This window comes from Glycine max, chromosome 5 (genome assembly GCF_000004515.6).
Source record: "Glycine max cultivar Williams 82 chromosome 5, Glycine_max_v4.0, whole genome shotgun sequence".
In the NCBI taxonomy this organism is placed as follows: domain Eukaryota; kingdom Viridiplantae; phylum Streptophyta; class Magnoliopsida; order Fabales; family Fabaceae; genus Glycine; species Glycine max.
In genome coordinates, this window is record NC_038241.2 from 27,702,237 (window position 1) to 27,774,325 (window position 72,089).

Here is a 72,089-nt window from a genome sequence, read left to right on the forward strand (position 1 = left end):
ACACATACTTTAGGTGGTTGGGTAGGATCTTCAGCTCCACCTTGGTCTTCTCGGATGGACTCCCACTTTTCAATTCTTCAAAGCTGGTCCCCCCTGCAGGAATATTTTCTTCACAATCTAAGTCTTCCAAGCAAGCCCTTAGATCCTTCTCCTCTTCACTAGTTAGACAATCTACAACATTGATCAAAGCTTTCTCCAGTGAAGTCTTTGTGGTTTTAAGAGCACTAACGTCTTCTTTATCGACCTCCTCCACCTTGAAGCACCCCTTATCTTCCTCTGGGTATTTAATTGCTTCGAAAAAGTTGAAGGTTACCATTTGGTTGTCAACGCTCATTTCAGAATTACCATTCCTCATATCTACCACGCAGTTAGCAGTTAGCATGAAAGGTCTGCCTAAGATAAGAGGAATCTTTGTATCTTCTTTTATGTCCATGATGACAAAATCTACCGGAAAGTTAAAGTGGTGGACTTTGACGAGGACATCTTCTACTACCCCATACGATTTGGTGATTGATCAATCTGTAAGCTGGAGCGTCATCTTGTTAGGGTCTATCTTCATGTTTTCAATTCTTATACACATTAATAGGGGCATCAAGTTGATGCTTGCCCTTAAGTCAATGAAAGTCTTCCCTACTCATTCATTCCCTATAGTGCAAGGGACTATCATGCTTTCGGGGTCTTTAAATTTCTTGGGCAGCTTCCTCTGTATCACCGCATTGCAGTTGTCTCCCATCATAATGCCCTCATTATCAATGTACTTCCCTTTCTTGGTGAGGATGCCCTTCATGAATTTGGTGTAGAGCGGCATCTGCTGCAAGGCTTCCCTAAATGGCATGGTTTTCTCCAGCCCCTTGAATATCTCCAAGAAACGCTTGAAGCAACGCTTCTTATTCTTATTTGACGACACTAAAGGGTATAGAGGCTCCTTTAGAGGGGCTGGTGGCTCTTCTTTCCTAGCCTCTCGGGCTAGTTGACTTTTGGTCTTAGAGGTTAAGACCTTCTTCTCTACTTCTTCTTCTTCCCTTTTCTTCTGTTCTTCCCCCCTTCTCTTCCTCTTTGTCTGCCCTTCCTTCCTCATACTGGTCTCCTTCAGCTTTCTCTTCTTCTTGCACTCTCCTTTGGCTTTTAGTTAACACTGCCCTATATTCCTCCTTCGGGTTCTTCTCTATGTTGGCTCCAAAGCTGCTAGTGGGTCTTTCAGCCATTTGTTTGGCTAATTGTCCCACTTGTATCTCCAAGTTCTTGATGAATGACTTTGTGCTCCTATAGTTGGACATGGATATATGCATGAATTGATTCAGTGTCTCCTCAAGCTTGCTAGTCTTCTCATAAAGATCGATCCCTTGGTTGGAATTTTGGATAGGTTGACTTCTTTGCTCCTTGTTGAACTGGTTCCCTGGATGATTCCTTCAGCTTGAGCCCTGTGTGAAATTCCTCCTTTGGTTGAATCTCGACAGTCCTCCTTGGTTGTAGCCTTGGAATCCGTGGCAATTCTGAGCTCCCATGTAGTTCACCTCCCTGGAAGATTCTTCTTGGGTTATGCATTGCCTTGGCTCGTGTGCTCCACCACAGATGTGGCATCCCCCTATTTGCATGATTGAAAAGTGAGAAGGACTTACCACTTGTAGTTGTTGAGAAAGCTTACTGAGGGTCTCCGTCAGGGCCTCTATCTGTTGGGCCAATAACTTGTTTTGGGCCAGTGTTGCATCTTGGGTTGTGAGTTCCAGAAGGCTCCTCTTTGTTGGCGTGTATGCTTGATCACGAAGGATGGCGTGATCACTAGCCGCCATGTTCTCTATGAGCTCCATTGCCTCCTTCGGTGTCTTCAACTTGATTTTTCCCCTTGTGGATGCGCCAAGGAGTTGCTTTGACTATGGTCGTAGGCCATCTATGAAGATGTTTAATTACACCGACTCATTGTACCCATGTGTAGGCAGACTCTGAGTAGTCCGTGGAAACGGTCGAGCGCCTCGCTGAGTGATTCATTGGGGAATTGATGGAATGGGGATATTTCCATCTTCCCCTCGGCAGTCTTTAACTCTAGGAAGTATTTCTTTAAGAACTTTTCGACAACTTCTTCCCAGGTCCTCAAGCTATTTCCTTTCAAGGAGTGTAACCACATTTTTGCTTCCCCTGCCAAAGAAAAAGAAAAGAGATTGAGGCGTATGGCATTCTCGGGAACACCAATTATCTTTACCGTGTTACAAAATTCTATGTAGGTGGTGAGATGAGCATAAGGATCCTCATTTGGTAGACCACAGAAAAGATTTCCTTGTATTAGATGTATGAGAGAGTGAGGATAAGATATGTTGGCCGCTTGAACCTCCGGCCTTGCAATATTGGTGAAGAATTATGGGGTAGTTGTACTAGAGTAGTCCTCTAGTGTCACTCGTCGTGCATGCTCCTCTTCCATTTAATAGTAGCTTTGTGGAGAGGGTGGAGGTGAGGGTTGACTACTCCCTTGTATTTCTTGTTCTCTTCTTTTTCTCGCAGCATTGTTATGCCTGCAAGTGGCTCCAATTCTTTTTGGATTAAGTAGAGCTAAATCTTCGGTTGGAGTTCAGCCTCACATACACAAAAACAAGCACTACCGTGCAAATCATAGAAGAAAAAGAAGGGAGAAGAAAAATAATGATTAAAAATTGTAAAATAAAGAATAAAGAAGAATTAATACTTACAAATTGAAAATGTATGGCAACAAAGTACGAAGAACAAAGTCCCCGGCAACGGCGCCAAAAACTTGTTAACGGTTTGGCAAGTGTACCAATTTGTCTCAAGTAGTAAAGTACTCGAAAGTCCGAGCGTCGATTTCCACGGAAACTTTGTTTTGTACTTGTGTTAGATAATTTCCAATTTATAAGAGGAAAAGATAAGATGAGGTATAAAAGATAAATTTAAAAGAACAAGGTATAAAATAATAACTATTAATAGAAAACAAAAGAAATAGTAGGAAATTCAATGAGATGAGAATGTTAGGACCTAGCATGCTTTATTTACCTAAGATATATTATTTGTGATTTTTCTCTATCAATCAGGTGAATTTATCCTACCCACATCTATTAGAATACTTGCCCCGAATGTCTCACGATGACAAACTTATTTTACCTATCTATCTCCCAAATGTCCAAGCAAAGAGTCAATAGATAAAATGCATGAAGTTCTAATTCTAGATGTTTGCTTTGATGCATGGGCATAATGCAATCACTATATGTCTAGCAATGATTTTATTAAGATACCCCTTCCTTTTAGTTCTATTAGAAATTATCCTCTGTCGAACGACTAATTCCTAAAACAGATGCATGCAAGACCTTCCTTGTATTTTTATTAAGGATTACCCTGTGTCGAGCACCTAATCCCAAAGATGATGCAAGAATGAATGATGCATGAAATTAAATGTAAGAAAGGGTAATAGAAAAGAAAACACCTGAGACTTGGTGTGTCTTTTCTCTTTGACTTGACTCCCTTTTTATAGTTGTTAGAGTGGACTTGGGCTGGACTCCCTTTTTATAGTTGCTGGAGTGACTTGGCTTGATGCCAAAAATCTTCCCGATTTATATTTTTGATATTTTCTAGATCTTTTTTGCTTTTAATCTCTCCTTTTCATATCTGCAAGTCATAAATAAGAAAAATATTAATTTCTAACATATAAGTAAAAAATAAATGCTAAATAAATATTTTTAAAGATATTTTCAATATATTTTTATTATAAAAAATACCTTATATTTAGCAGTTATCAGCGGGCTCGCGTGTATAGTCCGACAGTGATATCAGCATCTCTAACGGTTCCCTAAGATTTCTCAAACTTTTCCTCTGATTGTTTTGCTAGAATTTTCAAGTATTAGAGAGAAGGAGAAGAGATTGGAGCCTCAATTTTATTGTCTCTCTATGGGGACATTTCTCTCTCTACAGACATTATTTCGTAAATCCCAACGGTGGGAGTATGTGGAAATGCATTTCAAAGCTGGTGTCCAAATTTAAGGACTATCCAACGGTTAATGAGTTCGAGATCATAGTTTTACTGGGAGATATTTGGGTGTTTGCGAGAAAAAAAGAGACTTTTGGGACAGGAAAAAAGGAGAACGAATTTGGGAGGAAGAGAGAGTGTAGAAACATATCGTAAATGTAGAAATTGACCTAATATGTCTCTATTTATATCTAGAGTACTCTAAGTCTATTATTTACTCTATTTTTCTTTATTTCATTATTTTATAAAAATGAACTCTATTTTACTCCCTATTAAATGAATAAATAAAACATCCTTTTTATTTTCTAAAAACACATATTTAATTTATTCACCTTAAAACCATTATTTTAATTAGTAAAAATATTTCTCCTTATTTATTTAATTACAAAAGTTCGTTATGTTTCTAAAACTCTATTTATTTTTAAATAAAACCCTTTTTAATTTATTTTATGAAAAACGGGGTGTTACACCCTTCTCCCTTCAAGCATCAAGCCAACCTTATAACTCCTATTTTGTAGCTTCCTTAACACATTAAAACATTCAAGAAGTGAGAAAAATGCTTATCTTTTTTCTTCTTCATCTCTCTGAGATGTCACTCTAATATAATAAAGGGTCTCTTATGGTGTGTTTGATTCTTAATGGTCTCAAATCCATCTTTTTTTTGTTCATGTTGTTGTCTCTAACTTTCTTTTTTCTTGTTAGAGGCAAGGGATCTTAACATGGGATATAATCACTAATTTACCCTTTTATCAACAGTTGGCTTTTGGGTTTTAACTGTATAGAGTCCTCACCCACCAACCTCTTTTTTCTTTCTTAAATGTCCTTATTACTTGACTTGGTAATTGTAAGTGTTAGTGCCTTACTGCTCCTCAAAGATATGGCATTTCATTGCTATCTCAAGTTGTCAATTGTGTTACTTAGGAGTTGATTACCCAACTACCTTGTTATCTGCTTAGTCGTTGATTTTCAAATTTGATTCTTTAAGTTCTTGATGGATGCTTCTCAATTTTTTAAGCTTGATGTGGCTACCTAGATGTCAGGGGTCAATTTTCACATTGGAGGTTGCAACACAAGATGTTCGTTGGTGTTAGAAACAACGAGTGAATCGTTCGAGTTTATTAATCAATTTTACCGGTTAGAGAGTGGGTTAACCATTTTTAACCGGTCCAATTACATAGAAGATCCAAACTATCAGTTGGACCAACCACACTCTAATTTTTTGTCCAACCGATTGGTCCAATCTAGTTTTAATAACATTGATTGAAAATGGTGATTCTACTTATAGTAATGTTGAGGTGATTTAAGATTTTGTTGGAAGAAAAAAAATTATTAACTCTACCAACAATGACATTGAATGGTTGAAGTGACTAAGATCGATGTTGATGTTGAGATCAACTGTGTTACTTAAGAGTTAATTATCCAACTACCTTGTTATTTGCTTAGTCATCAATTTTCTAATTTGATTCTTTAAGTTCTTGATGGATGCTTCACAATTTTTGAAGCTTGATGTGGCTACCTAGATGTAACAGGTCAACTTTCACATTGGAGGTTGCAACACAAGATGTTCGTTGGTGTTAGAAACAACGAGTGAATCGGTCGAATTTATTAATCAATTTTATTGATTTGAGAGTGGGTTATTTTTAACCGGTCCAATTACATAGACGATTCAAACTATCAGTTGGACCAACCACACTCTAATTTTTGGTCCAACCGATTGGTCTGATCTACTTTTAATAACATTGATTGAAAATGGTGATTCTACTTATAATAAATAATGTTGAGGTGATTTAAGATTTTTGTTGGAAGAAAAAAAATCATTAACTCTATTAACAATAACGTTGAATGGTTGAAGTGATTGAGATTGATGTTGGTGTTGAGATCAACATTCTTATAATATATTTATACCATATCCAATATATTGTATTTATTGATCGATATTAATTTATTTTAATATATATTGGTAATATTAGTAATAGCAATAGTATTAATTTATTAAAACTAATGATTTATATAATATATAAAAAATTATTTATTTAATAATAATAAATATATGTATAATTTTTTTTATCTCTACGTAAGTTATTATAATTTTTGTCTTGTTAAGAAAACTAGTTAAAGAAAAAAAGAGAAAATATTTAGTGTGAAAATCATAAAAAAAAAAACAAATAAAAAAATCATGAATAACTTAAATTTCTGTCTTTCAATAAAAATATTTTTACTTTAAATTTTTCTTTAGCTACTGTCGTAAAAATACTTTTATCATTTTTCTTATAATTTTCATTAATATACCAAGAGAGCCTATTAGCAGTTAAGTGTTGTTAAAATGTAGGCTGTGGGGTTTGATCCGCACCTTCTACGTGCTGTTCTCCTATATTTCCTGATGTTGCTAGAAATGGCACGAGGGAAACTTGGTTCTACTTTCAAATAAAACAACTAACATTCCTCTTATATACTAATTATACATATACTTGCACAGATTATTTTGGATATTCGTGTTTCAAGAATACGTGTTATATATTATGGGATTTAATTCTATAGAATAAAATGTATAAATTTTTATAATTTTTTATATCTGTCTTTAATTCTTATTAATATATAAAAAAAAAAGAATACTTGTTATATTTTATTAATTTTCATTTTGAATTCTTCACAGATATCACAATTAAGAAAACTCGTTAGTATTTTTATATTTCTATAGACTCTTATTTGAGTTATTGGACAACTAATAATTTCTCGGTTCTATTTTTATTGAAACATATCTATTTCTTACCAAACCATTGTCTTTACTATTAACTATATTTTCAATGTTATAGTTGAAGTGATAATTATTTAACAAGGATTTTATTCTTTTACAGTGATGAAATGAACAGAACAAGAAAGTGAGAATATATTTACAGTTGATTTAAATTAATTAAAACACTTCACAAACTTAACTAAATCAACCGTGACACCTTCATTTTCTTATTTAATCAAATGCGTCAAATCATAGGGAATCTCTGGATCTATGAGCACCTAAGAATTTCCCTCCCTTAGTTTGTTATTTTCTCTAAATGATTATATAATACGTATGATTTTCTCCTTAGTTTAACAAAGTTTATATAAGTATTATTATCTCTCACGGTTTCCCATTTTCTAATATTTTTTTCCTGGGCTCGTTGCTGTCGTTGAATATCCAATTCAAATGGGACCAAACAATAACGCAAGACCGTATATAGGTCAGCCTTTTCTGCATACTCAAAGGACCCACCACCCCATAAGAATGCACCTTCTAGCCCCGGCAACGCGTGCTTCCACTCCACGTCCATTTCCATGTCCTCTTTTTTTTATTATTTTTCTTCTATTCTATACTGTATATATTATATATTTTTTTAGCTAGAGGGATCTAGGATTTTTTATTTACCACTCCAGTTGCATATTATATTATTAATAATATATATAACCTATAATATTGATGCGATGATATAAGGTCTCACGGTATTTCACATGTGAGAAAATAATATATTGGGAGAAAGATAATCACATATTAAAATCGAGATTAGTCACTAATATAGTGACACACGTTCGTCTCCGAGCATAAAAAAATGTTAATAATCATGCACATACATTTCTAAGAGAGAAGAAGCTTAGCCTCACAAGCATGTGTGTGGTCATCTTGATAAGGACGAGGGTACTACACAATACACATGGATATAATTCTAATCCAATACGTATTATTATGCTTCTTATGTTATTATATGGATTAGCGTACATATATACCCGTAACGTATGCACATCCGTTTGTAAATTAAAATGCATAAAGGGAGCACAACCATGCATTAATATTATTACACTAACATATATCACACCCACATGGCCAGTTAACATCTATAATCATTGCCACGGGTCTTCCCTGCTGAAAAACCCATCAAATAGCATATTGCACCACCTATTTTTTGGCATAGTACAGGTACGAAACATCCATCATAATTGATGATTCACTGTTTGCTCCATCAATGCCATAGAACCGAACAAAAGAATTAAGGAAGGGATAAACCCATGATTTTGTGTCCCCTTTTTTTTTAATGTGTGAAAACTGAAACACCTATGGTTGGATTTGAGATCCTGAGGCCAGTTTCTAGCCTGGACAACTACGAGATATACCCACTTATCGTACGGTCAGGATCCAACGGTCGGCGGCAGAGAAGATGCCACCTTAAGCTCCCTCACATTATAGGCACGCTTACTAGTTAACCTGTGGATCAACTAACATGAAATTGTTTCAATTTAATTAAAAGTCTCAAGTTCATGTTTTAGATGTGCTACCTTAAATACTCAAAATAGGAGTTTTGTCATCTATTATGATCCTATCAAGTTGGAACAATATTTCGTTCAATGAAAAATACATGTAGTGTAGAAAAGAAAAGAAAAACATTATAGGCACGCTTCAATTATAGAATAATAACATAATATAATGGGTGCAATTTGAGACCAACTATTTTATGATGTAGAAATTTTAGGTGCATGTGATTCACCCTCAGCAGGCTATGTATGCTATGTTGTTCTGTTGATGATTTGTCTTGAGCAAACCAAGTCCTTGTGATCCTCAACAATTATATTAATTTTTAAAATAGTGCTATTAATACCTGTATTTGTTTATCTGTTCTCCTTTCCTTACTCCGAATTTAATATATCTGCATTGCTGGACCTGTCTCAGGCATCTCGTCCACAAAACTTGAATCACATTGGTCAAGGCACTGGGATTTGTTTGGCATGCCTCTAACCTAATGCAATACACCTTGGTTTCCGTGTCCTTAAGAGAAAGAATCTTAAATTCCACAACAGTTCTGTTATATCTGTAGTAGTCTTCTATTTAATCCCCAACAGTATATACTGACGACCCTGATGGGGAATGTGAGAGCATATTAGCAGAGTCTTTCATCAAATTAAACAAGGTTGTCGCTTAAGTTGTGTTGAAAGGAAAAAGAGTTTCTTTTCTTGCCTTTCCTTCTGAGATCTCCTTTTGTTCTCTTGTCTTCTTGTTCAGAAGAAAATTGTGTGGTGTGCTCACCTAATTGAATTGTGACAGGTTAGAACCTATATTCTATTTCTCATAATTTTTTGCATGCTTTGGATTAATTCAGTGTTTTCCTATCTCTTAATTAACTTATGTTTGGTTCTAGGAATGATCTCAAAAACGAAATCCACTTGATGTTCTTGATAAGCATTTTTTTTTTTTGTTAAATTACTAGTTGATTTTTGAAACTGATACACACACATGACACACCCCTTCTTCCCTTTTAGCCAGCAAATTTTGTTTCATATTCTATGTCATTGTTGTGTTTTTTTGGAGGGTGGGGCAGGGTTAGCATAACTTTAGTGAGGGTGCTACAAAGTTTCTCTATTGAGAATTGACGGTGATATGTTTATATGTGTTTGGAATTTATATCATGTCATTGTTGTGATACTTTGGTGTTAAGTTGCTATATTAGATAATAGAGTGAGAATAAAACAAACAAATATAGAATCCTCAAGAAATTGTTCTGAAAGGTAAGAGTGTTTGCTATCTTATGCATGAGGATATGCTTTGCTTTGGCATCATGCCGGGCCTATGTTGAGAAACATAGTACATTCTAAAAGATTACACAAAAACTTAGCCTAAATCATTCACCCTTTTAAATCTCTAGAGTAATAGAGATGGATGTCTGCAGATAGTGTAACAAAGGAAGAAAAAAAAAATTATGCTACAGATTCCGTGAATGAGAGAGAAACTGATAAAGGAAAGTGCAAGGGTTAAAAAAACAAGTTGATGGGGGCTTTTCCTTATGGCCCTAACTATAATGATATTGCGTCTCCAAGCATTCTTTTTTAAACTTGGTATATGAAAAGAAGAGAAAAAATGTTTCCTTGGTCGTGCATTTAAATATTGCAATAATTGAACGGATAGCATGAATAATGACATCATGCGTGTGTATGTATGAGAAGTTATAATTATGATAGGAAAATTCAACTGCTAAAGGTGTCGGGAGATATTTTTTCTTTTTTTACTGGGGTTCAGTCGAATGTGGTCCAAAGTTTTTAAAGGAGAGGAAGCAAAGGAACAGACTAATTATACTAAAAGGAAGTTGATGCCATCATTTTGTATTAGTGTCTCAATGTCATTGTAACCATGCTTTCATTGAACCACCTTATTTTCTATATAAAAGCTTTTCAGTTTTCAATTTTTCATCCTATCCTGTCTGAATTTTCTCTCTTAATATATATAACTTACATATGAAGGTAGAGTGATATCATGAAGAAGCAAGTCTGAGTACAAGTTTCATAAAAAGAGGAGTTACCTTTGTATCACTAGTTCAAAGTTCACCTTCTCAGAAGCTACATAGATACACTGATGGAGAAGCTTGTAAGGTCCTGTGACAAAGAATATATGAGGATGGCCATGTTAAAACACGAAGAAACTTTCAAAGAGCAGGTACTTCTTCTCTTTCTATATTCCTTCAGAATATTCTTCCTCAATCAGGATTACTAGAGCCTGAAATTCATGAGAATGTTTTTCACAGGTATATGAGCTTCATCGTTTGTACCAAATTCAGAAGATACTGATGCAAAACATGGATGCCAGAAGAGGAATTGAAGTGACCAAAGAAGAATGGTACTTCAAGAATGCGATCGGTTTAACTTGCAAAGGGGCACAAGAAAAGCCTCAAATGAAAATCGACCTCGAAAGGCCTGCAGAGGAGCACATTGCAGAATCAGAAGATGGGGTGCTAGAGGTCATAGATGAGACTGAGATTGAGCTGACATTAGCCCCCTCAAGTTACAACCGTAGGAAGAAAGTCGAGACACCGCTAACTTCAGATTCAGGACACAGCTTGTCTTCTTCTTCTAGTGGATCCAGCCATGTAAACAAGACAAGATGTCATGGCACTCACACAACAAGAGAAAACTCAAGTGGAAGCATAATTCGCCTCGTCGAGGTGCCGGGTTCTACCCCAGCATACCAAAGTGGAATTAGAAACAGTTTTGATATTGAAGAACAATTAAGACAAGAGAGATTAAAACAGTCACCTTGGCTTTTCCAAGTGTTGAATCTGAACATGACTTGAAAGAAAAAAGAAAAAATCTTATGGCCAATGTGATATATTCTAAGTTTCTGTTTTATGAGTTAAGACTAACTTTGTGGATGATGTTTGTGTTGAATGTTCAGCCAAATTATTGAGTGTGATAGGATTTGATATGTCTATCATGAGATCAGTTTTTTCCCCAGGCACACAAACCCGTCACTATTCACAATACACATGCCACTGATATTTCTTTGGTCCTGCAGTTTCTCACATTCCTTGCCACTAAAAACCATACAATCATCCTTTCAGACATTGCCAAGGACAACTATGTAGAGTTTATTAAAATCAACAGTTTATCACTTTCTCTGAATGGCTATGAGATATTTCATTTTAACAGGATTCCCACCATCCAATTCAGCCTTTTAACAAAGAAACATTAGATACCAATTTTTCCATAAAATGACAAAAAAAAACTGCCTATCCTAATTCCCAACAGAAAGTGAATCGTTTCTCCAAATAAATCGCGATCTTGAAGGAGAGTGTGTGGATGGTTCTTTCATTCTTTGCATCTGGCATAAATTTTGGGTATGAGAGATCAATGCAAACAGCCAAAATCATTTGATAATATTGTTATTTTACTAACCTAAACACATTAAGTAGGTTAACAATTTTTTTATTCTCTTTCCGCTGTGATTTATTTTCCACCTATCATTCACATAGTAACCAACAAGAAGTTGGAGATCTAGTTCCTGTCTGCCATCAGATAGACATCAGATTGTCCAGCTAATATTTAAACATCCTTTTAACATAGTTTAGGTTAGGTCTGTCCCAAAACATGTATAACTTATAACTACATTTAATGCCTTTAGAATGTGCATGAATCAAACCTAAACCATGATCTATTTTTCTTGTTAGATGATTAGGCTCAGATATCACCACGGACACTGCTAGGCTGTCACATGAACCACATTACCTTTTCCAAAAGCCTTTTTTATCTCCAAAGGACTCAATAATTCAAAGACAGACCCCACTAACTGCTGTTACCAGATGTTGTATTCTTCCAGGGATCTTATGGTCGTTGGAAAGATGTAGCGTCTGTGTCGCTGTACTGTTACAAGTTGACCCGCCTAATTTTCATGGACACATTCATAAATCTAATAAAATTGTACTTTCCTTGTATTCACTCTAATAACCCTTTTTTCATATTTTTATTTTTTATTTTCTTCCTGGTATGTTGAAATTGTAAGCAAAAAACGGGTTACTTGTCTTTCCCTCATGTGTTAATGATAGGGACCTTACCAAAATTTAACTTTTATGCATGTGGAGATATTAAAACTTACAATTTTCTCGTATATCTGACAACTATAGAGACTAAGTAAATAGTTTAACATTAAAAATCTAAGAGATACAAGTGACCCCAAGTTTATGAGGCCAAAAATTATAGAACTCATAGAACAAGATACGACTTCCTTAAAAATATCTCACTATATTGATATGAAAAAGATGCAGAACATGTACATGATGCACTTATTTGTACTAACTATTAAGCACTAACAACAAGCAGCTAATCATAATAAACAGAATGATTAACTAAATTAATTAACTCTAACAGAATTTTACTCAATATTAACATTTAACTTTATAAATATTTGAATAGTCAGCAAGAAGCTATGTAGTTTTAAATACGACAGAACAAAATGAAATTCCACTACTTGGTCAAATTACGCTTTCATTTGTTGTTTGAAAGAACGCATATGCTGTCATGTAAGATTTTATACTGATTTATATTTTATGCACATGATTGATAAGAACAGCAACGATTTTTCCAATGACAACCTATGATAAATTATTAATTCTATTTTTCTTGTAATTATAGAGCATCTATGTCGCCTTAGGATGCAATGCAATCAGAAGTTCTGTATTACTTTTGGTTTTAACCAACCTTTACAAATTACATATTGAAGTTATTATTGGACTTAAGCATAATGAAAATATAATCTACACAAGTATCACAGTGAAGTAAAACTAATCCTGTTTACAAGCCTCGGAAAACACAAAGATGGAACTTGTACCCTGCAAACATAATGGTCTTAGGATATGGAATGGCGTCGATTCTTATCGGGTTTTACGTGACCTTTGAGAAGAGTTGTGGCAGCATTGCCACGTGAAAAAGGAGAAAGACGACCAAGCTTTTTGGACACAGAGTTTATGAATGATTTTCTAGGCAGAGGAGGCTTATCAGCGGAGGGCGAAGCAAATATCACAGGACTACTTGATGCTGATCTAATGGAAGTTCTCTCAATCTCTTTTAGTTTCATTTTCAATTTCACTATCTCTAGTTTCAGGTCTTCGTTTTCTCTTCGCAAGATGGAGAGCTCGTTGGACACCAGATTAAGCTCGTTGGGAGATGAATTTACCTTGTCGCGGAAGTTAGGAGAATCCCAGCCTGCATTGCCATCCATGGAATCGCGAAGACGTTGCTGTTCGTAGTAGAGAACTTGAACAACCATTTGAACTGGAAGCCTGTCATTTTGAGCAGCATGTGCACACGCCTCTCGTGATAACTTCTGGCAGTCCATCACGCTGCACACTTTCTTTTTCTCCATGTCGCTTAGAACAGGATGAGCCTGAGAGTTTTCAATTTCTACTTTATCAGCAGTATCCGTTTTAAACTCGCGTGTAATTACATAAGACGAATATTAGAGTTAAATCCTTGAATTCAATGACAATACTATTGTAAGTTCAATGTGGCAAATAAGAGATTGTTTAAGCTTTATCCCAAATGAGGTTAAACAGCCTATTGTAGACAATTGATAGAATTAATTATGTACTTTAAGATGATTGGTACAATTTTCTCGATTAACTAATTATCTACCTTGGGGTTGTTTAATCCAGTTTTTACTTGGGTTAAGTTAGATAACCCTGGCAAATCAACTGAGATGAAATCAAAATCTAAAGCTAATTCAAATGTGGTGAAGCCTGAGTGTATGTGCATTGTAGAAGACAGAAATCTAACGTTGTTTTGCAAAATACTAAAACGTGGTTGTAGTTCCTGTTCCAATAGAAAAGAAATCACCTTTCTCAGTTTTTGATCCCCTCCATGTTCCTCCAATTAAAAAACATGTCATTACCAAAATAACCTTCTAATTAGAGAAACAGAAAAAGGGACATGAAAGAGAGACAGGTGATCTGCGTACAACATAAAAGTTGGATTTGTCTCCCTTAAAATGAGAAAGGATAAAGTAATAATCGTAAATGTTGATGAAAAAATCAATAACTGATATTTTAACACATATGAACATAATATCAATGGTTGAGTTGGATTTAATAAAAATTATATCAATTGGAGGAAATAAGTTTCTATTAGCACTAGTGAGTGATAGTTTTAGAACCTCACCTTAAGATAGATGTCTATGGCTCTATACATCCCATCTTCTGTTGGTCTTGATTGTTCAGGAATTAGTTCAGCGACAGTGATGAATTTTGAAACAGCTAAATTTCTGTCTGTGGCTATCTCAGCAAGGTAGTTCTCCATCAACTTTCCAACCCTATAAACATCACTTTGGGGAGGAGAAAAACATTCATCATCTGCATTATATGGTGAACGATCTTCCTTTTCAGATTGTAGGAAATTCATCATGATTCGCTGCACCGTATCTACATCAAACAATGTGTCCCCAGTGAAAGAATAAGAAGGAATTAGAAGATCATCTAAAACAGCTTGTCCTAACTGCAGGGCCATCCTCTTTTCCAAATCAAGTCTGCAAGCAACCGTTGTCTCAAGATATATTGCTGCCCTTAGCAACATAGAAAGAAAGCTCACTGACATTGCATTCTTCTCCCTTGGCAGAAGGCTCACTAGTGTCTCTAAAACAACCCTCTTTTCATGCTCTTCTTGTGCTTCAACTTCAATCTTCTTCCTACCCTTTCCAAATATCTCCTACTCCACCAAAAGAATGTTTCATGATTCACTGTGTATTTTGATTAACTGTGGTAATTAATCATTATTATTGGTTAAAATTAATTATAGACATTATGTTTTAGCTTTAGATATATTATGTTATATAAAAAGTAATTTTAAGATAATTAATTATGTTTAAACTCTTTGAAGTACTAATATAATTTTCATATGTTGGCAGTGCAAAATAATTTACAACGTCAATTAATTAAAATTCATCTAAAGTTAAAATTTTAAATTAATTATTATAAAATTTAATAAACTTATCATACTATACATGATAATTTGGTAGTATAAAAAGTCTTTGCAGTAAGAATATTTAGAAAAGATACACAACTATTTATAAAAGTTGATTTTGTATTTGAAACAATTATTTGTTAAAGGTAATCACAAGAGTGAATCTTTTCAATGCACAAAGTCAATAATACATCAAACCATGTCTATTTGTATGTTTAAATCTTTTGGGTAAGGGGTCTTAGTCTTACCAAACCTCGCAGAGATTTCTGTGCATAGAGCATAATGATGGGGCCAAGAGCAAACTGTTTAAACCCTCTGGCCATCATTGCAATCAGAACTCTTTGAAAGATGTCAATTCTGAGAACTGTGAGATCCTCAGCCCACCAATGAACCACTGGCCTTTGGTGAGAAGCCATGCCATCAGTACCAATAATGTCACCTCTCATAGGTGAACAGAATTGAGTCTCCTTGGAGGCTATGAATGCAATAGCATCTATGCATCTACTCACCAGTTTTGCCTTCTCTGCAATCGGAAGGAAGCGTTCCGACATGTGTAAGATTGACACAGCCCCTGAAATAGTCTTGAGTGCCACTTCATTCAAGTAAGAATCAGCCCTTCCCACCAAATTTCCAACTGAGTAATCCTCTGTCATGTCAAGATACTCTGCCACGCAACGAAGCGTAGCAATGTTTTCGACGCTTATTTCGAAGTTTATCCCGTAGCAGAATTTTGTTGCCAGTTCAAATGCTTCTGCTCCACCAGGGACATCATAGAGTTCAATGAATGAAACATCATCACTTGATTCTGATACCAGTTTCCCTATGTATCCACTCTTGGAAACTAATGGAAACTGCAAATTGAATTACAAGATATGAAGAACAAATTCAATGATGATTGAAGCCCAAATTAACAATTATTAATCTAAGTGTTATGTTTGTAGATAAAAAAAGAATAGAATTGGCTGGAAAATATTAAGCAAGTAACAGTTGCTTGACAATTGCCAAGAAATAGAAATCGTTACTCTCCATTTAATGATCCTAAGATTAATAATTTAATATATGCTGCAAAGGGTTCGTGTTTGAATTGGTTCAGTACCTTATGTAACGAAAAGGAAACTTCGCCAACTTGAACGGTGACATCACTTAGAATCTCATGAGAGTAAGCCCTGCAATCAAATAGTTCAAGTCACGAGTTTTCAATATTTTTCTTTAGAAAATGTGCGTTACATAAGAAAGTTGGGAGCGTTTGTTATAAAGAAGGAGTTTTAGAAGATGAGAAACATACCATTCACTTGCTCTCTTCATGGCACTAGAAATAATAAGCTCCTAATCCTTTCGGAGACAAATCACTAGCAGCTGTCGTAGATTATTTCTCTTGTCACCACCGACCATGTCAGAGACAGAATTCTAGGTGGTTATAGTTTCTTTACCGTACGGTTGACGATGAAGCACAAAGAAAGGTATAGCACAAATATTAAGACAGTTAAAAGCTCTTTATATATTATATAAAGGGTAAGGGATCAAAGTGCTTAATTTATATTATATCCCTTTGAAATATTATTCGAATGAGAAGCTCCATGGATAATAATGAGGGGAGTTAGGACCTGAAGGTCATGAAACAAATGATTAACATTTTATGAAATCCCAAAGTAGGGTCTTGTTGCATGCAATAAAGTTAACTCAACTGAGGGCACGGCGAGTAATGTGTATTAGTGTTACTTTGGACGTTATGAGTGGGAAGAGGGGCAAAAAAATAAGCGTGGAGATGTGTTTTTGTGGTGTGTGGTGTGTCCTTTAAGAGAGTGTAAAGGATGAGATAGTTGCATGTTGGTTGGCGTCTACCAGGGTCTGGTCTGCACTTTTTCTCCACATGGAAAGTCTCAACTCAAGCCACAACAAGGCTGTTTCATGAACACTTTCCTATCATGGCAAACGTACGTTTGAATCGAAGTTACAAATGTTATTTGAGTTTTAATGCAAATCTAATAAATAAAAGTAAAATAAAAATAAAAACAAGAGTCTTTTTCCTTTGATAAAAATATTTTTATCTCAAAAATACTTTTTTTACCTTAGAAATCAGACATGCACTGGAATATTGTTGGGGCTTTAAGATGTGTTGATTAATAATTAAAGTTCTATGCTTATATGTATGCTGGGAAAATATTTTGTTAGAAAAGGTGAAGTCTAATTATTGTAGTGATTTTTACTTCTTCAAAGAGATCAGTCTTCACCTTTATTAATTCATGATATCTTTGTACTACTGTTGTAGATAAAAAAAAATTTAAAAAAATGTTGTGACCAAAAACAGAAAAAATTATTGCCTAAAAAGAGTAAATTAAAACAAATTGTGCTACACGGAAATGCAAAAGTAAACATACTTGTTGATCCAAAATTATCAAAACGGCCAAAGGAGAAAATGGTTGAAGTTGAACAACCACGATTAATATTAATCACATCCTAGGCCAATTTCTTTTTATCTGACGTTGATTTTAATTTGACAATGCGGATTCTCCTTTACACTACTATTGAATTACTTTTTTCTGCTCTATGTTTGGTTAAGAAGAAATAACATGAAAGGAGAGGAGAGATGAGAAAAGAAATTACATACTTTGTATTTTTTTACCTATATGCTCACTAAGTCACCCATATACAGGGTTGACCCAAGGAGATAAGGCTACTAATAAGAAATTATTTACTAGTAATAATTTTTTATAAAACAAAAACATTACCTGTTACCAAAAAGACTTAACATCTAACTAAAGTAAAATATATATATATATATATATATATATATATATATATATATATTTTGTTTGTTTCAAGTCTCACTATTCGGCTGGCATTGCCCAGGGAAGTTACAATTTTTTAGTTCAGTCATTTTGTCAGTCATAATTATTATCTCTACTCATGATCATTATGGTTATTATCCTTGTTATTATAAATATTACTTTTATCATTATCGTTATTATTTTCATTGTGACCAACCTCATGTTCCTATTTCTCATTGTAAATATTAGTGTTATTAAATCCGGTTCGGACCAGGAACCGAACGCAAAGCCGGGTAGGTTGAGCTTTTCGATCGGTTATGTTTTCCGCTCGGTGACACGTCACCGAACCGGCCAAAAATCGGATTAAACCGGTAAATTTCGCTCGACTTGGACCGGTCCAAAATCACCTAAAAAGTTTTCAGGCTAAATCGTGTTCACTATTTTGCATTCCAATAAAGTCATACCTGCAACTCTGCAACAGCAGTGAGCAGTCAAGTCACACACTCACACCTGCAGATTGCATTTTCTCTCACATATTTTTCTTAATTAAATTAAAAAAACACACATATAGGGTTCCAATCCAACCCCTAGCATTCTCTCCGAGAAGTGGGCTTTGAGCTTACCATTGTGTCATGCTACATGTTGTGATATATAATAAATACACACATAATATATATATATATATATATATATATATATATATATATATATATAAAAAGTAATTTACGTATATATACATATAAATTTATAAATGTATGTATATTGATATTAACTATTACAATTTATACCCGTCTTGTCAGGTATATTATATATTTCAGTTTTTATTTTTTTAGTTTATCACGACAATAATTTTAAATTTGAAGTATGAATTAATTACATTTTGATAATTATATTATATTTTTTATTGTTTTATTATTTATCAGGTTAATTGATTCAATAAGTGACCAGTTAAATCATTAATTCATTAACCCAATATCTGGATTGGATTGATGATCAAATTAATTTTTATAATACTAATAACTATCATTATCATTATTATCATTATCATTTTTGATCTCACTTTATAGTTACTTGTAGATGAATATATTTTAGCCCAATTTAAGTTAACTCACCCTCAACAACTCATAATTGGAGGTGTAAAAATAAAAGACTAAATCACTTATTTGGTCATTTATTTTTTTTCCAGTTTAATTCTTTTTTTTTAATTCAATTTGATATTTTATTTTATTTTTTTGGTTCAATTTAGTTTCTATCTCTTAAAAAGGTTTATTTGGTCCATTATCTTTTTTTTTTTCATTTTGATCTTTTATCTTATTTTTTTTTCAATTTAATCTTTCAATCTATTTACGATTGACTTTGTTAATTAATTAAAAATAAATTTTTTTAGTTTAATTTTCTCCCCTTCCCTACCAATTCATTTTTAACAAAAAATAATTCATTCTTAAATAATAAACGACATTAATCTTAAATGGATTAAATGATTAAATTGAACCAGAAAAATAAAATAAAATACCAAAATAAAGTTTTTAAAAGACAAAGAATTAAATTGAATCAAAAAATAAGATAAATGATTAAATTAAACTTTTTAAAAGATAAAAATTCAAACTGAATGAAAAAACAAGATAAAAAACCCAAATAAATAATTTGGTCAAAATAAAATTAGTAACATAATTTAAAACTATAATTTTACACTCTAATTCTTTATCCAACTCAACCATAAAAACCATAATTCTTAACCAATTTCAATTCTATCAACCAATAATGTACATCATTTGTAATTAAGAAAATTCTATTCTGTATTAATAACTTGTTAAAATACATCTCTTTTACATTTATATTAATTTATTGACTATGTAATCTGTAGATTAACTAAATCTATGAAAGAACTTATCATAATTTGGGAAGACCAGCAATCTCCTCTATCACCTCCATTTACATCTATAAGAAATATCCTTCCATTGACACCTGGGTATTGTTATAAAAGCAGTAGCAGGATATGGAAGATTCCAATATAATGAAAGGCTAGCTCATGTACCAATCAAAGGCATTTTCTATCATCTTGCTCCCTCATCGTGTATAATAAGCCAATAACTGTCCCTTTTAGAATGCAGACTCATCATCAGACAGAAAGATCATTCATATAAATCCATTTCAGTACCAAATGAGTTCTTTATGGATCTTTTCCTTGGATTGGCTATCCAAATAATGAAACACATAAATCTTATGGCCACCCGTCAAATTAGAGGATACCCTACAACACCACACCATTGCTATTATTTTGGTTTCAAATCGATCTATCCACTGCTTCTTATACTTCTCGTTAACCACTAAGCAACGAATGTAAATAAAAAGCATAAACGACCCAAGTGCATGCCTTAAAGTAACTGGCCATGCTTGTCGGATTGCTTACATGTGGTGTGTGAGATCCAAATTAATAGTCTCAGTAATTTACACAATCAGATATCAATATGATATAATAAACGATCATAAACAATTACTGCAGCAATATCCGTGTCCGTCGAACAATTATATTGTTGGCCCTAATCTTATGCCAGAAAATCTCTTCTTTCTGATATTACCTAATTTACAATTTTTTCACTTCACATCTAATTTATTGCAAGTGTATTTTTAACTATTTTTGTCTTCGTAATTTTAAACGCATTGAATAAATTTTTAAGTTATTTGATATAGTACGCTGAACAAAAAATTATCCTTTCAAAACGATGAAATATTTCCTTGGTTAAACGATGAAATCTTTATACGTGATTCTTAATTTTATTTCAGTTTCAACCTAAAAAATATATTATTTCAGTTTCTAAATAAAAAAATATAATTCGGTCTTACACTTACACATTAAAGAACTACTACTCATCTTAGGTATATGACTAACAGAATAATGAGAATATATTGTAATTATAAATTTATTTGAAATCGTTAATTTTCATGTAAGAATTAATAAAAGGAGTATCATGATAAGGAAAAAAAAATTAAAAGTTTAATTTAACAGAGTTACATGGAATTATTCTCAATTTGGTGTTCTATGGATCGTTCATAATTGAGTAAAATTACTTACAGAAATCCAAATCACATGCAAATGAAAGGATATTGATCATCAACATAAATATTACTAGCTAGCATTTTTCCTCGGGCTTCATTGAAATTATATTTTTTACAATGATAAATATGGTGTTATAGAATATTTTTTTTTAATGTATTATATTTATTTATATTATAAAGCAAATATTGATCTACAAAATACAAACGTTATTTTTTCAATATTGATCTACAAAGCCAAAGCCATTGGCTTATATCAATGGTCAATGAGCATCAACCTTGGTGCTCTGAGTTGGAAATGCAACCACGACCATGAAAAACATTACTGTAAGTCAACACCTCATTCCACATAAAGTCATAAAGTCCTACCTAGTGGCAATTGTAACGAGGCTTTTAAGGCCTGCACCCTTTTTTGCTTCATGTACCCCAAATATTATAATATCCCCAAAGTGCCCTTCTGTTATAAAAACTTTTTTCTTTCTCCTATTTTTGCTTATTCTTCACACCTCTTGTGCCTAGCCCTCCTTTGTTCTTTTTCAACTTTGATCTATCTTGGTTGTTCAACCTCCATTAGTCTCCATTCTTGTTTGTTCAACCTTCAATTTTGATTTTGCGTAGGTGTCATATGATCATTCTGGATTAGGTGATCCATTTGTTAAAAAAATTATGAATTCCATAATAACCATTTTAGAGGACTATTTTTTGGCTTTTGGAAAAAAAATCCATAACAATGTCTAATGCATTCCAAAAATAACGAATCTGGAATATACAACAACAAAATCCACCCTTATGAAACAATCTATCTCAGAATTATGAAAACATAATTCCAAATTAAGTAATCCAGAGCACAAGTTGTTTCCAGATTACCTAATCCAAAATTTTGTTTTCATAATCAAGATGCATCTTGTACGAATTGCATCTTGTACGAAATTCAAATTACCTAATCCAGAATCCTTTTACTAATCTGAATTTCTGAGTTTGATGCCATCAAATTTGAACCAGAAATTGCACTAGTTGAATCTATTTGTGCTTTAAGTACTTTAATTGCCATATACCTGATTTAAGTGATTAAGGCAAATATGTGAAGACCCACCCTCAAATCTCAAGATGAAATCCATCATACTAACACCACAATTGCTTCAAAGTGATGTTCAAAAATACTCGACCCACCATTTTCTTTTCATTATCAAATTTTCCTATACACCACATGTATGTTGGGTCATTGCTTCCTGTAGCTACGGTGTCGAAGCTGTAACAAGGAACGTGGGTGGCACCACCGCTCAAAGGGAAGTAGGAAAGTAGGGAGGGTGTGCTAGGGCTAAGACAAAAAAAGGTATTTTTGTCCCTTTAATTTCCTATGGGGGTGCAGGAAGGAAAAAGAAGGTGCAGAAAGTAAAAGTTGTATTTTATTTTCCTAAAAGCTCATAGTCCACACAACTTAACCCAATAGAAGCCCAATATGTTAACACACCTGAACCAGACTAAGCACCAACTTGAAGGGAGTGTCATTCATGTTTCTTCCAAGTCATCATCATCTCAATCGTATGGTCACCTTCATGCTTTGTTTAATCACGAGAGAGAAAAAGAATAGATGAAAATAGAAGAAAAAAATAAAATATGATGTTGGATTATTTGGTTTAAGAGAAATAAGTGAGAAAAAATGAAAAAAATGATAAAGTTATAAAAATATTGATATACCTTTTATCAATATATGTGTTTTTTTACCAAATGTGAGTCAGTTGTATTGGTCAAAAAAGACAAAAGATGGGTACAAACATAAATGTACACTCCTCACCTTTACCAAGACAAAAAAATTCAAGTATGGGAGCCAGCTTCACCAAATTAAATCCCTCACAAATCAACTCCACCAAACCAAAAAAAAAAAAAAAAACTCATCGTCATCCATGGCCCTTCTCTCGTCACTGACAAACACAATGTCAAAGTGTATGTAGAAGCAAGTAAGAGGATTACATGCAATACGTCAATGACATCAACTAACCCAACCTCACTTAACCCATATCACTTAACGCTTATACATAATTATAAATAAGAGTCTTGATATTTGGACTTCCCATTATTTTAAACACCTCATTTTTTTTTTCTTTTTCTATCACATCATATTATTTATTAAACATATATTTTTCTATCTTTTTTCCTCTCTCTCTCTCTCTCTCTTTGCGACAACTAGCATTTGGGGTGCTTAAACATATTTTTCCAAATAATAAAAATCTTCATTGTTTAAGTATAAAGCATTTTCCCTCAAGTCCTATTGGCATCATTAGGATCTTCGTATTTGAGATATTGTCTGCTTAGACATTTAGTGGATTGTCACCATTTTATCCTTAGTAAAATGTGTCTTTATGGGTTGAGAGAAGAGAATGTTTATAAAGTTATACACAACCTTATGTCTCGATTCCTAAGTGATGTAAGACTTTGTGGCTACCGAAACAAGTTGAGTAAGATCATTGTGGTTGATAAAACTCTCCCTTTGACTATTTAACACAATTGTGTACTCAAGATTTGAATTTGAGACGATTGAGAGAACAACCTTACACCAATTGATGTTTTGATTGAGTGGTAATTGAAAAATGTTATCTTATTCAATTCGATGAATTTATTGAGGTTTGACAGAATTATGCTTGACTTCTTCCTTAACTATAATTTCTTATTTGTGAAAAATAATATAGTTCTTTTTTTTACGATAGATAAGAATGCTTTTGTAATTCCTTAACATTATAATTATATTTAAACAAGTGAAGATTAATTTGTTACATTTTAAAAATTTTGTTTAAATCACGTATCTCCCATGACATAGGATAATTACATTCCTAATTGAACAACGTGAGATTATTATGAATGACAATCTAGATAAGTTATGCTAGATGAATCCCTTCTAGTTAATAGGAATATTCATTATATTACTTTCTTTCAGGTAAGTAATGTTGAATATAAATCGACTCATTCAAATATGTTTTTCAAATAAAGTTCAAAATTGACAAATGTAAAACCAAGTGTATACTAGGTTGAGGTGTTAAAACGGGCTTGTCTAGCCTACCATAACTCACCTTATAAGCAAGGTAATCCAACTTGTCTCACTTTTTGTTGAGTCATGAAAATGTTGGTCCGAGCCACTACGGGTTGATGGGTTAAATGTATTCCTCACCAATTCATCTAAAATTAAAAAAATATTCAATAGAAAATTAACTTTTTTTAGAAAAATAAATTTAAACATTTAGCAAAACTTTGAATAATCAAGGATAGCATTTTTTTAAAACTTCATGAGTTTAAAAATAGAAAATATTAGTTAAATTAAATCTTTCAGTGTTCATACATCACACCTACAACAAGATATATCAACAAGCTAAAAAATATATTGGCATCGAATGGAAGCCAAATATCTATAATAATCATATGACTGTAAATTTATATTAAAAAAAACTTAAAAAATAAAAAAAATATTTCATTTTTATTATTTTATTTTTCCAAGTCTTGTAATCTACACCCTTTTTCGAGGTAATGGGTAATTGAGAGATTAGAAAGGGAGTACGGGGGTGTACTTAGGAAAACAGGAGTGCAAATAACAAGATCCTGATGGGCCCGGATTGACCCGCAGGTTTTTCCAGAGTACTAGTATATTGTGACACGTCGTCTCTAATCATCTCAAAACCCTGCAAGTAACAACACCATGGTATCGAATCCCAAGTCTCACTTCCACTCTAATGTTCATACCTCACCAATGGAACTCTCTTCTTCCTTCACACACTCCCACAACTTGTTCTCTTTCTCATCATCCCTCACTCCCACTCTTCGACGTCAAACCCTCCGCGTCTCCGCAGTAACCATAGACCCACCGCAAGAGCTTCCCAAGAACAGCCCCCAGCGTCTCCTTAAGGAGCTCGCCGAGCGCAAGCGCCCCTCCCCGCGAACCCCACGCGCTCCCCCGCGAAGATTCATCCTCACGCGCCCGCTAGACGACAAAAGAGTCGCGGACAGGTTCCTCAACAGCCCCCAGCTGGCGCTCAACACGTTTCCCTTGCTAAGCTCCTGCCTCCCCTTCTCCCCTCTGGATCACCTGGACAAGTCATGGATGGAGAATCACTTGATGGAAGCCAAGCAGGCGCTGGGGTACCCTCTGGAGCCCTCCCTCACCCTCGGGGACGATAGCGGCCCCGCCATGGAGCTGGACACGCTGCTCTACTTGGCGTTTCAGCATGAATCGTGTGAGCGGAGCCGGGCGCGGCACGTGCGCTTCGGCCACTCCAGGCTGTTTTTTCTTGGCCAGTATGTGCTGGAGCTGGCTTTGGCGGAGTATTTTTTGCAGAGGTATCCGAGGGAGTCGCCGGCGCCGATGAGGGAGCGGGTGTTCGAGTTGATTGGGAAGAGGAGCCTGCCCAGGTGGATTAAGGGTGCTGCTTTGCACAATTTGGTTTTCCCCTATGATGATATGGACAAGTTGGTTAGAAAGGAAAGGGAGGCTACTGTAAAGTAAGAACCTCTTTTATTTTTTTTTTTTGTTGTTGTTTTTTGTTATTTCCATACTATGAATGTGCTTCCATTTTAGGAGGATAGTGACGCTATTTAATTTTGCTCACTGTCTCTTAAAGTTATGAAATTATATCAATTAGAGTGTTGGATACCCATCGTTTTAGTTGCTAAGTTGATATATTTTTACTGTAGTTTAGGGACTAATTGGAAGGATTTTTCAATACAATGAAATGCGGGGGATAGTGATGCTTGTGAACTTTGATTACTGTCATGAGCCTTTTCTTTAAAGTTGCTTCATGTTTTGAAACTATGTTAGGAATTGTAGTTCATATATCTGCTTTACAATACGATATGCTCACTTTTAAGGAATAAAAATATTTTAGAAAATGTAAACATGCCTTCATTCCTGGGGTATAGGTCTTTTCTTGGTATGAGTTTACATGTATCCTCTATGAGAGATAAACCATGTTCGAGCCAGTAGAACTACTATTATGGGTGACAGAGTTATCTCCTCTCTCAGTATTTAATGCAACTGTATGACTAGGCTTGAACTTGAAAGTATTCTAGGGGGAGGTCTGCTGTGATGTATTTATGTTAGCACATGGATATGGGGTTCGTTTGGTTGGAGTCACCTGACCGGCCAAACTGAATTGATTAATTGGATTAACACATTGTGTTTTTAGTTGCTTTTAAGTTCCTAACCCCCTCTTCTCATATGGTATAATGTTATTCTTTTAAACAATAATAGGGTAGGGGATTTGGTTTTGAAAATTTTGGTGGTGTTATTTTTTATTCAAACTGAATACCTGCCTGGCAAATTTGGACATAGATGCTTGTACGTTGAGGCATGCTCTCTGGCTCAACATTGTGTTTCTCCTTATTCCTAATCCTCCATAATGTGTGCCATTTGTTTGTGATATTAAGATGTGTAAATATTTTTTAGATCAATGAGTTTTGCTTTTGATGCTAGGTTCCTTTGGAGACTAAGCTGTTAAGATTCATGAATAATAATAATAATAATAATAACATGAGTGGCTTACTGTCAAAGGGAACTCTAGGAAAGAAAAGAGAAAGAATTGCTCATTGTCCTCTCATGATGATATATTTTTTGTTGTTTTAATCCATTTACTGTAGAACGACCTTAATCAATGAAGTGTGTCCCTGCCAATAACCTATTTCTTAAATTATTGTTTTCTTTATTTGCTATATTATGTTGGCAGGTCTGTATTTTGGGCCTTGTTTGGGGCAATCTATCTTTGTTTTGGTATGCCAGAAGTGTATCGTGTTCTTTTTGAAGTCTTTGGAATGGATCCAGATGCTGAGGATTGCCAGCCCAAATTGCGTAGGCAACTTGAAGATATAGATCATGTATCTGCCGAGTTTGAAGGCAAGATAAGCTGGCAAGATATGGTTGTGTATAAGGCAAGATCCTCATGTATTCTGTCATTGTAATATTTGTTTCAAAAAACATAGCTCTTAATGAAAGGAACTAAATATTGTGGACTATGGTTGTCAAACCTAATCTTCCTTCACTATAAATTCAAAATTGTTTTTCTGCTTATTGCGAGTTGTGCATGCAAAACTCCTGTTGTACAATATAATTTGCATGTGTTATTATTTGAAGAACAGCGATGATGTTTACTGCTCTGCATTCAGCCTCCTGCAGATGCCTTGTTTGCACATCCACGGCTGTTCAGAGCTTGTGTTCCTCCAGGCATGCATCGGTTTAGAGGAAATTTATGGGATTATGATTGCAGACCCCAGATTATGCGAGTCCTTGGATATCCATTAAAAATGACAGATAGAATTCCCGAAATTACTAAAGCCAGGAACATAGAGCTTGATCTTGGGTTGCAGGTACCTCTATTATTTCCTCTCATTCTGCTTTTCATTTTTCCTTATCAGGCTATCACATTGACTTGATGTCCGAGGGTTATGGAATAGGGATATCTTTGATGCAACTCTGAACAAATAAATAACCATGCATACTTCTATTGTTCCCATCCTTGGGTTCAATATTCATATTAAAATGGCCATGAAAGTTGTTTAATGACAATTAATGTTGTCAGAAGAGGGGTTTTTATTTAACCTGTTGTGATACTTGCCTGTGATTCAGTGGAAATGGGGAAAGTAAATACAAAAAGTATTCTGAGGTATTGCTACAACACAATTGATAATGAATTATTCCTGATAAATGGATCACTTCGGTTTGTTTGTTGGCTGTTTTAGGTATTTTTTTATGGCTCTACTGTACTTGGGTTGTCTATGCACAGTTTACCTCATTAAATCAAAGATCATCTTAAAACCATCCAAATATTTATCATGTTAATACTTAATAGTTTAATTAAAAAATGTTCAATGCATTTTACAACTTTCTTAAATCTCCCTAGAACCTTCCTTGGAAAACATGAAGTCAGTAGATCAGCTTGGATGTTCCCTAGCTCCTGTTCTGTTCTGTTCTGAGTTTGATGCTATCGAATTTCTTGTTGATTTTCAGCTATGTTTCTTGCATCCGTCAAAGTACAAATTTGATCATCCTCGATTTTGCTATGAGAGATTAGAATACCTTGGCCAAAAGATACAGGTACTATTCTTTCTATTCATTGTACTAATATTTGATTACCTTTATGGAATGAAACTCTTGTTTAATTCAGAAATATATCATATAAAAGTTTTCTCATGTCTTCTACGCAGCATACTGTATAATTTTTCATTTTTGAAATTTTTACAGGATTTGGTAATGGCTGAAAGATTGTTGATGAAACATTTAGATGCTCCAGGGCTATGGTTACAAAATAGGCACCGCAGGTTTCTTATGAACAAGTATTGTGGAAGATATTTGAGGGCCAAAAATCTCCACCATTTTATTATATATAACGAAAAGGTTCAAGATGCATATCAGCGCGCCTATAGACTGAAATACCCAGTCACTACATCTGTTCAACAGGCCCTTCACGGACTTTCATATGCTGTTTATGGGAAACGTGATGTCAGACGTCTGATGTTTGAGGTCTTTGACTTTGAGCAAACCCAGCCTGAAGCAATGTAAATATGAAGAGACAATACAATAGTGACAAGGATACAAGAACTTTCCTTTTCCTCATATCCTTCGACCACCTTTCCCTTCTTCACATATCTCTTTCTTTCCATTTTAACCCTCTTGATCTAGGTTTTTACATATGATGATCTGATCCACCTTTTTTAATTGGTTTGCAAATTCTTTTGAAGTTGCTGTTGTATATATATTCATTGTATTCTATTAATTTTGAGGTCATGAGCCCTAGATTCCTAAAGTTGCATGGAGATGAGGATGTATTATGCGGATGTGTCTGGCTATATGTTGTTTTCCAATCACCAATAGCCAAGGAGTTTAATTGGTCAAGTAGGTGATTTTAGAATGATTATTGCCTAATACTTGCCTCATATAACAAAATTATGAGATGAAAATAAAATCAAAGTATTTGTTGTGCCTCTCCTAATCACTATAAACTAGTACCCCCCCCCCCCCAAAAGAAAAAAATTACTCTTGAAGTCTATAATGTTGAGAATCATTTTCGTTGTCTTTTATAGTTCACCTTTATACTTTTCATAGTGATCATCATGCTACAATTGCATCTTATAGTTTGAGAAACAGTGGTCATCTTCAAAATTTCCAGTTTGGTTGATGAAATTCTGCAGGTAAGCTTTGGTTGATTGAAAAGCTTGCCCTTTTTTTAATAATGAATTCTGGTCCACATACATACGGTTGTACTTGTACATGTATGGGTCCATTGACACCAGGATTTCCATTAGCTGATTACTGCTTTCCAATGTTTCTGCTTATTGTCATTTTTATAATATAATATTTGTATCGTTACAACCCCTAACTTGCACCAAAAGAATGTCGTGGTGCGTGGGAGAGGTTAAATGACCGGCAGAACTGGCTGCAACCAGGCTGGAACATAGTGAATGCTATTCATTGATTAGAAAATGCTTATTAAGTCCAAAAATAATTGACTTTCCAGTTCTCGTGTATTATCCTAGTCATGTTTTAGAATGCTTAAAATCCTAATCTGGCATGCAGACTAGAGACAGATCCATCTAGCTCAGTCTTACGTCTCTAAATAAGTATCATGCTTAGTTAAGTTACTAAAATGTTTATTCATACCAAGTCTTTTAACTTCATAATTATTGTAGGAAAATCTTAAATCCTAGATTACTATTAAGATTGATTTTCTTTTTTTTTTTTATTGTAGATTTATCAAGATATTTATAAATACATGGCGATTTGAGTGTGAGTGTTGATATTTCTGTGGTATTGTTTTAAAGGATGCAGGGTCCATTGCAGGCTTGGTTTGAAACGTAGGAACTTGTCCATTCTACCCTAAATGGACAGTTTGTAGGATATATTCAAAAAGGGGCAGCAACTTGTTACACGAGAACTTACTTTTAAGAGATGGTTTTCAATTCGTATTGCGCACTTGCTAGTTGCTACCATGCGCTCACATGAAAAGATCTATAATAGCATGTGTGAAATGAAGCTACTATAATTTTTTTGGTGCATAGCAGATATTTTATCGCTATATATTTTTAACTTGTTGATACAAAAGTCAACGTGTCATGGATAAAATTGACTTTTTAACTTTGGCTTGAAAATTGTCACAAGAACTTCTTTGTCTAACTTAGATGGTTAAATAAGATAATTCAGTTATTATAAATTTTCTTAAGTGTCTTTGATTCCTATCAATAAATAAAAAAAAATAGTAAGTTCATTTTTAAGTTTTTTAAAGTCAAGACAAAGAATAATTTGTTTAAACTAAAAGAGAAATTCTAATAATTTATTATTTTTAACGCACTTTTTTATCAACTAAAAATTATCTCATTTTATATTTAATAAATGAGTGTAATAATGTGTGAGGATTTAATGACTACGTAAATTTTTTTATTCTGTCAATATATAATTAATTTTCTCTTAATAAATCTCACTTAGATCATCGTACTAGAAAGAGTGTACTGGAAGCCTCTAAAATAAATTAATCAACATATTACATTTAAAAATGTTCTGCTGTACTGCTGCAGAACTCAACGTTTGTTTTTTATTCAAAATTAACATGATCGATCATATAAATATTTTTAGACATTGATATGGTTGTAAAATATTTAAGTCATGTTACACGTTGTATTCTGGATTTCTGATTGAATTGATACACTGCTCTAAGGAAACATTAGTGTCAGTTTGGCTCAAGCATCGTACACCTATTGGTTATTGGTAAATGGAGTAAAATAATTTACACCCAAAACAGCATAAACGGAGACCCGAGTACGCAGCTTTATTGCGTTTTGTTTTTTTGCAAAAGCGTAGATAGAAGCAAGAGAAGAAGATGATGCTGACGTGGCCAGCTTGCGCCGTTGAGGAAGAAAATAAGTGATCCTAAACCCGGAGGAAGGAGTATTATTCGTTTGACTTCACATATAAAAAAAATAAATAAGAGAATGTAAAAAAGTAGTATGTGTAAGTGTAAATATTATCGCTATACGCGCATTAAATATGCGCAGGAAGCACCACCAGCACTACTTCTCCGCTTCTTGCTAGTGTGCACCCTTGTTGCCTTGCGTGCGCCGGTTGCGCAGCCCCCTATCGTGCGCATCCCCCCCAATCACCTCACCGAAACTACTAACACCGTCATCACAATCGTTCACCAGCGCCACAGAACCCAGATCTCGGGTTCCACTCGCCCAGCCATGTCCAAGGCGCGTGTCTACACCGATGTCAACGTTCTCCGCCCCAAAGAGTACTGGGATTACGAGTCTCTCACCGTTCAATGGGGGTAATAATCTTCCCAACCCTGATATATTTTGTGGATTTCTCGTCTTAATTTGTTTCCGGAGCTTTCTGTTATGTTATGCTTCGATTTAGACACGATTAACAATGAATAGAGTAGAGATTCCGCCTTTTAGGTTAAGAACTGCTGAGTATGTGCTAGTTTCTTAGGTGTTTTTTTTTTTTTTTTTTGTTATTTTACGCGTTCTTGATTTTGAATACCTAGAGGTTCAACGATTTTATGTCACATTCCACTCAAATTATGCCGAACGATGCTGTTTATGTTATCATTATATCCTTTTGTTTGGATCTCTTGTCCTTGATATGTTTCATCTCTGCGATATTCTCAGATAAGCTGATTGAATATGAAGAAATCTCCTTGTGATTTGAAATTGGTTGATGCAATTGTTTTCTGGATTCTATTGTTAAAAATACTTATAAACATTGATGTGTCTCAGGACTGATTCTTGTGAGGATTTAGAATTTTTCATTCCAATTATGTTATTTATGAAATTTCTGTGTGCTCTTTTTCAGTGATCAAGATGATTATGAGGTTGTGCGCAAAGTGGGAAGGGGAAAGTACAGTGAGGTTTTTGAAGGCATAAATGTTAATAGCAATGAGCGTTGTATAATCAAGATTCTTAAGCCTGTCAAGAAAAAGAAGGTGACATTTTGTTTTTGCATTGTTGTTCTTTTCGACCTTTGGGACCTGGAGGCTGAATAAAGCCAGGCAGGGAAGGTTCTTTAGAACTGTTCTCTTAAAATTTGCATCATGGACAGTAATTTACATTACACTCAAATTTCTCACACACTCCTCACTATTTTCTTGTGAACTATTGAATAACAGATGGACCATTCTGGCACAATCTCCCTAACACAGTTGTGCAATAATTATTTTGAAAACAGAATAAAATAAATAAATAAACTTAAAATTCATCATAAGACATATTATAATCATTTTATTAACATAAATATATTGAAGAATTTTATCAGGCATAAAAACTTCTATCAATAAATAGGAGTTCACAGAAAAAAAATATATGGACATATAACATGATTAGTAAGAATGATTTCATAATTCATGATATAATTTTATTACATAGCTCTGGTATTATCATATTAGACTATACTTGATGAAAAAAATCTTTGAAAGTTATACTTTGAAATAAGACGATGGGCCTCAAAGTTCAAACTAGATGACTTTTTGTTGAAGAAAGATGTGTAGTGTAGTTTTGTTTCCCCTTAAAATATTGGAGGTAAGCTTGAAACATATGTATAAACTTCTCTTTTTGAAACAATAACAACAGCAAAGCCCTATCTTGCTAGGTGAGGTTGGCTACATGGATAACATGACACTATTTGACTCAGTTAAAAACCAATGTTTTAGCAATGTTATTTACCATGAGGTCCTTCTTGACCACTTTCTCCAATGTTCTTCTTGGCCTCCCTCTCCGCTTCACTTGACTAAAACCCATACTATTTATTGTTCTCACTAGTGTGTCTCAGGGTCTTCTTTGTACATGTCTAAATCACCTAATCGATTTTCTGTTATCTTTTTGTCGATTGGTTGTACACCAATCTCTCCGCATATACAATCATTTCTTATTTTGTATTTTTGGCCACACATTCATCTTAACTTTCTCATTTATGCTATTTCAACCTTTTTCTCTTGCTATCTCTTTAAATTCACTACCATAGAGTGTGGTAACAAATAATCCCTGATGCCTTTCTCCATTTTAGCCATCCCGCATTTATCCTATGTGTGGCATCCTCATTAATTTCCACTTCATTTTGTAGTATTGATCCCGGATATTTAAACTTGAAAAAATGTGGTATGACATTTTTTCCCATTTTTACTTCCATTCCATGTCACATTCTTCTTGTCTCTTGCTAAAATTACATTGCATATACTTTGCTCTACTCCTACTTAAGTAGAAACCCTTTGTTTCCCAAGTCTGTCTCCAAAGTTCAAGTTGCAAGTTAACTACTTTCCTTGGCTCCTCAATCAAAATTATATCATTTGCTAAAAACATACAATAAGGGATACACTTTTGTATGTCTTCAGTAAGCATATCTAATTAGACTAAACAAGGACTTAAGGTTTTGGGGGGGTCTACACTGAGAGAAGGACATAGTGTAGTTGTTGGTGCACTGCAGCAACCTGATTCTGCAAAATCTATTTTGGAAATTGGAATTGGTAGCCAAACCTTAATTCTAACCAGCGATGTGAATCATTTAGGGCATTAACAAATGCAACTTTGGTTCCAATCAGTGTTGTCAAATGGCGGCCATGGCGGAAAGGCGTGGCGGATTTTTGAAAAAATGCCACCGAATAGCGGTGGCATGGCGGGTTGCGAATGGCGGCGCCATGGCGGTCATGACGGTTATGGCGGCATGGCGGAAAATAGCGGATTTTTAGGTTTTATTTTCGCGGTAGGAGTTGGGTTGACCCGACCCAACCCTACCCGCTATTTTGTTCAAAAGCGCAGCCCTACCACGATGGACAGCACAGAACGCAGCCCCTCCCACGCGACCCAGCCACGACCCCGCACCCAGCCGCAACCCCGCAGCGACGACCCCGTGTTCCCCCCGCACGACCCAGCAACGACAACTCGACGAGCACCAGCGCACCATGCACACGGCGAACGGCGACGGCGACGGCGACGGCAACGGTGCTACAGTCTGCAAAGGACAGCAACGTGGTCCTGTTTTTGTTTTCCTTTTTTTGCTGTTGTTGTTCTGTTTTTTTTTCTTTCTATTTGACACCCCCTTTTTTTCTGTTCAGCCCTTTTTTTATGATATTTTTCTGTTTGACACCCCTTTTATTTTTTGTTCTGCTTTTTTTTTTTCTATTCAGCCCTTTTTTATGATATTTTTCTGTTTTACACCCCTTTTTCTGTTTTTATGCTTTTATCCTTTTGTTATTTTGAACTCTTGAATGAGTTTATTTGGTGTTGGTATTTGGTTATTATGAGAACTCATGAAACTTTTTTAGTTTATTTGAATGCGATCCATTGTTTTTTTTTATTTTTTATTTATATTTATTTTTTATCTATTGTTTTGTTAATATTTATATGTATATATAATTATATATATATATATATATATATATTTTTTTTTTTTGTCCGCCATGACGTCCGCCATTTTCCGCTACACCATCCGCCATATTTTTATGGTGGATTTTTGGCTTTCCGCCATGAACCGCCATCCGCCATTAACAACACTGGTTCCAATTTTTTTAGTAGGAACTACAAAGAGCTCCTCATATTTTTGGACTTTGTGATATATCTTTTAGTTTTTAGAAAAACTCTTGCAATTAGACTAAGTGGTTGAAGTCTTGTGTTAATTTGATTTTGTTTTTGGTTATATGGTGTTTCTTGTACTACTGCATTCAGTTCTTGTGAGATTTTTGTCTTACCTTCTGAGATCTTCAACATCATTTTGCAGATTAAAAGAGAGATAAAAATACTTCAGAACCTTTGTGGTGGCCCAAATATTGTCAAGCTTCTTGATATTGTCAGAGATCAGCACTCTAAAACTCCTAGCTTAATATTTGAGTATGTCAACAGTACAGATTTTAAAGTTTTGTATCCAACCTTGACTGATTATGACATACGCTATTACATATATGAGCTTCTTAAGGTAACGTGATCCTTCAATCTCTCATGGTATACCTTGACTGGTGCTCTGTGTCCTCTCCATAATGTATATATTGGAGTATCTTTGTCTTGGACAAGGCTTATATCAATTTTGCATCTGGTTCATGTGTATAGACATTTGCTTATGCATCATGGAAATTACTTTACATTTGCACAAATATGTGTCAAGGACCCTTTCTTGTTACTTGAATGCTTTAGTTTTGAATTGCAGGCCATAGATTACTGCCATTCTCAAGGCATAATGCATAGAGATGTCAAGCCTCATAATGTTATGATAGATCATGAATTACGGAAACTCCGCTTGATAGATTGGGGTCTTGCTGAATTTTATCATCCTGGAAAGGAATACAATGTTCGTGTGGCTTCAAGGTAATGTTCTGGACTCTGGCATATTATTGACCATGATCGCAACTCTTTCTAAAGTAAAATACTAAAATCAAAGGAAGATGTATACAATGGATGAGCCTGAGTATATTAGTATGTAGCATAAATCAAAATCAGTTAGGCATCCTTAGCTCGTTTAAGCATTAATTTTTCAATACAAATGGATTATTGGAATTGTTGCTTCCCAAGTAGTGGTATATCCACTAACATCATTCTGAAAATGTGGGAACTTGAGAAAACAGTGCATCAATAATACAAAATCTAGCCCTACTATAATTTTTTTTAACAGAAATACAGGTCTAGAAGTGATTTCTTTCTTGGTCTACTCTATTGCTACTAAACATAGTGACTCTTAGAACTTGCACAAAGTATATTGTAAATTACTTCAACCAGTTTATGCGAGATAAATATTAAATATTACATAAATTCCATTATTAGTTAACCTAGTGTTCAAATAAATCACCCTATTTAATTATATAAAGATTCTCAATTCCTTGTTTGGGGCAATTTTTAGTTTTGAAATTTTTACAAACAAACCAGTTCTTAGCTTTATGATTTTAGTTTCAATTTTTTGTGTTTTTGTTTTGAAATTTTAATACCAAATTTCAAATCCAAACTATAAAATCAGTCCTTATTTATTTGGTGGTGATGATGGGGTGATGGTTGGGGTAGGGGATGATGGAGGTGCTAGCCTATGGTGGTGGTCATAGTGATAGCGACAATGATGGTAGTGGAAACCAATGGTGGTTGTGGCAGCAGCAGCAGTGCGGATGATACTGGTAGTGGTGGCGGCCGGCAATGGTGGTTAACTAGTAATGGTGGCAGCCGGCAATGGTGGTTAACTAGTGATGGCAGCAGAAATGTAATGGTTAGTGGTGTTATGTTCGTGGTGATATAAGGTTGGGGGAAGGAACTATGGTGGTAACAACCAACAGTGAGGTGATGGTTGGTGTTGGTTGCAGTGGCAACAATAGTTTATCAGTGGTGGTTGCAACAATGATGATGGTATTAGCTCAGGTGGAGGAGCGATGCCACCACCAATGGTGGGGGAGGCAATGATGATGGTGGTAGCAACTAATGGTGGTGGTGATTATGGAGGCAGCAGTCAGTGGTAGTGGTGGTGACAGTGGCATGATTTATTGGCAATGTTTGCAGTATCAACAGTAGTGGTGGTAGGTGGGTGAACAATGAAGGTGGCAAAGGAAATCAATTGTGATGGTTGTGGTAGTGACAGTGGCAGCAGCAATGAGAGTTGCAATGGTGGTGGCTTTGGCGGCAATTGCATCAGAAACAGTGGAGGTTGGACTAGTGGTGGTGATGGTGGGTAATGGCAGTGGTAGTGACGTTAGTATATGGGTTTTTTCGAAGGGATTGGGGGATTGAATGAGTTGTTTTTATGACAGGACCAAAAATCAAAATAACTTTTTGGTTTTAAAAAATGAGTTACAAGTGTTTTATAATTCAGTAAAATATTACTTCAGCTCCATTTTAGCTAAGCATATTTTATTTTTAAATTTGCGTTTAAAACCCAGAAACTAAAACCATGTAACCACCCTTATGCTTTTTGTCTATAGTTTCTTGTAAGAGACTCTCCTTAAATGTTTGCCAATGCATTATATTTTCAGCTACATTTTTTGTTTAATCTTTAAAGAGGCATTCTATAAACAACTATTAGACTATTCTTTCAGAAGCTTATAATACACTACTCTCTTCCCAATCATGCATTATAGAATGAGTACTTGTAAAGGATTATTGTGCAAGAGTGTTATCAAAAGCCACAGGTGAAATAGTTCAGGCATATTTTTAATTGACACTGAAGCAGTTTGACCTTAATGATGCAGATCTGATGTAGCAAGCTAGCAGGCTAATATGCAACATGCCAAAGTGAACATACTTTTAAGATTTGTTAAATAAGCGCAATTTCCTCATTTAATCACAGTTCCTGCTAAGCAATTTAAAGGGATTTTGAGTGTATTAGGCATAGCTGAAGATATTAAAAACATAACAATGAGTCATTTGTTGCCATGTATGAGAACTGTTAGGTAAAAGGGATAAGGAAGAACAAATGGGGTTCGAAGAATTCTTTGCTGGGGCACCATGAACTGAGGTTTTAATTCTTGTTTGGTGGTATTCTCATTTTTCCCAACTACCCCTCCACCCCCCCTCTTTTCTGTTTTTCCAGCTGAAAATACCCAAGTTCATTTCTGTAGTCATGCAAATTTCTGTCAACTCATATTAGTAGCATATTTTAGGTCCCTAATCTTCCACTTGGTTTATACTATATAATCATATAGAAATTCTCAGCTTCCTTCTAGGCCAGCATTAATTTACTGTTGTAATTCTCCTTTTAATTTGCTTATATTTGTTAGTTAGAGATAAACTTGACAAAGGAAAAATGATCATATAAATTTTCCTAGACTTCTACGATATTGCTATGTGAGGGTGAGTTTTGGAAGTTTTTGAATGACACTGCCAAAAACATGTCATGTGCTATGCTTTTATTTCTCAGATACTTTAAGGGCCCTGAACTTCTAGTTGATTTACAAGACTATGACTACTCATTAGACATGTGGAGTCTTGGCTGCATGTTTGCTGGAATGGTGAGAATTATAGCTATAGGCTACAACTTACTGGTTATATGTGACATGCTCTTGGCATTATTTGATATGAAGTCTAATTTTGAATCTACATGTACAAAATCGTGTAATTCTGGGTTTGATCATCTTACTTCATGTAGATATTTCGCAAGGAACCTTTCTTTTATGGTCACGACAACCATGACCAGCTTGTCAAAATAGCTAAGGTAACATTTATGGAGGTTCAGCAGTGTCTAAAATTGCAAAATTATCTTGTTGATGCTGTGCAAGTTAATGCCTTGTTTTAGTTTCTGACTATAATATTTTATCTTTTATTATACGGGATAATTAAGTATGCCTAAATTATTTCCTGTTGTTTTGCATTCTAAAAGATTGAATTCTAGACCACTTGCCCCTTCCTAGATACTTTTCTTTCCAGATCTGGGGATTTCATTGTCTTTTTTTTTTTTTTATGTTAATCCGCAGGTGCTTGGGACTGATGAACTGAACGCATATCTGAATAAGTATCATCTGGAGCTTGATCCTCAACTTGATGCACTGGTTGGGAGGTATCATCTTCTATTGGATTATTTGCATATTTCATAGCAAGTTTGATTTAGTGAATCCACAACTTTCTGTAACTATCTTCCATGGCAATTTAGTACCTCATCTCACTCTCTGCTCTCTTAGTCTATGCGTGGTTTCCTGTTTGTGGAGCTCCAAACTCGGTTTGGAGAGTAAACTTATTTTGGTGACATGTTTGGTTACTTCCAAAAGTACGTATGCACATGAAAATTTTGTCTGGAAACTCAATTTTGTAGAGGCAAGACTTGGGTTGCTTTTGTAAACTCAGTTTACGAGAAACTTAAGTTTCCAGACTTTAATCCAAACATGAACTTAGAATTCTACTGCTTTTATTTTGTCCTTGTCTCTTTCTCTTCATGATAGTATTACTATATTTACACTTTTTTTTTATGTTAACACTATTACCTTTTTTCCAGGCACAGTCGCAAGCCTTGGTCTAAATTTATCAATGCAGATAATCAACATCTTGTGTCTCCTGAGGTAATTTAATCCATGTTCCAACATGTCATTCGGACCTAACCAATTAGTTTATACTGTAATTTATCAATTCTTTGTTATTGGTTTTAATTATTTCAATATATCGGACATGCAGGCAATTGATTTTCTTGATAAACTCCTTCGATACGATCACCAGGACAGGTTAACAGCAAGAGAAGCAATGGTAATAATAAAGAGCTCATTAATTTAGCATAACATGGTTATTTTGTTGTGTATTGCTTAATTTGCACAATATTTTATGATCTTTTGATTTAACATTTTTTTTTATTTGATGTATTCCCGCAGGCACATCCATATTTCTCTCAAGTAAGGGCAGCTGAAAGTAGCAGAATGAGGACACAGTAACTTAAAACATTTTTGGATCCATAAACCTGAGTTCACATATGTGGGATTGTTTTATAATACCCTAAAATGTGGCATGGTTGCCTTCTGTTAAAATTATAGTTTGTTAGTTTTGTTGTGGAATGTAACAATATCATATCTTGTTCCAGCTGAATAATTTGTTAGCCTGTTGTTGAAAATTCAAATTTTATATTAAAAAGGTTGTGATTATAAACTGTAATAGCTTTAAGCATGTGTAGTTTTTTTTTTTTTTGAGAGAGAGAATGTTTAGTTTTTCTTAATGCTCTGTAAAAAGTTTTTTTTTTAACTTTAATAAAGTTTCTGATAAAAAAACTCTTCTAAATACGAAATAAACTAATTTAAATACACAATGAGAATTTCCCTCTACACCGCTATTTTCAAGAATACATCAGTGCCCTGATTCATCCTTTCCATAAAGATTTAGAACATGTTTTGATGAAAGTTCATAAATTTTAGTTTGAATTTCATTTCAGTTTGCAAAAGCATTTTTTTTATTTCTATTTTAAATTGAGTTTTAAGACAAAATTAAGGTAAAACTTAATTTATAATTAAACTTGGAATTTTTTCAGTTTTATTTTTGAAAGGACGTTGAGAACTTTTCATCTGAAAACCAAACATGTTTTTATCCTTTGCTAAACTCATTTGCTGTATATGATGATTTTGGGAAAACTGTGCCTTAATCGGGGATTAGATCATTATAGGAATGAAGGGTCAAATACATGTTTGCCATCTTCAGCTTCACCTGATCAGGCATAACTGCCAAACATAAGTGTGCAATGCATCGTCAGAGGAAATACCTTGAGAGTTTAATCTTATTTAGATACCATCTTAATGTCACTAGGCAGGACAACGACGCAGGGTATGATTTAATGTTGAAGAAAATGAGAAATGTTAAATGCCAGTTTGACAACGTCCAGAAGATTTTTGATTTTAGATCTCCGCCATCATTGACCTTTGTTTTCTTATCAACACCGTCACCATTGATTCAAGCCGCCTTATATTAGTAGCCGGTAAGGGTAAGTTCAGGAGTTTAAGAGTTTGGCGCCTCTTTTTTTTTTTTTTTTTTTATAAAGGAACAAACTCATTATTTCATTCATAATAATAGCATCAACTTAGGAATGAATTCATGACTAACATAAAATCTTGACGCTCTTGTTAGAAAATGAGCAACTTGATTAGCTTGCCTTCAGACTAAACTCATTTTAGAGTTCTTCATATTCTACACCGTAGCAACATTTTCTAACAAAAGGATACCAAATTTTGAAAGATTTGGTCTTTTGCAAAAGAAAACATCAAAAACTTGCTTGCAATCTACTTCCAAAAATACGAGATGGAATTTTTGCCGAACTCGCATATTATTTCCTCTACCCATGTTCCATCTCATGTCTATCTTTACAACTGCTCATGGAGTATAGATACTATGTCGAGCAAAGCTTCGTTTATGGCCCAAGCTAACCTCCAAAAAATTCCCTCGTGAAAAGTATTTAGCTTTGAAAACACGAGTTACGGTAGCATCATGATTGGTTGAAAATTGCTAACCTTCCCTAACATGGAAAAGTTAGAACCATAAAGATGTCGAAAGGAATATCCTTGCTCATCTTTCTGTTTAGACCTCACCTGATGTGACAAATACTCTCAACTCATCAAATTAATATCTTTGTTTACCAAGATAAATCAAGACCCAGAGTCACTCTTATTTCATCAATTCTTCTAGAATATATCTCTGTTTCACACATAAAATTTGCATTCGATTGGTACGTCCAAATGAGGTCACGAAGGTAAAGAATTGGTAAGTTCAGATGAGGTCGGAAAGGTAAAGAATTGCACTCAGGTTGTCCAGGTCTCGACAGTTCCAACTTTAGAAACTCATTGTCCTTGACAAGCCTGGTTGTCGGGTCCATCATTAAAAAAGGATCAACAACTATGAGAGAGGAGGAAGAAGAATTAGGGTTTCCATCTTGAGAAACTTTCATGGAGTTAGTATGAATTATAACATTAATTTCCATTTCCTCAAAATGGAGTTTGGCATTCTTAAGTCATGATATGCCACAAGTGTCAATAAAAGTTCTCAATTAGTTAAAGTAGTGAAAAATAATTTTACATTATCATTCAATAATAAATCATTGTTAATATAATTTTTAAGTAATTATTATAAAAATTAATAAATAAACTTATTATATTCAATAATTTGTGATTGAATTGCATGCGAGTGCATAGTCATTATATTTAGTGATAACCTACAAATAAAAGACTGCCAACAAAGATTGATAGCCTATTTATATTTAGACGATGATTTTCATTCTACTAGTTGAATCAACCATCGTTACCAGATGCAACATAGATTTCATTAAAAACTTTCCAATTAAGCATACTAAATGAAAAAGGTATAGGAAATTTGGATTTAGATTTCTTGAAGGCAATCGAAAAATCTCACATTATGGTGCAATCTTTTTCAGGAAATTTGAAGTCCCTTGTACTAAACTCACGGTGGCGTTGACACTGATCGTACAGTGTGAAGAATGTCTACACTGATCGTACACTGTGAAGAATCTCTACACTGATAGTACACTGATCGTATAGGAGATACAACGATTGAGTAACAACATTGTTGGCAGTTGTGTATGTGGCTACGGTAGGTTTTGGTTTTATCTTCTTGAAAAGTAGACGTTCCTCCAATTGATTTACGTGAAATTCTTTTTTCTTTTCCTTGATTAGAAAAAGCTACTTTAATTTTTTTAAATTTTCTCTAAAATTATATTTAACTCGACTGCTCTTTCTTAGAAAACTAGCAACCAGCCAAATACAATCTAAATTGCTAGTCGTTGTCCCTACGTAATTTGATATGGAGGTAACGCGTGCAGAGTGTGGACTCTCCTCAACAGTGGTTGTCAATGTTGTGTACGGATGTCCATATAAGGAACATAAAATTCTCACCAGTCACCATGCAGCTGTTGTTTTCTTTACATTGTATTTATCTATATCACATGCCATGGTTGTGTTCTGGGAATTTCAATATTATTCAGAGTCAACAAAACACTTGGCTGTAGAGTTTTGAATGTTATTTTGACATCAAACTTCGAGATTTACTTGATTCCTGTCCACTTCACCATTTCGGTTTCTCAGGAACCATATTCTCTTGGTCATAAGATAGAGGGAGGGGAATTTCTGTCAAGCTTGGCTTGACAAAGCTCTCAACTAATTTTTCTTGGTCTTGAGTTATTCACTTACTATGCAGCTATTCATCTTCCTTACTATCAATGTGTCCACGCACAAATTATATTTGCTTTCGGGGCTAAGAAAAATAGAAAGATGCAAATAAGATATCAAGGTTTGAAGATTTTTTACCAAAAAAATTGGGTGGTGTCGAAGGCCTAGAGAATACAGCCTTGTGCAAGATAATAAGTATTGAAAGAGTCAAACATTTTCATGTAATCTATGATTCTGTAAGAAGCTTAATATTGACACTAATGATCATTCATAAGTTACAATTTGACAAAAAAAGAGAAAATTAACATAGTTTCTCACACTTGAACAATGGAAAAACTTACTAATTATCCCCTCTCGTCTCTCACTACCCCTGAAGACACAAACACACAGACATATTTTATATTAAAAGAAATTGAAGATCTATGTGGATAGAGACTGTAGAACAGGCCATATATTGATATCATGTCTCAACATGAACTCTTTCACTTTTTAAGATGAGGAAAACAAACATAGAGATCAGATTTGGGGTGTTTGGCTTCAGCATGCTCCTTACACTTCACTTCTGATGTGGTGCATATAAATGTTTGCATGCACACCTTACACTGCAATCATCCATCACAACATTATAATTAGTAAAGAGCTCCATTATACTGAGTCACTACAGTTTATGCAATGAGAGAGGAAGAGCTCCCCCGTATAGGAGATCCAAAACCAAACCATCAATAGATTAAGATATCACACATCTATAATCAAGTCTTAAAAAATGTGCAAACAATTTGACATTATTGTGAGGAACATCATTCATGAAGTGTAAATTAAATGTAAATAATCTGACAGAAGAGTATCTCCCAAGATAGATTGAAAAAGAAAACAATTATTAGGTTGACATAATGTAGTATACAGTTTATGCATTAGACAAATAGGACACACTTCAAATGAACTGCATTTTTTTTACTAAATGTAAAATCATAACAATAACAAAGAATCAATCGCTCAGGCCTTGTTTCAATAAACTTCTCAATATGTACTTATGGGAGAAGAAAATAAGATAAAAATGAATTAATCATCTGATTCTTCTCCCATAAGTTAAAATTGACTTATGGGTAAGCTAATTTATAAAAGCCCTGATTGGATTAGCTTCTCCAAAACACTGATTTTGACTTATGCATTAGCTAAATTTTAGGTTATAGAAGAAGCTTATTTCATTTTTCTTTCTTATTTTCTTCTCTTACAAGTGCTTATGGAGACACTTATCCAAACAGAGCCTAATTCATTCTACCTCCTTATTTTCTTCTACTAAGTGTTTACTGAAAAGTTTTATCCAAACAGGGCCTCAGTGATAAGCATATACAATATATTAGTAGCCAAACAAAATTCGATGAATTTCAAAAGGCACCAATTGCTGAATAACAACTTAAAAGTTAGGATTAAAAAAAAACACAACAAGGTGACTTTATTAGAGAGATTTCTCTCAGAAAGAGAAGTAAATAGTAAAAGAGTTCCGGCTAAGTATTTAAGCATTAACAGTGTTCTCTCATGAACTTAACATAATTTTTAAAGCTTCTATTTTTCAGCCATCATATTTTACAGCGCTCTAATTTCACAATCTTTGTTACGAACAAAGGGTTGTAATATGACACAAAGAACAAAACAGCGGAAATTAACCTGAATAGACATAGCTTTCTTGTTTGAATCCAACTGGCTCCCTGCACACACATCCCAAACGATTGCTAATTAAAATCAACAACTCCATCAGATCTAAGTTCTAACACATAAAGCCCCGATTATTTTCAAGGGAATTTCTTTTTTAGTCAAACAATTTTGGTTTGCTCCTAAAACTTGAGGTATTCGAAAAAAAGAGAGACAGAGAGAGAAATTACCCTTAGCCGCTGCTTTCTGCTTCTCGAGATTCTTCTCGCGAGCCATCTTTGACTTCTGGGCATTGCCTCCTCCCATGTCTGAGTCTGACTGATCCAAAATGCAAAACCCTAACTTTTTTTCTCTCCGAGGATTTGAGTTATGAGTGTTGAATGGAGGAAGGAAAGAATATATATGAACAAGTGATTCTCACATACACGCAATTGTTTTGTTTGGTTCATTAATTGTGGGTTTTAGTGCGCTTTTAAGGAACTATTTTTCCACACAGGTGTCCGGGATCCTTACGTGGCATATGTGTCAGCACTTAGCAACGTAATCTAATCTAATATCTAATCTAATATCTAATATAAAAGAGTAGTATGGTGAAATGTTCAAAATGGACATCCTTATTTATTGACACCTATCCCCTTTTAAGGTTATTTTTGTCAATTCACGCATTCTACGTGTGACATGCATTGTGGCATGCATTGCAAGGCAATAAGACACCTTCCGTTCCCTCAACTCAGAATGAAAATAAAGTTAAGTGAAATAATATGTCATTATTGTCAATGCCAAGTTAAAAGTCACCATTAGTTACAGTAAAATTAACTATTCACACAAGCTTGCTTGCTTACTATGTAGTGTAATGTATAATATAGTGGTTTTGTCATCATGCGATGTTAAACACAGTGGTCTGTAGAAATGTCCAAAATGGACATCATTATTTGTTAGGCAGTAAGGCACCTTCAATTCCCTTAACTCAAGAATGAAAATAGAGTTAAGTGGAATAATATGTCATTATTGTCAATGCCAACTTAAAAGTCACTGTCAGTAAAATTAGTTGCTCACATAGGCTTGCTTGCTTACTGTGCAGTGTAATGTAGTGGTTTTGTCATTATGCGAAGTTAAACACACAAGCTTCACAAAAGGAGGAACGACTCAGAACTAGAAAAAATAGCTCATAAACTCTGCAGAATCAGAGAGAGAGTTAGTATTTATTAAATTGAAGGAAACATCCGAAGGTTATAAAGAGAAAGAGAGGGGCATGGCGGCACTTTCAATGCAATGGTAGCGATAAATAACTGTGGTATTTTGATCTTCTTACCTTTATTTACAAAAAAAAAAAAAAGGGAAGTGCAGATCACGTGTAATAGTACTGGAAGTGCATATTTTGACTGGAAAGAGAAGAAAATAAAAAAACTATCTATAAGCTAGGAAAAATAAAAATTAAAAGTTCTCTCTTTCTCTCCCATCTAAGATAGAAAAACGAAAAAAAATAGTAGCCTGTGAAACTTATCTCCATTATAGACTACAAGACCAGATAGGACACAATGGTAAGAAAAATCGTCGTTCTTCTCTCCCTCAATCCTAAGCTTTCATTTCTCTTTTCATCATCTCTCTTGGTCGGTGTTGTATTTTGGGTTTCTGTTAGGGTTTCATGGTTTAAATCTATGTAAATGAGTAATTTTAATGGGTTTTTGTTTGGGTTTTGTTTCACTGCTGCTTTTTGAGTTTAGGGTCTCTACAACGTTCGCTATTGCTCTTTGAGTTTAGGATTTTCATTTCATTCTTTACAACATCGACATTGAAGAGTCCAATAGAAACGGTATTATTTTGCTACCCATTTTTTTTCCTTAAGCATTTTCTTGGTTTTGTTCTTTTTCAGTGAGAGCTTCTCCATCGAGAGAGATGCAAAGGTTTTCTCTACAACATTAACCCCAAAGAGTCCAGTATTGACCTAAGAAACAGTATTCTTCTGCTACCCAGATCTTTTTTTTTTCCTTAATCATTTGCTTGGTTTTGTTCTTTTTCAATGAAAGCGCTTCTCTCCATCGAGAGATACAAAGGTATTCTTTACACATCAACATCATAACGTCCAATACAAACGCTATTATCTTGCTTCCCACTTTTTTTTCTGAGACATAGGAGGGAGAGAAGAGAATATAGACAGGGAAAGTAAGATAGTTCTAAGTTGATAGCAAAACAACATAAAACTCAATATGAACTGGGATTAAGTATCGATTCATGGGTGACAGTGATGTTTTGCTTCTTCAAAAAACAATGTGTCTAAAACATTCAATATTTACCGTGAATGGATTAATGAAGCCAATTATGTGTTCAATTTTTTGAAGGATATTTTTTCTGAATCCACTTGGCTGTAGAGAATTGGTTTCTCTCTTCCTATTTTTATCATTCTTCCATTTTTGAATGAGTCAACCCATGTGTACCTCCTTGGTAAGTTAGCTAAGACAAAATGAGCTGAGAAATAGGATATTGTTGAAAACTTGATTACCCTTCCTCTATTGTCATGTTATTGTTAAGTGTTTATTTTTTTGCTCTTGACTTTGTTCCAGTGCCTATTGTTTAATCTTTTTGACCCTTTTGGCTAACAACATAATTGTGCTTGCTGTTGTGATGTTATGATTCAGATTTGTTTTTTATTTTTCAATTTTTTCAACCATTTTAAAAAAATGCATTATTATCCATATTTCTTCCAATTTACTTCTCCTATTCTAAATCTTTTGTAATAATTGGTGATCTAATTTTTGTTACATTTTTAAATAGAAAGATGGCTTGCATTACAAACAAGATAAAAGATATAAATGGATCTAAAGAAACCCTGAAACTTGCTATTAGAATAACTGATCTTTAGTTTGTTGGAACACGGGACAAGTCCGAGCAAGCAGAGATGGTTATAGTAGATTCCAATGTATCATAATTATTTTACATTTTTTTAGTTTTGTCCTTTAGTATATTATTTTTTTCACTAACCATTTGTTACATGCTTTGCCATAAGCAGGGTGACCAAATTCATGCAGTTTGTAAGCGAGACCAACTCAAGTCTTGGAAGCCAATTTTGAAAGAGAATTGTACTTATATGATGCACAATTTTAAAGTGGTCAAGAATGACGGTCAATATAGAATTTGTGCACACCCGCATAAATTGATCTTTATTGGAGTGACTGTTATTATATAAACTAATTTGGTTAATGTGCCTTTAAAAACACATAGTTTTATGAAATTTGCCAATGTCATTAGCAGTAACTTTGAGCGCGATTTGTTAGTTGGTGAGTGCAGCTATTCTTTAGGCCCTCATCTTTAAATCTTTCTTGCAAACATAAAAGTCATCTTTTTATAACATGTTTTTATTTTTTATGGTTGATTAGACATTATTGGTGTAGTTGATGAGGTGGTCTTCCAACAGATTTCATCGGAGAATACGAGGATTGTTTTTAAACTAAAGGACTTGAGGTTGTATCATTTAGTTTATTCCTACATTTGAAATTGTGGTTTTTATATGCTACACTCCACTGACAATGTATGTATGTTTTCAAACTACATAATATATGGTTGAGTGATATATTTTTATGAGTAATTTAAATTTACGTTCATCTTGGATTATCTAATTTTTCTCTTAATGTCATTTGTTTATAATAGTGAACAATTGGTGTCTAGGAAGATTATTGCTTGCAATTCTTAGAGTATTTAAATGAGTGTAATAGTGAAGGACCAATAATTATTCTGCTGACCCATGCTAGAATTTAAGAATCACAAGGTATTGTGTTATGTGCAATTATTACATTATTCTATTGTTTAAATGTCATCTTATGTTCCTCTTTTTTTCATTTATAGGGTCATACCCAACAACAATAAGTAACTCATTAAAAGCCTCAAAATTACTTATAAACCAACCAATGCCCGAAATTGAAGAATTCAAACAAAGGTTTTTAGTTTTATGGTTGGGTTGGTTTGATTATGTTTGTTTTTGCCTTTAATATGAATTCTCATTTTGTAGACGTACCGAATTAAAAATCACGGTCCGCCCAGTTCTCACGTCTCGCAGTCAAGCAAGTTCACAACTTTCCGATTCTAGCCACATTTCAGCAAAGGATAGATTTTTTTTTTTTACAAAGCTGAGGCAAAGAGTCTTTCTGAGATAAACAAAATCTTGCATTATTTTGTAAAAAAAAAAAAAAGATCTTACTTATCAATCCAATTACTCTTTTCTTCTGTCCAGGGAATCGTTTGTGTAACCGTGGGTACCATTGGTAGAATTGTTATGGAAAATCATTCATGGTGTTATGCAGCTTGCATCCAGTGTAACAAGAAAACTAATATAGACAATACTCCCTTCACATGTGCATGCGGCAAATATAATCAACAAGCTATGTTGAGGTGATTGATAGGTTTTTTTTTTTTACTTTACATTGCTTTTATGTGCATGTTAATTTTTATCTATTCTTTCTGTTGTTAGGTATAGGCTTGAGGTCATGGTTTACCACAAGGAAGAATGCACAAAATTTTTGCTCTCAAACCGTGAATGCACAGACCTAATTGGTCAGTCAGTTGATGAAGTTAATAGGTTAAAGATAGCAGGAATACATATGGAAGCTACAGGCTGAATTTTAATTTTTTCGATTTTTTTTCATGATGGATAAATTTAACTATTAACCTATCTTATACACTTGCATTTACCTTGTGTTTGGATCAAGAATTTCAAAATTTCAAGGAATTTGAATTGCTTTGATTTTCATTTCCTTCATTTTTCAAATGCTTTGTTTGGATAAATCAATTCAAATTTCTTCCATTTTAAATTCTTTGTTTAGATAGGACAATTCAATTTTCTCCATATGCAAAATTTTAATTTTATATTTTAAATAGATGAAATTTTAATATTAAACTTTATAGAAAATAAACACAATCTAATTTTGAAATATTAATAAAAAAATATTTTCAATTTTTAATAATTTTAACTAGGGTTGTTTTGTCTAAGCACAACTAGTGATGTTTTCAAACCGACATCAACCAAGGCTATTTTTCAGTTGACATCAAATAAGATTTTTTTTGTCAAAGTATGCCGAGAATATTTGTCAACTAACGTCAGCCGGGACTATTTTTTTGCTAACGTTAGTTGAGTCTATTTTTCAGTCGATGTTGGCTAGATTTTTTTACCAACGTTGGCTAGGGTTTGTTTGGTCGACATCGGCTAGGGTCTTTTTGAACGACATTGACCAAGGCTATTTTTAGCCAACATCAGCCTAAAAAATCCTAGCAGGCGTTGACAAAAAAATCTACCCACTATCGGCTAAAAAATAGCTTGGTTGATGCCAACCAATAGAACCTACCCGATGTCGGTTGAAAAACATCATTGATCAACGTTAGCCGAAAAATCCCTGGTCAAAGTTCGCTAAAAAATAGCCCTGACCAATGTCAGACAAAAAACCCTACCCAACATCGGCTATAAAATAGCCTTGGCTAATGTTGGCTAAAAAATAGCTCTGATCGATGTCGACAAAAAAAAACTCAAGTGGATGTCGACTGTAAGAACCTAGTCGATGTCGACTAAAAATAGTCATGTCCGATGTCGGTCAAAAATACCTAGCTGGTGTTAACAGAAAAAACCCTAGCCAACATCAACCAAAAAACCTAGTTAATGTGGTTAAGAAATAGCTCTGGCTTATGTCAACCAAAAAACCCTAGTCAATGTTAACAAAAAAAGCCTAATCGACGTTGACTAAGAAAATCTAGTTGACATCAGCCAAAACACCCTAGCTAACATCGGCAAAAAAATAACCCTAGCCGATATTGGCTAAAAAATAGCTTTGGGTAATGTTGGCTGGAAAAACTTAGCTGACATCGACTGAAAAACCCTAACAGGTGTCTACTCAAAAGTTAGTCATGACTGATGTCAGTAGAAAAAATCTAGCCAACGTCGGCTAAAAAAAAATCATTGGTCAACTTCAATTAAAAAAACCTGGATGACAATGACCAAAAAAATCTTTGGCCGACGTTAGCAAAAATTTCCCATGACTGACGTCAGTGAGAAAATAACCCTAATCAACATCATCTAAAAAAATCTTAGTCGATATCGACAAAAAATAGTTTTTGTTGACATTATACAAAAAAATTCTGACAGAAAAAACCTCGCCCAACGTCAGTGAAAAACAACTTATGTTGATATCGGCCATAAAAACTTTGATCATCCGTAGTTGTGAGTGTTGAGCGAGAAAGAGTCACAAGCAAGAACGTGAGTTAGAGTGAGCATTTCCGAAAAAAGAATCTCAAATTCTATATTTTTTGAGAGAATTTGAAATCTCACTGTTTTAGTCAATCAAAATGATTCATAAAAATATTAAAAATTAAATCTTCTTTCAAATACTCTATCCAAACAAGCTATTTTATCATGAATCATTTTAAATTCCTTGAAAAAATAAATTCTCTTGTTAAATTGCTCCACCCAAACACACCATTAAAGTCAAGGTCCAACCAAAGTTGAGGAATTTTGTTGTTTTAAGATACTTATTTGACTTAGATTTGATAAACACCATAGTAGACTTACTACGAGATGCTCAGGTACTATTTTGTGGAAATTTTTAATGTGTAAATTCAAGCTATAATTTATAACATGCTTAATTGATATTTTAATACTCATTGCCATACATAAATATTATAGTTATATTCATTTAATCTTTTTTGTTCCAACTATGTTTCTGTATATGATGTAGGCACCTTGCAAGGTTCATTTTCCATTCTCTGGTACTACTAATGATCCTCTCGAGTATGAGACTGAAAGTACAAAATTTAATCTTTCAGTTTTGCATTCATAATTGTGGAAACTATCACATTCTTAAACTGCATTAATGTTAACTTTTAATAAAACAAAAAATTACTTCATCTTTTACACAACAATCAGTATCTACAACAACATATCATGATCCACTTCTCGGAGTTCACAGATTTCACCTGCTCAACTTTCATCTAACAAATTAGCAAAGCATGTTAAAATTGAGTAGATGTGGTTACTTGCAAAATATATAAACACTCCCTAAGAAGCCTATTTTTGTGTAGGATGCCTAACTATGGTTCATGAAAAATTATTGTATTTTATCTAATGAATGTAGGATATATGAATTATTACATATTCTAAATATGAATTACTACATGACTGTTATGCATTTTAAATTGTACTTGCACCTTAATTAATTGCTATCAGGAAAATATATTTTACACTTTTAACCATGATATTTTGCAAATTAAATCATATTTGTGGGTCCTATTTTTCTCATGACAAGGCTCTGTTGGATTAGCTGTAATGTTATTTACAGAGGTTAATAGAGATGCATTGATAGTGTGTGAACCTTTATATTATATTATCAATTAGTAAAAAGATTGTTACTTCACTTTGTGCATGCATAAACTATAATCAACAAGTTGTGTTGAAGTGATTGATAGACTTTTTTTACTTATTGCTTCTATGTGCATCTTAATTTTTATCTATTCCTTCTGTCGTCAAGTATAGACTTGAGGTCATGGTTTTAAAAAGTATTGTTAACATAATTTGTGACATAATTATTATAAAATAAATCAAGTTATCGTATATAATTTATGACTTCTCAATACGGTGATTTATAACTTGATGACTTCAATCGTATGGGCAAAAAACTGGATGCATCTTTGCATGTATTATTTGCTTATTTATATATTAAATTTTTACAATAAAATGATGAATTATACAAAGTATAAAATTGTAAAATAAAAAACATAAAAAAATATATACTGGCATAAGCAACGTAATAAAAATTAAGGACAAAAAAAGCAGTGAATAAAAAAATAGATACAATAAAGTTATCTTTATTATTTTATAAAAATTTAGATAGAATAATTTTATCTTTACTATTTTATTTTAAAATTATTTTTGTTATAACAAATTGAATATTAACACAAAAGATTTTAGCAAAGATGGTAAATAATATATTGATAAAGTGTACACAGTTTCATTCTCTCAATCCAATGCCATCGATTAAAATTTAGTGCGTATTTGTAAGTTTATTTTAGGATATTTTAGTATTACAAACCTAATTTTTTATAATAAAAAAATTAAAATGAATTTATTTATGTTTGAAAGTTTATTGTTAAAAATAAAAAAATAAAAACATGTTTGTAGCTGGCACACTACTTCTTCCATCCGCATAACCTTTCATTTCAAAGTCAACAAAGACATGCTTTATGGGATTGATTGTTAACAATAACCCTTATATTATTTATGTTTTTCTCCTGATAAAAAAAGTAGGACGAGAAGAACACAATAAGAAACAAAAAAAACATTAAAATTTTTTATCTTATTTATATTTACATAGATTTATAGATATATTATATGATTCACATTTTATAAAGTTTAGCCATCTTTTCATACTTTTATCATGCTTATAGAGTCTTGTGTTAGTGTGCAGTGCATTTAATTCCTTTCCATTCTCCTTAGCGTCATATGATTGGTCCTTTCCCTTACCTTCCTTTTGTCTCATCCTTTTATAATCTTCATCTCCCAGTTCCTTGCAACAATCACCATCTTTCCACCTTTAAACACAAATCTCCAACAAGAACACACATTATCAATTTAATGGATGATCATGAATATACAAATAAGTAAAATGCAACAAATGACAGGATGAAAAGAAAACGTATCATGGAGCAAAAATGAGATACTCAATTTCACTTCCCAGTCCAGTCAAGTATACACCCTGCTCCACAAAACCAAGTAGCATCACAAAGCAAAATTAACTTACCTTATCTGCAGAAAAAAGACTCAAATGCAAACCCGAGCTCAACTAAGCTTGATATTAAAAGAAGCACAAATGCACATCATTTGGATCCACCCACACAAAACTAAAGTAAGAAATACTTTTGAAAAGTGTTAAAAGATGAGTTTGCCTTAGCTAATTACTATCTTTTAAATATTTTAGACTTAGGAAAAAATGTTGTACTATGAATTTATTTGTAGAAGGTAAATAAAATAGCACCGTAATTTTGGGACACAAAACAAAACTCAACTGGAGCTTCCTTGCAATTCAAAACACACATTAGCAACATCTGCACGGTATTTTCCAAACCGTATTATTTGAAGTAAAACATAAAAAATAGCTATAGCTAACAAAATATGATGACCCACTCTATTTCAGTTATGCTTATATATTGCATTTAACTTTAATTTATTCCTATTCCTAAGGTATTGATACTGATTCATCGGAAGATAGCAATTTTGATTCATCAGAAGGTACCAATTGAAAACTTGTGAAATCCAATTTCTTTCGCTATATATTCATGCAATAGTTGTATCTAACTAAAGTTTTTACAAAATCAAATTCTATAGCTTTTATTAGGCACAAACATTGTCAGATAGAAATTAATGTCCCTCCCATTAACAGAGAAGGTAACAATTCAAAATGAAAACATTTGTTCTCAAGTTTAGTTAGAATTAAGGACTAAATCATAAAATAACAATTTCAGGATACTTGGAACTTGGTGATCAGGTGATCCAGTATAGACATTGTAATGCAAACATGTGGTATGAAGAAAAAATATCTAAGCATAAGGATATGACAAACACAAAGTTTATTTATTAAATTATAGTTGGAGAGGGGAAAATTATCAAAGTTTATAAGTCATTTTCATTCATTTTGACAGAATATATAAATATATAAAATAGTATTGTTTGCTCATACTTCCTACTACTATTACAGGACCTTCTAATATCACAAGATGACAACCTTATCCAAACTCAAAGATGAAATATAATAATATACACAATAATTTTAGTGGTATAAGAAATTTTATGTAATTGATACAACAATTTTAGTAGTTTATAAGTTATTTTCATTCATTTTAAAAGAATATATATATATATATATATATATATATATATATATATATATATATATATATATATATATATATTAAAAATATAATTTGTTGAGATCTTCTAATTCCACCCGCCCTTCTAATACCTTAGGATGACCTCCCTATCTAAACCCAGAAAGCAACTATAATAATAGATACAATAGTTTTTAGTAGTATAAGAAATTTTATATAATAGATATAACAATTTTAGTAGTATAAGAAAGTTTATTCAAAAGTTTGATTTCTTATCAAAGATTTTGTATTATTAATCAATTATAAATATTTTCCAATATAAGTTATAAATAATTATACTAAAAAAATAAATTTATCATATATGACAATTTTGTGATTAAATAACAACATAATTTGTGCAAATATTATTCATTTATTAAATTATAGTAAGAGAGGGTTAAATTAACAAAGTTTATAAGTCAGTTTCATTCATTTTAGAAGAGTATATAAATATAGTTTGCTAAGACCTTCTAATACCATGTGACCTTCTAATATCATAGGGTAGTCTTCTTATACAAACTCAGAGACGAAATATAATAATAGCTATAACAGTTTTAGTAATATAATAAATTTTATGAGAGTTAATTCAAAAGTTTGATTTTTGTTAAAGTTTTTGTATCATTAATCAATCATAATTTTTTTTCAGTATAACTTATAAAACAATTGTTATAAAAAATAATAAATTTATTATGATAATTTTGTGATTAAATAACAATATAATTTGTGCACACCTTGTTCATTAATTAAATTATAGTTGAATAAGGTAAAATTATCAAAGTTTATAAGCTATTTTCATTTATTTTTTTAATAAATAAATTGTTGGTCCAATTATATGGCTTCAGCTATCCTATATTGTTGACAAGTTGCTTAAATAAGGGTAAAATGAGAATTTTGAAAACTAAGAAGAGAAAGAAAAAAGCACAAAAGACGCATTTTTATTCATAAAAAAAGTAGTTTAAAAAAATACAAATAATTTTTTATACTAAACAAAAAAAATAGCGGAGCGAAACGGAGCAACCCGTGTGTATGCACGGGTAAATGACTAGTTATTATATTACGCGACAACGTCACAACTAGATGCCAATACTCATGCACTCATGCCCATCCACCACCAATCATGCTTTCTTTCCTTCTTTCTTTTTTCAAAGGTTCTTGGGAGCAATTCACTTAAAAAACTTGATTGCAATTTTTTTAAAAAAAAAATACATATTTCATTTTTATTAAAAAAATAATTATTTTTATTAAATTGTCTTATCTTTAATTAAAAAATAAATATTTTTTGAAAATAATTTTTTTTTTATTAAAGTTTGATATTAGACATAAAAAAATATCTCCAACCTTATTAAACGAATGATATTTTGAAGAAAATCTTATTAAATATGACATAAATAATTCAAATTTATTTATATTTGAAATAAAAAAGACTTATTTATATATTTGAGATTAGAGAGAATAATTTTTGTTAGACTTAATACTCAATTTGATTTTCGTTAGGCTTGACAGTACTATCAGAACTTCAAAAAAAAAAAATAGAATAACATACTTTTCACTAAGTAAATAAATAAGCAAAAACGAAATTAATAACTTCAAAAAAATAAAGGGTTTTAGAAGTAATTAAATAGAATTTGAAAGAAAATGCAGAAAATTTGAGAGTTTGGGTTTTGAGAAAACAAGGGCAAGAGATTGGAAAATTTTAAAATGCAATAAAAGTAAATGAAATTTGAACGATAATGTGAGGATTTTTTTTAGACAATAATGTGAAAAAAAAAATGCGATAATGTGAGCAGTTAAACAATTTGAATTTTGAAAAAAAAAGGGAGATAAAGAAATTAAGATCATTATACATGTGATTGACATCAAATTGGAGCTTAGGCATGATATTTATGCTCGATGTCATTTGGAATGTTATGTTGGTGGTTGACACCACGATGGAGATGAGGTGGGATATTAAAGCTCGGTATCTTTAGTACTATTAAGCCCATGTTCAATACTATTTTGGAGATGAGACGTGATGATTTTAGTAAAATCGTGCAATTTCTCTAACTTTTAAGTATTTGAATGAAATTGATGATTGATGAACAAAATGGTCGTATGACTTATTATATTATAGCACATCATTTTCTTGTTACACTCCATAATGATGAGTAGTAAATGAAGTTTATGATACTTGTAATCATGGAAGGTTTGGCATCAATGAGGGATGCAATTACCTCCATAATTGGATATTACATGGCTTTTTTTAGATGTAATCTTAATCAGGTGTTGTATCTTGATCATGTGTTTTGTGTTCACAATATGTTATATTAGACTTAGAGTCATTTTCGAAAATGTTTTCTACAAATTAAAAAATCACACAATTGATTTTGCCCAAGTGTGAGAATATTGAAATATTTCTAATATTTTTGTGGGCTTCAATCAATTGACTTTTGACATTGTGAAAAACAAATTAATGCCACAATCCATCATATGATACTCAAGTATGCTAATATGATAATCATTAGTAATGGTTAATCACTAAATATATGATGGGAATTGGGGAGGTGTTTAGTGTTAATATTTTTTTTTTTTTATCTAGAGTACAAATATCCTTCACTAGAGGTAATCCTATTCGAACTTGATAGGATCATTATGGGTGACACTCCAAGTATTTAACATCCTTGCACACCTAAGACTGAAACATGAGACTACTAGTTAAACTAAAATAACCCACATTAGTTGATCTGTGCACTTGATGGTTGCTTAGTGTTAATATATGCGCATGGCTAGGTTTCCTTTATCGTTATGACATTCAATTATTCTATGATTGGTCTCATTAAAAATCGAGATCTTGAAAAGTGTAATCAACTAAAAGAAGACTTGATACTTTTATCTATATCATTGGATGATTTGGTGCACAACAATGTTGATGATCATAACTCCAAAAGAAGTGGAAAACTATTGTGTCATGCCCTAACTTCATACTCCCTTTGTCTCTAATTATAAGATTATTTTCAGAAATTTGTTTGTACCTTCTTATAATACATTTTTCTCACTTCTATATGCATTAGTTATTTTCTCTATATACCCTTACTTAGTTATTTTCTCTTCAAACATTAATGAGAAACAATTAAGTAAATAGAAAGAGAAGAAAAGAGTAATTTTAGAATGATAATATAAATAAATAATTGACAAATTTAATATGATTAACTAAATTAACTACTTTTCTTAAGGAGTATGAATTAGTGGAAATAGTCTTTATAATTAGGGACAAAGCATGTATAATATTATAATTGCTAAGTAACTCTTTCCAAAAAAGTTAAAGTTTAAGATATTGTAGACTCCTTAAAAAAAAGATATTGTAGACTAACATTGATATTTAGCATTATAATGTTAGACTTTCAAACAAGTGAATAATTAATAGTATTTCACCCTCTAAAAAAAACTAATATTATTTCATTGTCTTGTCCATGTAATAAATAAGCAATATCCATCAAGTTGATTTCTCTGGTCCTCTTTTAATGTCATAGACATTTTGGTGCTTGAGTAGTTTGGTAATGAAATTGCAAATTAAAATTGGTTGATAATAGTTGACAAATATAAATGATTTTAGTTTTAGGAGTTATTTCATGGTGCATTCGGGTGCTTTATGTCTAGTGGTTTTGTCAAGTTTGGTTGCTGCATTTAATGCTCAACTTGGTGCTACATTTATCTTGAGGTTTAGGTTATATTGGTGGTTTAGATTTAGGTTTGGTGCAAATGAAATGCATCCAACTAAGTGCAAAATGTAACATAGGCATTGCTATTGCTACTATCTAATTTGTTATTGACACTATCAATCATAACAATTTAATCCTTTTACCCTTCTTTTTTTCCTAGACCCTCAACTCTTCTTCTTTCCTCTCTCACTTCTCCATCACTCTTTCATAACACCCCCAACCCTTCTCACTTTCTCTCTCACTTCTCTTCTATCTCGTCAGATCATCCAACTTACGTAAAAAAAATTCTTTTAATGCAAGAAATCATGATTTCACTATGTTAAATACATAAACAGAATCACGATTTCACTTTTTTTTTTTAATTTTCAAAATACTCAACGAAATCATGATTCTATTGTTGTCTGGGTTTGGACACACAACATAATCATCATTCCGTTAAGTATTTTTTTGTTTTTTCTGTTGGAATATTTTTGTGTCTTATTTTTTATTTTTCATGAATGGTTCTTTGCAAAGAATACATGGATTGGAATATATTTTTTTTCGATGTAGTTACAATGCCTCTTGATTTTGGAAACATGCTTGATGATAACCAAAATGACTTTTGTCATCCCAATCAAACAGATCAAATGCTTGCAAATTATGATGGTTTGGGAAATCAACATGAAGATCCTGAGAATGGGTTGGACATTGACCCCCCAACCTTATTACCCTGACTTTTCCAATCATTTTACGATTAATAAGGTATGTTGATTAATTGATGATTGATTTTATATTTGTGTATGTGTATGTTGCTTAAGTGAAGAAAAATATTTTGTTTTTAGGTTTTTGCAAATCAAGATGATTTTTTATGTTGTACTAGGTTGTGAAAACAGAGGAAGTTAGAAGAAAAACAAAGATAGTTAGTTTGAAAGAGCACTGAAACCAGAAAATGTGGATGTCTGTTTAAATTAAAGGGGAAGTTTGTCAAAGAGGTAGGTTGGAAACTTTTGTTATGTGTGGTGTTCATAAGAACAAAGTTAGTGAAACATTGTTGGGATATGTGCATGTTGGTTGTTTAAGCAGTGAAGAAAAAACTATGCTTAGTCAAATGACCAAAAACATGGTGAAGCCTAGTCAAATTTTATTGACAATCAAAGATCAAGATCATAAAAATGTCACCACCATCAAGATTGTATACAATGAACGACAAAGATATCAACGCGAACAAAGAGGGCCAATATCGGAGGTACAACATCTACTAAATTTGATGATCACTATGTATATTGGTTCAGAAGAGTGGACACTCAAGATGTTGTCAAAGTTATAATGTGATCTCATCCAAATTCCATCAAGCTATTAAATTCATTCCCAATAGTGTTAATTTGTGATACTACTTACAAGACAAACAAATATAGTCTTCTGTTGTTGGAGATTGTTGGTGTAACTTCAACATAAATGACTTTTTCTATTGCATTTGTTTATTTACAATCAAAGAAGACGAACGATTTTGAATGGACTTTAAATAAGATCAAATGATTGTTTGTGAAGGATGGTGTGTTGCCTCAAGTGATTGTCACTGACTGAGATCTTGCTTTGATGAATGCATTGGATGTTGTATTCCTTTCTTCAACAACTTGTTATGTGAATTCTACATTTCTAAGAATGTTACAGAAAAATGCAAGATGCTCATGACTAAGGCAGGAGACTTAGAGACCGTGATAGATGCTTATTGCTTAGGCAGGCTTGGTGAATTCTACTGATGAACAAATATATGAGCAATAATGGAAAAACTTTACAAACACGTGTGCATGTAATCCGATGTTTTAGGAGTATGTTTATTATACATGGTTGTTGTATCATAAGGAAAGATTTGTACAAACATGAATAGATCTTGTTATGCATCTTGGAAACACAACAACTAATAGGTACATTTTTGTAACTAAACTACTTTATAGGGCTGAAGGCACACATGAAAGACTAAAGAGGTTGTTTTGTGATAACACAAGAGATCTGTGTACTTGTTGGATGCAATGACTAACATGCTTATATCGTAACATACTGAACTTAAGGCGTTGTTTCAAAAAGACATCAATGTGGTTGACCACAAGTTCAATACACTATTTTACAAGAGACTGCAGGGCTTTGTTTTAACACAAGCACAAAGTTTAATCTTTGATGAGTTAAAGCGCCCTGCCACTATTGGTATTGACAGTTCTGTTTGTGATTGCACACTCAGGACTACTCACGGCCTACCATGTGCCCATGAACTTGCTAGGTATAGCCATATCAGTAGTTCGATACCCTTGTCGTCCATTCATGTGCATTGAAAAATGTTATCCATTAGTGGTACAAATGACACAGATGATTCTTGTGGGGACCCAACTCTCACAAATGAGGTTGGTGCATTGTTAAAGAAATTTTCACAACTTAACATGGACGAAAAAATGACATTGAAGTATAAGGTCTGTGAACTTTCATTTCCGAATATCACTTCAATGTGTACCCCTCCAAACAAAGTCATAACAAAGGGTGCACTGAAGTTTGTGAAATCTACTAAACATGTGCCTTTAATGTGGGAGTGAGTAGATGAAATGAGCATGATGATTGGTAATTCGGGAACTCCAAGTGTGGCCCGCAAAGATGTCAATAACAAAAAGCGGAAAAAAAATCCCTTATATGAATGAATCATGGGAATTGTTGATGTGAGACTTATTGGAAATTGTGGTTACAAGGTAATTACAACTTTACTAGGTTAGGGTGAGGAATCATAGGCTCTTGTTTGACAAGACTTGATTTGAGAACTTCAAACATGGAATTCTTAATATGTTGAGTTGTTTGGCACACAAGACAAACTGATTAAATTATCAGACTCTTTGTATGTTCAGTCTAGCCCAATAGCTTTTGTTGACAAGTGGATGACCATTCTTGACATGGTTATGTCATTACTAGTCGGTATAATGTTGTTGTCTTGGTTTCCTTATCTATGCTCCAAAGTTGGACTTTCTTTCCACTCAGGAGTTTAGCACCATATGTAGCACAACAACGCCTTATTGCAATTGTATCTGTTAATGGAAATCATTTTGTGCATGCATATAACATCTACTTAAGAGACTTATTAGTATTGTAACCATTAATTGATTTGTTAACTAACTTAACTATACAATTTTTCTGTGATAATATAAATGTATTTGAAGGAGGATTCTCCCCTGCCTCATATTGCACCACAATAGAGTATATACTACACATGTGAAGCTTGTTTGTGACAGAGACCGCACTTGTGGCACATACAAAAATTCAACTCATTGATATTTCATTCAATCATAGGATCTCAATATGTGATAGACATCACTGAGAATAGTTGTTTTAGTTAACTCCTCTTGTATTAAGTACTACTATGCCTATTCATTTGACATTTGGTAAAACTCTAGCTAATATTTTTATTCATTTAATGTGGACTATAAAGTTGACTAATTGTTGTAAGCCATGCAAATTGTGTTGTAAGTCAAGTTGAGGTTCGTAAACATTTAATTATTATGACTAACAAACAAAAATAATAATGGAAACATATTTTTGTTGTTATTTTTTTCACAATATTTTACAAAATGAAAATATATTTGCTTTGTACAAGTGTACAACGGAAAGATGTTTCCATTACGCATAATGCATTAAAAATTATAACAACAAAAACATAGTTTTGTTGAATAACAAAAAAATAACACACTGAAAACACACTTCTATTGTGTAACAATCAAAATGTACAATAGAAATTGATAATTTTTTTCATTCTCATTTGCAAAACAGAAACACATTTTTATTTTATTTCCGAACAATCTAGGAATACCACAAAAAGGCGCCTAAGTGGGTAATTCCAATAACAAATTAGGTAGTATCAATAGCAATCCCCATGCAACACCAATGATTGAGCACCTCTATTTGTACTATTTGTATCCATCCAGATCCTGATTTGCAGCAGCCTGATTGTTACGTATTCACAGTCAATGAATCAAAACCAATGAATAATGATTGAATGGCATATCGAGATTTGAGCCATATGATCTAATAGTTCTGATTTTCTGACTTTGTTAATGCATAAAAAACCTAACTATAGTAAATCCAGATCGTGTACAAATAGAGGTGTTCAATTCTATATTACACTGGTCACGATTAGTATTAAGAGGTCTTTTAATTTTTATAATTTAATTTATTTTATCCTTCTAAAATTATTTTTTTATTTTTAATCCTTATAAATTATATTTCTTTTACTTTTTATCTTTAAAACACTTTTTGAACAGTAAAAAATACTATTTAAAATACTTTAAAAATGTAAAATAAAATAAACATAATTTATAAAAACTAAAAATTAAAAAAATTACAATACGAAAAACAAAAATTACTAAATTACAAGACTAAAAAACAGACTGTACATCCGCTCTAAGCAATATTTAGAAATGTTTTTGTGAAGATATAACATTACTGACCAATGAATTGAAATGATTAAAAAATTAAAGAACAAAATATTAAATGAAACATAAAAATATAGTTTAGTTATTCTGCAGGTTCTATAATTTTACCAAATTTTTAATTAAGTCCTTAAGGTTCTATTTTTGTTTCAATTAGGTTCTCCCATCTAATTATTATATAAAAAAAAATTAACCTCAGAAACTCAGCAGAAATTCTTGCAATAGCACTTATTATCATAGAAACTCTCGCAAGAGCACTTATTATCATAGTGATTATTTTTTTATTATTCATAGAAATTGGAAATAGTACTAAAGAGTTACAACATCTCACATATTATGCTTAACCAATTAAGTTAACTAATTAAATTAACATCTAATTAATATTAATCAACTACTTGACCCATGGTGCGTATCAAGGAGATAGTATCAAATAACTGTTTTAAAAAAGAAAACACTATCCTAAGACAGTAGACAAGAACGCTCTTAAATGAGAGATCAAGAGAGTAATGCAAAAGTGAAGGGTAATGACTAATGTGGGTCTCAATTTAATGGTCAGCTAGTAGTGCGTTCATGCTATCAAATTTTGTACTAGTGTTACATAATTTCAGCATCTAATTGAATTTAGCCCTTGATTATTCATCTGACCATATAAAAATAAACTGTATGGAAGATGACGACCTTGCTTATGAGACAGAATTGCTACGATGGATGTCGGAATTCGAATCTCGATTGCAGGTGCCAATCATCTAATCATCCTGTTCTTGATCTCTTATCCACTTTGTAGCCACCCACTTCTCCCCTTTTATCACGGGGCAGCTCCCATGGAGTGATGTCTGCCAAAGATGCACAAGACAAGTCAAACAACCAGAATTCGGTTTGCACTAACACAAGTCTATCACCCAAGTAAAGAATAGACACAAAATAAAATGGTTTCGGCACAGTTCGTCTAAAATACCTTTGTGTTGTCAGACAGTCACTTAGGTTAACAGCTGAGCTTAACGTTTAGCCCACTTAACTAGAGTAGTTGGCTTAGCTAATGATGAAGTCATGCTCAGTTATCAGTTGATATATAACTTTCGCTAGAAATTAGGCCAGTTGTTAGTTGGTAGATCAATGCCTACAGCTACTCCCACCCTTGATTTATTGCATGTATATAAACCCATATGTACGAAACATAAGATTGGTCCGGTGGTTAGGAAAGGGTAAAGGGAGAAGGGAGAAGGGAGGAGGGAGAGAGGTTGCGGGTTTCAATGCCGCCATTGACATTTCTAACAAAACTAACAAATTAATATTTTTCTATAAAAAAAATATAAACCAATATGTAATTCATGGTGAATAAGTTGAAGAAAATTTTCTCATTAATTCTCATTTCACAACTTGCAAAGTAATATATGAACATCTCTGTTTTGCAAATATTTCGTTAACACTCTTTACTTCTCTTCCTATCACATCATGTAACTTATTATACTACTTAAACTTCTCTCTCTCATCCTAAGTGTTAAATAGCATGTAATGTTCTATACAACATTTTCCTCCTAACTTTGTCTCTCCTTCTCTTTAGTTCTGATTTCTCAGTTTTTCCATCTTGCTGGCAAGGTACACATTGTCTAATTGTTTATATCAACATAAACAAGCTATAAATTTTGACATACAGCACATAGGGTGAAACCATCTTTTCATGTACCCTGATTTTGAACGATGATATTTAATTTTTGGTGGAAATTCTATAATACCCCTATGGTCTAGTGGAGGTTATTTTTAACCATGATGACTGTTGGATGATCTTAGGTAAAACTGTGAAACCTGCTGTTTTATAGCTTCGACACAAAGTATGTTCTATAAATTCAACAGAAAACATTCCATCAAGTAGCTTCAAAGAAAGGTGTGTTTTAAGAGAATAATAGTAATAGAATAGAATTGATTACGTTTGTTGTATGATGTAAATGCAAGCCTGCCAAAGAAGCTAGTTAAAAATTTAGTTCACATGTTAACACAACAATTGTTACCCCACCAAATAGAACATTTTTTGCTGACCCAAAGTTTATAGCTTATATATTAGTTGATTTATTAATTTCCTGTCTTTTTCTTCATTTCTTCATATCTACAAATTAATTTGACATATCAGGGTCTACTTATAAATGAAACCAAAAATTATTTAAGAGAAGGAAGCACATTTAAAAATCCAATTAGGAATTTGGTTAGTTGAAATATTTTCCCTTCCATATATGGTATATATGGGAAAACTGAGTAGTAAAAAGATCGAAAAAAATGTCAACCACGCATTTCAATATTTGAGATGTTCTGTGTAACAGGACTCATTCATCTTTGCTTGGTGAACCACTCAGAAACACGTTTTGAGTTTTGAATCCATATCCTCATTGAGGGGCGAGATTTCGCAGTCTTACATTTTGTCCTTTGGGGTTGTTAATCTAGTCTTACCCACACGACAACATGACAAGTTAAAAATCACGAGAACAAATGAACAATACTAACCGGATCAATTGTACCATTAGTGAGCAATGAATAAAATAGAAGACCATCCCCTTGGCGTGGCTTTACTTTTAAACCAATGCAGTCCTCATACCCATAGTTACCATCCATGTTCAAGCCATTCTGCAGAATAATAATGCGCTAACTACCATGGAAAAAAAATAAGTATGTGAAACAGTATATAATGACAAACTTGGTTTTACCTCAAATGGAAACATAGTTTCCCCACCTTCCTCAACATCAGTTAAATATAGCAAAAATGACGCCATCTGCATGGTTAACCAAAACTGAAGTTAAGAAATTATCTCATTAAATGTTTGGCGCAAGTTATTCTGTGGTAAAACTGCTTATGATCAAAATGCTATTGAAAGTGCTTTGGTTGAAAAGTTGGTTTTGTAGAATAATCCAGTAAAACCAAACGTTTTATAAGACTAGAAATGTACTTTGGTTCTCAAAAAGTTTCACATATCTATTTGTTAACATCAGATTGGTAATTTGATATTTCTGGGTAACAATTGATCATTTAGATTATGTTTGGCAAAACTAGCTAAAAGCTAGCTTAAAGCTAGAAAGCTAGACGATAGCTGAAAGTTGGAAGCTGACGAATTAACTTATTAAATTATAAGTGTTCGGTAAAACTAATGGTTGAAGTAGCTGAAAAATGTAAAAGGACAGAAAAATAATAAAATCATGATTTATTTAAAATAAATAACTAGGAAATTGGATAAATATATTGGGACAAAAATGGAAGAAAATATAAAAGCTAGAAGCTAACGTTTTAAAAAACACAACTTCAAGTAGCGTTTCAAAAAATGGTAAAAGCTACTAAGAAACTACTAAAAAAAACTTGTTTACCAAATAGTCAAACAAGTTTTTCAACTAGTAAAAAAACTAGAAACTTGCTGAAATGTCTTGCCGAACATAGTCTTAGTAAACCATTGGGATTGAGCTAGTGGTGAGAGGTTTGAATAGTTTGTATGAGGCCATTAGGTTCAAACCTTTGTCACAGTTGCACCAAAAGAAAGGTTATTTGGTGAGAATTAATGCCATTAATTTCATTGTAAGTGTCAATTTGATGGCCGTTTGAAGAGCAATTTCATGGCATAAATTGACATTTAAGGACAACTATGACATAATAATTGGGGACCAACCTGCAAACACTTGTATATTTAGAGAAACAAAATGAACATTTATTCTAAAAGAAACAGATTGCACTAGTTCAAGAGCTAAAAAGTAGAAAAAGCAATCTACTAAGAACAATATTATTATATCATATTGAGGCGAGTACAAGCAACTCAAAACGAATTACAGCATTGATAAACTGCATACTATGCCACATTTCAAGGACCCACGTTAAAAGCTTCATTGGTTTCTAATCTTGAGATTGAAAACGTTCCTTCACCATTCAAAAGCTAGCACATCAATCAGTACATCGTAGTTTTAACTAGATCAGCTTAAACTTTAATTGAACCCAGGCCCACATAATAACACCATTTTGCTCTTTCCTCTACGGAATCCTACAGTATGATGATACATATTAGATCATACAACAGAATCTTTTAAGTATTAATTTAAAGAAGAGAAAAAAACCTCCCCTTCACTAAATAAAAGCATCTACTCTATTTCATCCAAACCCCCACCAAGTAGCCATTAGATGAATATCAATCTTGCAAAATGGTAAGCCATGTTAGACAATAGACATGACCACTACATCTTCCTCACAACTAACACAAATTTTTATCACTAAAATAAATGACTGGCAAATCAGAAATGTATGAGTTTTAGTTCAGACGTACCCTTTGGCTCTTTTGTGGACCATATTCAGCAGGATTGAACGCATCATAATGAGAATTATATCTTTGATCAACCTCATAGCGTAGGATATTAAATGCCTGAAACATGGTGATTCCTCAGACAATTTAAAATCACCCTGAAAATGAGAGAGGTTTACAAATTCAACAAAATCATGAAGCACCTTAGTTGCAGATAACATAAAGCTCAGAAAGGGAACATATTACATTCAATTGTTTAAGCCTACAAAAATATTGCTCTAAAATGTTATTAGAATCGTTTTCCCCTTTCTTCTGTTTAAAAATATATGATTATGGTTAATCAACGATGAAGACAATTGCCCTAAAAAAATACTTTTAGCCTAGAGAGAAGTTTATATTGCACTTCTCCAAAGAAAAAATAAAGATTAGAAATTTAAAAAATCACAGAAGGCAATATTATCTTCTCTTCATCAGTGACTCTATTCCTGCCATAGACATGTAATTGGTAGTTTTGATTCGGAAGATATGGAAGACAACTACAAAACTTAGTGCAGATTCACTGATAACAAGCGGACTATTACTCATCTAGATCACACAAGAGTAACGACAGCACATGCCACGTTAGTGGCAAAGGGTTGACAAGTGAAGCAAACCACTCAAGACTTGTATACGTAAAATGTGACAACCTAGACAAACAACATTGGCATTAAATGTCATATGCACTGAAATTTCTCACCAACCATGAGGAACAAATTTATCATTCCAAATGTTATAAATCTACAGTGATTCTCACATGTCAATTATCCCACCCTCACTAATGGGGTAAATTTTATCGCATTAATAAAAAAATGCACCATTTCCACTAATAGAAGGATATTCCCAGTCATGGGAATTGATATTTAAGGTTATGCATATGTACTAGCCTGCACCTATTAAAGAACCTTTTTCCTTGTGCACAAAACCTTTTTGCTTCCCCTAGAGTAAGTACATTTACAATACAAAAGTAGAGGATATGATGCCAGTTTTGCTACATAAAGAAAAACAGTATTTTAACAGCTTTTTAGCATAGATACAAATCCAAACAATCAATTAATAAAACAATAAAACAAGAGAAATATATTTTCAGTAAATCAGATTGATAAGACCTTCCAAAATGCCTTTTCTGCTCAATAGGGATGTTACCTCTCCATGACTTCTGGGAATCATTGTTGCTCTAGCAATTTTCTCCTCAATGACAGCTAAAGTCCCTGTTTTATCCTCAGAAGCACTAACAAACACGCCAGAGCTGTTTAAATAAAAAGAAAATACAACATTATGATTAAATTAAGGAACAATGTGACATAAGTCCATCTAGGATTTAGCACAAGGTCCTATAACAAAAATTATATATTTTTTCATGGGTCAAAATCATTTGTCTAGTGTCTAAGGTTACACTTGCATTATACAAAAGCATATAAAATATCTCGTGTTAATGTCTTGATCAAAAAGTTAATGGTCTATATAGAGCCAAGGAATAGGAGACCCAGTATTAGGGAATCCAATTAATTTCCCCTTAATTTCTAAGATACTGATATTCTCAGTCAGATTCATAATCCTGATCAGAATATATCATAAATTTTGGACAAGCCAATAATCTTTCCACTTGGCCAGCCTTCAGTGATTCTTTACATTTTACACAAGCTTGCCAGCTTAGTCATTCTAATAACAAATTCTTTCTAGAGACTTCTGACTTGAGAAACTCATACCTTTGCCTAGTTTGTACTAAAGAAATAAAGTTAGCTATTCTAATTTGTCAAGTTCACAGTGAGGCCAAAGAGTTAAGTATTTTACAGACACACACACACACACAATACCTTGTTCTAATTCCCTTGGTATTCTCCTCTGTTTCTCCCTGGCGTAACGCCAAGGTTGATGGTTTGAGGCCATCCTTTGCCACATCAATAATGTTTTCACATTGTTCTGCAGTTGCAAAATTAGGAAAATATAGTGCTCGAGGTCTCCAGCTCAAAACCTAATTAAGCAACACAACCACAAAATATTTTTATATGAGATTCAACGAACAGGAATTAATTCCTAATGTATATGACCAAAACTAATAATATATCTCTTCCGTTTTTATCAACAACCAAAATTGATTTTTTAAGTTAATCCTCCATTAGAACCGTATGCATAAGCATAACACTGGTCTTTAGTCAAATAACAGATTCTAGATCTCCAATCCTTCAAATCGATGCCTATTAAACCAAAGTTAGCATAAACTCATCTGAAACACCAATTCTACAAACTAAATTTAAAATCTTACAATATTTGAAACATAACAGGAAAGGAATCAGCAATCAACCACATACAACGGCTATAATCTGAGCTGTAATGAAACTTTAATTTCAAATACGCAGCCATTACTAAATATCAACCAAAATTACCCTAAATCCGCGAAATACTGCACTATTTGGAAACATAAATCTAAACAGGCAAGTAACTAATTTTTTTTATTTTAAAAAGGCTATAATCGCAACCACTGAAGTCACGATTTCAGCTGAAGCTAGAATCGTTCACGGCAACTTTTCAGCTGAAGATTCAAGAGCACTTGAAGAAACAAAATACACACCTGAAAAGGAATCGATGTAATGGAATCATCGCCAAGATCTCTAACAGGCATCAAATTGTACTCCGCCTCGTTCCCCGGTTCAAGCAGCCTCTGCCTCGGCCTCAAGCCATCTCCATCGCCCTGCGAATTCTCAGCGATCGATATTATATCAATATTTTCCAGCAAAAAACAAAAAACAAGAAAATCTGAAACAGCGAAGTAATTAAAACTTAGAAGAAAGACCTGAGAGTGAGAGAAGAGAGTGAAACCGAAGAATCCAGCGAGGAAGAAGAAGATGCAGACGAGGAAGACGTAAGGGAAGCTGAGCTTGTTCGTCCTCAAGCTCCAATTTCCTTTCACCGTTTTGGCTTTCATTTTGGACTCTTTATTACAGTTTATTTTTTTAGTTACTTTTTTCTTTTTCTCTTCCACGAATGGTAATAACTGACGAAGAAGAAGCTTATTAATATCTCGAGTTGCGTTTGATTTGGTGTTCTCTCACTTTATGTTTCTGTTTTGATCGATTTGCAGTGGATCTCCGTTTTAAGTCCAGGTTTCCCCCGGTCAATAGAAGAAAAAATTCTGATCCGGTCATCGTTTTTAAGACTAGTTAAATGTAGCACTAATCCATTGGATTCGGAATTAATTTGGATAATTTAAGACTAGTTAATGGAGTAAATTATTTTATTTAATTCTATTAAAAGTTACTGCTTTTGTAATTTACAAAACATTTAAAGTGGGACAGTGGCTGGAGGAGCCAAATCGGACAGCATTCTTGGGTGAAAATTGAAAACTGTTTCCAGTCTATAGGAGGCTGTAGTGCGTTTACTCGTTGGATACTTGCATTCAGAACTTCCGACAAATGACACGATTATGCCGGAAAATAAATTATTGTTATTTGTTACTTCTTTTCTTTCTTTTTATTTGTGTATAAGTAAAAACTTACTTTTACAATAATTAACAAATTTGATTGAAATTATTTTATGCTATTAATCTCAAGTAAATATTTAGAGTTATTTTTTAAATATTTTCATTAGAACTTTATATCATCAATAAAAAATAATCATTAAACATATAATTAAAATTAAAGGAATAATATTTTATAAAAGATAACATTAAATATGATAAAATTAGGTAAATTTATTTATATTTAAGTTTAATATTTTTTTCTTATATATGGATTTAGGAATTTTAAAAATTAATTTTTTTTCATAAAAAAATTAAATAAAATAAAATTTTATACACGGTTTGATCTTTTATGCTTAAAAAGTTAGCCTCATTGTATTTTTTACCTTTTAAGTTTTACATTTTTGATGAATTTTACTCTTAAAAAATAAGTTGACATATTTTATTCTTATTATTTAAGAAACTTGCAAATTTTATCTTTACACATTTGTACGTCAATTAGGAAAAAATTGAGAGTAAAATTAACTGAAAAAAAGTTATGAGTAAAATTGGTTAAAAATATAAAAGTTAGATGCAAAAATTGTCAACAAAATCAAAAATTGAGGAAAAAAATGCAATTATGCTATGAGCAAAATGATAGAAGATAAAGTTTATATTTTTTTAAAAAAAGCAAGACATAAAAAGCTTCAAATTAATTTGTTAGGAGTAAATTTATCAAAATTTAAAAATTTTGTGGTCAAAATGCAATTTAGCATAAAAAAATTTACTTTAATTCATTAAAGTTTCTTCATTATATAAAAAATTAATTAACTTAGTAATGTGATAAATTATTAGAGATGTCATGCATGTCAGTCAAAATCATTACTATTAATATCAAAAATTGACAAAACGACTAATTTAGTTTAACAGATGTATAATAAGAGACTAAAGTAAAAAAATTAAAACACAAAAAGGGAATTAAACTAAAACATAAAATGTAAACGAGACAAAAATTTTGTTTTAATCATTTTTATAGGCTATAAATGTTATTTTCATTTGCTAAAAAATATGGTATTAGATAACACAAATGTAGTTCCAGTTTGATTTTAAAAAAATATAATGAGATAAAAAAATCAATAGAATAAAAGCTTAATTCTTTTTACTCGATAAATTATAGGACAGTTTTGTGTCTGACGTATAAAATATTCAAAAGATACAAATATCTATATTTTTTTATATAATAACCATATTTTCTTAATAGTTAAAAAAATGTTACAAAAGGCAAAATAAACATAATTTGTAATGACTAATGTAATACCTTGGAAATTACAACTCATTATAGAAAGTTTTGTGTTGTGCAATTTGTAAAAATATAATTGACATTGAAAATTAATTACAATGAGAATTTAATTCAAGTAGTTAATTTAAAATTTCAATTATATGTATGTTATTGTATACTATAAGTTTAGTAGGAATTAGAATTGCATTAGAACATGATTTTTACAATGTATAAGGTTACATTGTACAAGCTTAGAGTGTAAATTCATACTCTATAGATTTTCTCTATGTATGATTAGCAGCATTGTCTAGGCTAATTAGATAGGGTTTTACTTCTTTTGGTAAGTTGCCTTTTTTTTGCCTAATCTTATCTTAACCATCTATGGCAACATTTTCAAAAGTGAAACTAGGCTAGAGCTAAACAATCAACTTCACTCTTCCCCCTCCCCCCCCCCCCATCAGATTTTTCCCTCAATCAATGGGCACTTGAAACCCTTTAACCTAGAGTTGTCCTAGACTTCATTAACACTTCATTCCCACTACATTTGTGCCTAGGTTATTGTCATTTTCGTTTTTGGGTCTTGGTTGAGTTTTGGACAAGAAAAGGAGAGTGTTTTCTTGAATTGCTTGTTTTCTGAGTTTTGAGCTTCAAGCCCTTCATCCTCCACCATTTTCGTGCTTCAAGCTAAGGTATGAAGGAGTTGATCCCTTCTTACTCTTGCACTTCTTGTTTGATTATGGAGTAGCTTCCATTAGAAGTGTTGTAGGAGCATAGGAAGTTACCTTTCCATAAATCAACATTTTAAGTTTTCTTTCTTTTA

The 72,089-nt window shown here is 33.0% G+C and overlaps 6 protein-coding genes across 9 annotated transcripts; 3 read left to right on the forward strand and 3 right to left on the reverse strand.

Moving 5' to 3' along the window:
- Positions 1-7,764: 7,764 nt before the first annotated feature.
- LOC100818607 (uncharacterized) lies at positions 7,765-11,167 on the forward strand. Of its 4 annotated transcripts, none has more exons than XM_014775595.3 (4): positions 7,765-7,910; positions 8,658-9,029; positions 10,224-10,412; positions 10,501-11,167. In XM_014775595.3, the coding sequence occupies exons 3-4, from the start codon at positions 10,332-10,334 to the stop codon at positions 11,044-11,046; spliced, it is 627 nt and encodes a 208-aa protein (XP_014631081.1). In that variant the 5' UTR covers positions 7,765-7,910; positions 8,658-9,029; positions 10,224-10,331; the 3' UTR covers positions 11,047-11,167. The 4 variants fall into 4 exon arrangements, with proteins under 4 accessions (XP_014631081.1, XP_014631080.1, XP_014631079.1 ...); XM_014775594.3 differs by having other exon boundaries at positions 7,796-7,910; positions 10,220-10,412; XM_014775593.3 differs by lacking the exon at positions 7,765-7,910 and having other exon boundaries at positions 8,617-9,029; positions 10,220-10,412.
- Positions 11,168-12,901: 1,734 nt separating this feature from the next.
- LOC100819154 (BTB/POZ domain-containing protein SR1IP1) lies at positions 12,902-16,950 on the reverse strand. Its single transcript, XM_006579871.4, has 5 exons — positions 16,485-16,950; positions 16,296-16,365; positions 15,448-16,050; positions 14,402-14,944; positions 12,902-13,631 (listed from the first exon to the last, which is right to left on the reverse strand). The coding sequence occupies exons 1-5, from the start codon at positions 16,502-16,504 to the stop codon at positions 13,095-13,097; spliced, it is 1,773 nt and encodes a 590-aa protein (XP_006579934.1). The 5' UTR covers positions 16,505-16,950; the 3' UTR covers positions 12,902-13,094.
- A 7,730-nt stretch (positions 16,951-24,680) lies between these two features.
- On the forward strand, positions 24,681-28,799 carry LOC100819140 (ribonuclease III domain-containing protein RNC1, chloroplastic). The gene is made up of 5 exons (XM_003524636.3): positions 24,681-25,506; positions 26,727-26,928; positions 27,163-27,363; positions 28,004-28,090; positions 28,238-28,799. The coding sequence occupies exons 1-5, from the start codon at positions 24,707-24,709 to the stop codon at positions 28,553-28,555; spliced, it is 1,608 nt and encodes a 535-aa protein (XP_003524684.2). The 5' UTR covers positions 24,681-24,706; the 3' UTR covers positions 28,556-28,799.
- A 1,766-nt stretch (positions 28,800-30,565) lies between these two features.
- LOC100819679 (casein kinase II subunit alpha-2) lies at positions 30,566-39,570 on the forward strand. The gene is made up of 10 exons (XM_003524637.5): positions 30,566-31,313; positions 31,841-31,970; positions 34,754-34,948; positions 35,177-35,334; positions 37,859-37,949; positions 38,087-38,152; positions 38,412-38,494; positions 38,927-38,990; positions 39,103-39,171; positions 39,294-39,570. The coding sequence occupies exons 1-10, from the start codon at positions 30,994-30,996 to the stop codon at positions 39,351-39,353; spliced, it is 1,236 nt and encodes a 411-aa protein (XP_003524685.1). The 5' UTR covers positions 30,566-30,993; the 3' UTR covers positions 39,354-39,570.
- Positions 39,571-42,810: 3,240 nt separating this feature from the next.
- LOC100306663 (uncharacterized protein At2g23090) lies at positions 42,811-44,670 on the reverse strand. Its single transcript, XM_003524638.4, has 3 exons — positions 44,459-44,670; positions 44,244-44,284; positions 42,811-43,180 (listed from the first exon to the last, which is right to left on the reverse strand). Exons 1-3 carry the CDS (start codon positions 44,532-44,534, stop codon positions 43,061-43,063), a joined length of 237 nt encoding a protein of 78 aa, XP_003524686.1. The 5' UTR covers positions 44,535-44,670; the 3' UTR covers positions 42,811-43,060.
- An 18,111-nt stretch (positions 44,671-62,781) lies between these two features.
- Positions 62,782-69,618, reverse strand: LOC100775302 (putative prolyl 4-hydroxylase). Its single transcript, NM_001255491.3, has 8 exons — positions 69,349-69,618; positions 69,127-69,246; positions 68,372-68,529; positions 67,701-67,803; positions 66,543-66,638; positions 64,950-65,015; positions 64,750-64,869; positions 62,782-63,089 (listed from the first exon to the last, which is right to left on the reverse strand). Exons 1-8 carry the CDS (start codon positions 69,478-69,480, stop codon positions 63,003-63,005), a joined length of 882 nt encoding a protein of 293 aa, NP_001242420.2. The 5' UTR covers positions 69,481-69,618; the 3' UTR covers positions 62,782-63,002.
- Positions 69,619-72,089: the final 2,471 nt, after the last annotated feature.

Coding starts and splice junctions, on each gene's coding strand:
- LOC100818607 (XM_014775595.3), top strand. CDS start 10,332: ATGGAGAAGCTTGTAAGGTCCTGTGACAAAGAATATATGAGGATGGCC. Junction 10,413..10,500: donor AAGAAACTTTCAAAGAGCAG/GTACTTCTTCTC, acceptor TGTTTTTCACAG/GTATATGAGCTTCATCGTTT.
- LOC100819154 (XM_006579871.4), bottom strand. CDS start 16,504: ATGAAGAGAGCAAGTGAATG. Junction 16,366..16,484: donor ATGAAGAGAGCAAGTGAATG/GTATGTTTCTCA, acceptor ATTTGATTGCAG/GGCTTACTCTCATGAGATTC. Junction 14,945..15,447: donor AGAAATCTCTGCGAGGTTTG/GTAAGACTAAGA, acceptor TTGGTGGAGTAG/GAGATATTTGGAAAGGGTAG.
- LOC100819140 (XM_003524636.3), top strand. CDS start 24,707: ATGGTATCGAATCCCAAGTCTCACTTCCACTCTAATGTTCATACCTCA. Junction 25,507..26,726: donor GAAAGGGAGGCTACTGTAAA/GTAAGAACCTCT, acceptor TTATGTTGGCAG/GTCTGTATTTTGGGCCTTGT. Junction 28,091..28,237: donor ACCTTGGCCAAAAGATACAG/GTACTATTCTTT, acceptor AAATTTTTACAG/GATTTGGTAATGGCTGAAAG.
- LOC100819679 (XM_003524637.5), top strand. CDS start 30,994: ATGTGTAAGTGTAAATATTATCGCTATACGCGCATTAAATATGCGCAG. Junction 38,991..39,102: donor AACATCTTGTGTCTCCTGAG/GTAATTTAATCC, acceptor TCGGACATGCAG/GCAATTGATTTTCTTGATAA. Junction 39,172..39,293: donor TAACAGCAAGAGAAGCAATG/GTAATAATAAAG, acceptor GTATTCCCGCAG/GCACATCCATATTTCTCTCA.
- LOC100306663 (XM_003524638.4), bottom strand. CDS start 44,534: ATGGGAGGAGGCAATGCCCAGAAGTCAAAGATGGCTCGCGAGAAGAAT. Junction 44,285..44,458: donor GCAGAAAGCAGCGGCTAAGG/GTAATTTCTCTC, acceptor ATGTGTGTGCAG/GGAGCCAGTTGGATTCAAAC. Junction 43,181..44,243: donor AGAAAGCTATGTCTATTCAG/GTTAATTTCCGC, acceptor GGATGATTGCAG/TGTAAGGTGTGCATGCAAAC.
- LOC100775302 (NM_001255491.3), bottom strand. CDS start 69,480: ATGAAAGCCAAAACGGTGAAAGGAAATTGGAGCTTGAGGACGAACAAG. Junction 68,530..69,126: donor TTACATCGATTCCTTTTCAG/GTGTGTATTTTG, acceptor TTGCTTAATTAG/GTTTTGAGCTGGAGACCTCG. Junction 64,870..64,949: donor AAACTATGTTTCCATTTGAG/GTAAAACCAAGT, acceptor ATTATTCTGCAG/AATGGCTTGAACATGGATGG.